Below are 72,089 nucleotides of genomic sequence, written 5' to 3'. Positions count from 1 at the left end.
AGGAAGTAGTCCACCATTTCCCCCTCTCTCATGGGAGGATCAACCCTGGCTGCCTGTTCTCTCCAGCGGAAACCAAACTCACGAAAGCTTTCCCCAGGCTTCTTTCCGGTCCTCAGTAATGTGAGGCGGTCAGGGACTATCTCGAGATTGTATTGAAAGTGACCTGCGAAAGCCTGCACTAGATCATCCCAAGTGTACCATCTGCTGGGATCTTGTCTGGTATACCATTCCAATGCTGATCCACTTAAGCTTTGACCAAAATAAGCTATCAGTAGCTCATATTTGCCGCCTGCTCCTATCATTTTGCTACAAAAGCCCCGCAAATGTGCCATAGGATCACCGTGCCCTTCATATAAGTCAAACTTAGGCATCTTGAACCCTGCTGGGAGTTGGATGTCCGGGAAAGGGCATAGATCCTTGTAGGCCACGCTGACCTGGTTGTCCAATCCATGCATGCTCCTGAAGGATTGCTCCAGGATTTTGAACTTCCTCATTACCTCATCCTGCTCTGGAACCTTAGCCGGCTTTTCAATCTCCACCGGGACCTCCAAGTGTGGATTATAGGTATGGGGTTCTGGTGCATTGAATGTGTGTTCAGGGGGATAGTACTGCGCATCGTGAGCCTGAAACAATAGCTCACTAGTTGATCTTTGCAGCGTGGCTGGTGTGGGTCCCATAAACGTGGGAACATTTGGTGGAGGGAAAGGTTGATGGGGTGGTGGAGCTTGGGAATCATAGGGGCTTCTCCCCTGATAATAGGGGTGACTCGGGAGGCTTGTTGAAGGACCGGAGTGAGGGTATTCCGGCATATGCCCTAGTGGTTCAGGGCTCTTTTGTACTTTAGCCAAGGCTAACTGCATCGCATTCATCTCCAATCCCATCCTCTCTATCTTCTCCATTGCCTCTTTCAGCAACTGGCTTACTGGCCTTTCTTCCTCAACACTATTTTCTGAAGTAGTCATGATTATTGGTATAGGTCCCTTGGATCTGGTTTGATAAGGATGTGTTGCCAGAACGCTTTAACAACTAACTGTCTGGTATATATGGAAAACAACAAACTTATTAGCGTTAGAGTTTAACAGATTTGGTAATCGCACGTTGGGGATGCAATGCTCCTAAGCAGTTAACCATTTCTAACATGTTTTTGCTTCAACCGCATGCGTCATCCCGGCTTGCTTTATTTGTGCCTCTAAAGTGTTTCGGAACCCTCCTCTTTCCTCTCTATTATTCTTCTTTCTTTTCTTCTCTTTTTTTTCTATTTCTTTCTTTTTAGTGGCGGTCGAATCTTATGTGGATTGCCTACGTATCACGTCCCTGCGTGAATCAGACCGGGCGTAGTTCTGCCACAAAGTAATGACACAAAATTCTTTTGTAATCATTCAATTCATCACCAAAAATTTGCTATTACAAACTACTTATTTTAAACAAAGAATAGCAATAGTACAAATTCCAAAATTCTTAACCTGACTCGATGAAAAGAAAAAAAAAACAACATATGAGAAGATAACGGACCCATAAAGTCAACAAACAAGACTCGAACTAGGGAGACATTAAGGATTTCAACTTAGGTGCTCGCGAGGCATCGTTTGGCCTTTCCGCGGGCTTTGGTGTGAGAACCCTTTGTAAGCTTTTCAACTCATTCATGATTCAGTGAACGTAGCCCATGACGAAGGCGAGTAGGGTATCACGAGGCATTTGATCACATGCCAAGCATCTCATATATATGTAGTGCCCAATCTCATCGATCCTACCTCGGATGTTGTCCCTTTCCCTGAATAATTGCTCTATTCGCCGGTTTTTCAGTCCCAGTGCTTGAGCATTGTCGGCGAGTCGATCCTGGAACCTCTCCATTTGTTTTTCCATTCTGGCCATCACATCATAACAGCGCCTTCTGTTAGCTTGGGCATCTCGGGCTTGTTTAAAGATCCGCTCCTAAAGAGTGGAGTTTGTTTCTCTTAATAGTCCGATGCTTATTTTCGAATCCCTTATGACTTGTTGCAGATGTTTTCTCCGTGCCATTGTACATTTTGCCCATCTGACCCGCATTCTCGCTATGCAAGCTTCAAATCTCTCCAAGTCCTCTCGGCTTTTGCTGACCTGACTCCTCAGCTCTGCTATCAACCTCTTGTTGGACCGATTTTTCTGTTGGTTACCGGCATTCTTTCTGTCTTGGCGGATTCGGGCTCTCAGGGCCTTGTTTTCTTGAGTCAACTTGCTTTTCTCCGCTGTATCAGCATCAATTTGCAAGCTGCTTTGGTATTTAAGCCCCTCAATTTGCTGTTTTAATTTGCCAATCTCGACCCAATATTCTTTCTCTTTGTCTAGCCAACCCCATTGTGCTTGCGATGATTTTCTTTGAATCCCTTCAACTCTTCAACTTATTCACTTTCTTTTTGCATTTTTCTTTTTGTTATTTCTTTTTCTTGCCTTTCCTTTCCTTCATTTCTTTTATCTTTTTGTTCCTTGATACCTTTTTCAAACTCTTCGTCTCTCCCCCAAACTTACGTTTTTAGCCAATTGTTTCACAAGAGTGTTAAGGAAAGCTCGGGTTCCAAGAGAGGGTTACGACAAAACGGGTAAAGGCTTATAACATGGTTATCAAATGAGAAAGGTTTTAGGCTCAAATGGGTTTACTAGGGATAACAACATTGGGGGGCAATGGAAAATTTCAAGCAGGTCAAAGAGAGACTACAATCACTTCTCAAGCCAAGCAAAACTTAAAATTTTGCCTAAAAACACATTCGGGGCAAGTTCTAGACCATTTACACGGGTACTTGGACTTGCAACAACAACATCTCATCTCTCATGCATCTAGATTGTTAAAGAGGATAGAGTCGAGGTCCCACAACAACCATATTCAAGATTGAAAATCACTATGGTTTGATTAAACCACTCGATGATTGCCTAAGTCAACACAAGAGTCAAAAGGTCACTAACTAGAGCTATTTCTTTCCAAAAACTTATTTTTAGCCATAAGCATGTAGTTAAGTGTGTTGGTACCAAGTGAAGCATGTTTGACTCTTCGAGCATGACTCAATTAGGTTTGTTTATTCATTATTATAGTTATTCTTACCTAAACACCAAAAATAAACTCAATCCTTTAAGAAGGTTATCACGCCATCCATCATTGGGAAGAGTCACCCGGTTCACACAAAAACTACCTTTGAAAAGAACCATGACATTAAGAAAACCAAAGGCTTATTATCTACTAAAACACAAAAAGAAGCTACTAAATTAAATACTAACTAATAAAAAACAAAATATACATAATGAGAGAGGAAAAGAGAGAATATATACATCATGAGAGAAAGGAGAGAATAAATATAGAATAAGGAGAAAAAAATAAAATACTGTCAGTTATTACAAACCAAATGTCTCAAAATCATCTAAATAGATCAAATAACTCCACCCCCTGGAATAAAAGTAAGCATTGTCCCCAATGCTTAACAAAATAAGAGTAAAGGAAAGGGTAAGAGTGAAGAAGACTCCTTATGTCGCCTTGGGCATCTCTGTGTCCACATCACCATCACCGCCCTCAGTATCCTCTAACTGGATCTCATCATCCTCGACTCTGGGAGTAGCTGGGTTGGTGAACGTCTGACATATTGCCTCAGCAGTGTCGACAGCCAGGTCTGGCTCGTCAGACTAGCCAGTTGGTGCCACTGGAACTGATGTAGGTGCTGAAAGAGATGGATCTATCAACATGTCAAATGATCTCCATCTGCTGCAATCTTGCTCACCTCTTTCTGCAGCCTTTCAATTGTTTTCTTGGATGCTATGGATTTTCTCATTTTCTTTACTTGCTTGCCTAGCTCCTCAATCGCTAATCCATGTTGTACCAAGGTGTTCATTATGGTGGTCTGGTTCTCGAGGAGCTTCTTCAAAGTCTCCTCCACTGTCGGAGGAACCTGGGGTGCCAGAATGGATGACTATGCTGCAACAGTATTGGGTATGTTAGACAGCTTTGCAGTGGCTGTCTGCATCCAGTTGTTGAGGCTCGCCAGTGTCTGGGAAACTCACAGCGTAGGTAGTGGATGAGTGGGAATAGGCACCTGCTTCAAAGCTGAGGTGGAACCTGTAATAGGTGCTACTGAAGGACCTGAAGAAGGAGGTAGAGTCTTAGCTGCTACACTGGCTGAAGGCTCTGCTGAAGTAGATGGCATGTCGACTATTTCTATAGCTACCATGGAAGGCTCGTCAGACTGGCCCGCAGTAGTAGGAGGATGACCCTTCTTCTTTGGGTTTCCATCACCCATCAAAGAATACCATGAGAAGGGGTTCTTTGCCCGCACCTTAGTATCAAAATCCCTTGGCTCCACCCGTGCACCGTAAGGTACTTATTAATGGTGTTGGGATATGGGTAAGAGGTATCAGCTTGCCTGGTGACCATAGATATGTTGGCCGACATCACGACACCCACATTGATCAGGTATCTAGCCATGATGGAGGCGACTAGAACTACCCCTTGGATCGGAAGGAATGTCTTATGTCTTATTCTGACTCGGGTCTAGTCGGCTACATACGAAGGTCTGCTACGCCTTTGCCTTAAAATTCAGGATATTTGTGTGAATAGCCACCCCTGCTGTAATCCATGGCGGTGGTGGCCCATGAGCTGCTAATATCTCTACTAACCAGGGACAAGCTACCTCCTTGAGTGCAAACTTGTCCAAGTACTATGCAGGCTCGACATCCTCAAATCCAAGTAGGTGTTCAATGTATGTGGGTCAAACCGCACCTTTAGATTATACACTTTAGTCACTTTGGTCCTTTCCTTATGTGTGCCACGTTGGCGTAAACTTCTCGGACCAGATACTCCTTTGCGCACAGTACACTTTGGGTGAACCACATGCACCCTTTCCGCTCTCGGAATTGTCTCAAGACTGCTGGATTGTATTTGTCAAAGTCTTTTAGTTGAAACTATTACTCAATAGTGAGCGATCTGGTTGGCTAGCACTCATAGAAGCTAGTGAAAGCAGCTAGATTGACAAACCGGTCGTCCCATACCTCTTTCTTCTTTGACCTCTCAAGGCCGGAAACTCTAGTATCACCCCCTCGGCCATCATCCAGAATCTCATCAACTAAAGTCGATGGTACCTCAGGGACAAGTGTAGAGGAAGGTTTTGAAGACTGACTGGAACTTTTCGAGCCCTCGGAGGAGCTTTGAGATGTGGTAGGCTCATCCCGGAGTTGATATCTTTCCGGTGACTATGATTGGACAGCCGACAGCTCTTGGACCAAGTTTCCCTCCGATGCTTCCCTAGATGGGGCATAAGAACTGGATTCGGAGGGCTCTGTACCTCACCCTCTGCTTGTGGATATCCTTTTTCAGCTGCCAGGCTATTAGGAACTAGGTATGGGCCTCTTCCCTCGTCCCTGAGAAGGGTCACCCCTTCCCTTTGAAGTATCTCAATGGCCTCGAGATCTAACCATTATCTATAACAAATAGCAGCAAGAATCAGTTGTAGTTCAAGTGTATACAGATAATGATCACAGTGTAAAACATGAGTGCAAGGTGGGGAAGTGCGACCACAGACTGGGTTGTGCGGACCGCACAATTTGAACTTGTGGCAGCAGAACTAGATCTACAGTCCGCACAATTTCATGTGCGACCGCAGAACTGAAGTGCAGTTAGCACATTTTCTATTGCGGTCGTACATCAGATGTACCAAAATCACAACTCTCTGAACATAGAGATTGGGGCGTTTTGCGGTCGCACACACTTTTCTGCGACCGCGATGGAATTTCTACGGTCCACATAATTTCAAGTGCGGTCCGTAGATTCATGCTTGACCAGTTGACCTAATCTCAATTTGAATGCACCACACAATTTCTTGTGCGGCCGCAGATTTCAAAAAACAAATTAACGAACAGAGGTCTAAGGTTTTCATATTTTGGACAAATTAGACATGGTAATAGAAATTAAACATGATAATCAAGTTACCATACCCCATATAGCAATTATGAGTTGTCCCAACACAATTTAAACTTCACATAGTTGTAAAATTGTCTTTTAGTGACAAATGGCTTGAACTAACTAACAATTTGGAAATTAGACTAAAAATTAAAAAATCTACGAGTAATTGAAGCATACTAGATATGAAGCAATGCTAAGGAATGATCACATATGTGGATTTAGAATGGTAGATGATTCAACAGATGCTTGCAAAGTTTTAGCTTTTAGAGTGTTTAGAGAGTGAAAAGATTGTATAGTAACCCTAGGTTCACTATTTATTCAAGACGGGTATGGCTAAGGGACAAAGAGACGAGTGCAGCCGCAAAATTCCTTTTGTGGTCCGCTCTCTTTTACCTAGGGTTCAACTGCCTTGGATGATCTGCGGTCCGCACAATTTGGGGTGCGACCGCAGATTTTGACTGCAAACTGTAGAATTCGATGTGCGGTCACAGATTTTCTATTTCTCTGACAGACCAAACTTCATAGAGTTTGCATTTTTCATCTTCAGTTTGTACGATCCACCCAAGGATTGTGTCGCCGCAGGTCCCTTTTTGCTATAGCAATCCAAATTGTGCGGTCCGCACAATAAACATGTGGTCCTCACTTCTTTCCATACTTAGCCAATTTTCTGAGCACAGTTCCTGTAAAGCAAACTCATCCCTGCAACACACTTCAAATCTAGGTAGAAAAAAATAACACCTATTTACTAAAGAAGAAATGAAAAAGAAGAAAAACACATGGGTTGCCTCCCAAGAAGCGTCCGATTTAACGTCGCGGCACGACGCATATTACCATCACTTGAAATAAATCACCGCCACAATATATCTATCACTAACTTTTCCCAAATAATGCTTCACCAGTGACCATTTACTCGAAATACCTCATCATTTTTATTCTTCAAGTCCAATGCACCAAAGGGTGTCACACCCACAACTCCAAACGGGCCACTCCATTTAGACTTTAACTTTTTGGGAAACATCCACAACCGTGAATTGAACAACAACACAAGATCACCCTCTTTGAACTATTTGTTCCAAATGTACTTGTCATGAAGATATTTCATCTTCACTTTGTATAAGGACGAGCTTGTGTATGCATGGTAATGGAACTCATCCAACTCAATTAGATGTGCCACCCTCAAGTTGGAGGTGACATCCCAATCAAAATTCAACTTCTTTAGAGCCCACATGGCTTTGTGTTCAAGTTCCACCGGAAGATGACAAGCTTTCTCGAACACCAACCGATATGGAGACATTCCGATAGTTGTTTTGTAAGTCGTCCTATAAGCCCATAGAGCATCATCAAGTTTCTTAGATCAATCCGTACGGTTAGCATTCACAGTTTTGGACAAAATACTCTTTATCTCCCTGTTGGAGACTTCCACTTGACCGCTTGCTTGTGGATGATAGGGGGTGGTGACTTTATGAGTGACACCATACTTGGTGAGTAAGGTGTCGAAGGCCTTGTTGCAAAAATGCAACCCCCCATTACTTATGATAGCTCTTGGAGTGTCAAACCTTGTAAAAATGTTCTTCTTCAAGAATTCCACCACAGTTCTCGCTTTATTGTTAGATAGAGCAACGACTTCAACTCATTTGGACACATAATCTTTTGCAACCAAGATGTAGGTGTTTCTACAAGAACTCACAAAAGGACCCATGAAGTCAATACCCCACACATCGAAAATATCAATCTCCAAAATGGTGTTGAGGGGAATTTCATAATTCTTTGAGATTCCACCGGCCCTCTGATATTCATCACAACTCTCGAATAAATCACTTGCATCCTTGTAAAGAGTGGGCCAATAAAAACTGTAATTTAGCACTTTGGCCTCCGTTCTCGCTCCACCATGATGACCACCATATGGCAAAGAATGACAAGCCCCAAGAATTTCACATTGTTCCTCCTCCGGTACACATCTTCGAATCACTCCATTCGTACAAATTCGAAAAATGTACGGTTCATCCCAATAATAGTCTTGACAATCTCGTTTGAGCTTCTTCCTTTGGTTTGAATAGAACTCATAAATCTTGCTTTGGAGTTTTTCTTGCTCATAAGATAACGAAGTGCCGCATGATCCGTGTGGACAATCACTTTTGCACCCTGATCGTAGCAGACTCAACCTAAGGAAGAGTGGGCGCTAATACTTTTACCCAATAGCGGTATCGGGGTCAATTTTCCACAGGGAGCTTCAATTTGGAGTTGAGTGTTTGTATGGTCTAGGACTATGTTTTAGCTCCTAATTGATCTTCTAACATTTTTGGTTTTCTTTTGATTATCAACTACAATATAGCAACTACAAATTTAAAGCTAAGTTAGGCTAAGATATTGATTCTAAGTTGTATGCAATATAGAGAAAGGCACGAGGGTCGTGGCATGCATCTAGGTGGTCAACTAACGGGTAGAGATTCCTAATGCAAGAATGATGAATATGAGACTTATGCTATAACCGTTGCACTTTTGCACCCACTCTCACACCTCTCGGTAGAGAGAGTGATTTTTCCCAATTGACTCTCTCGAGACCAATTGGGTAGGCCAATTTTCCCAAGCAACTTATGGTTCAAGTTGGGTAATTACTCTCTCGAGGTTTAACCCGTTAATTGGGACTACTATTCTCATGGGTCCATCCCAATTCCTTGTTGGAATTAATCTTGGGGTCATAGACTCTCTTTTTCAAGAAGAGTCAAGACTCACTAAGATAGACTTAGTGTTTGCAACCACCAAATCTTAATGAAAATATAAGATTAATCCAAATAACAAATACCCAACATCATTCATGCACTAAACAATCACACCCATTAATTACCCACACTAGGGTTGAGCCACAACCCTAGCTAATGGGTTTAGCTAGACATAATAGAAACAGAAATTGAAGAAATAGTAGATGAAATTGACATAATAATTAAATACAATGTTAATCTACTCAATTCCACGTTAATACTAGAAGAAATTGCCCAAAATAGGATAAAACCATGAAATCTCGAGTTCAGCTGCTATCTGATACGAAACCAAAACTCCCAAAAAAATTGATCCTAAACAGTAAAATGTTCTATTTATACTACACAGGAAAAACCGGACAAAAATACCCCTGAGGGTCTGGCGCGGACCGTGCACAAATGACGCGTGGCCGCGTAGGGTTTTGGGTCTTCATATCTTGCTTCTGGCACTGGGGACGCGGACCGCACAAATGTGATGCGCGGCCGCGTGAACTTCATCCACGTGGACCACACTGATTAGGTGTGCGGCCGCGTGGGCTTGTTCCTTGAATGATTGGGTGTCTGACACTCTTAGGCGTGGACCGCGTAAAAAGGGGCGCGAACCGCGCATCTTGACTTAAAAATGGCATGGCCTCTGAACTTTCCTGTGCGGCCGCATGGCAAAATAGTGCAGACCGCGCAGGTTTACCTTGAAAATGCCCAACCTCTGAACTCTCCTGTGCGGCCGCGTGACAAAACAGTGCAGACCGCACAGGTCATTTTGTTCCCCCTTTTAGTTGTCTTTTGACACTTGGCAGATTTCACTCCTTTTTGAGCCGATCTTTGGTATTTGTCATCTTGTCGTTCAAACCTGCAATCAAGCGCAACTTGTAAGCATTTTGGGACAAATTTATAGCAGTTAATGCACAAAGCTTAGGTAAGAATGGGTATAAAACATGTAAAAATCACAGTTATCAACTCCCCGAAACTTAACCCTTTGCTTGTCCTCAAGCAAATAAAATGAGACCTACCCCTCAATGGACAACACCCACGTAATTCCTGCTTATCCTAAAGTAACCTCAACAAGCATCAATTGAGACTAACAATTTCCCTCAATGCAAATGCATCATTAACACATTTAAACTTTGAAAGCTTGTGGGTCAAGTGTGACACAAGAGCATCAAGAGTTGACACATTTCATCAAGGAACCTTTCTCAATTTCTTTGGTCATTGTGGAACCCAAACTCACACATCCTCGACTTTCCCTAAGTGAACCTCACCTTTTTAGAGTATTTGCACACAAATCGAGGTGAATGGACTTCTCTCTCATCTCTCATAAAGAAAAGGCCCTAAGTCCGGCTCTAAGTACCATATGCTTGCCCCTTATGTAAGTATCCACTAATGTAGGCTTCCCTCAACTCAAGATCATATAGGGCTTTTGAGGAGTCATTGTGAAGGCTTTGGGTAAAGGTAGGACGTGTTTTTGTTCAAATGGGTTCAATCTTCCCCTAAACACTTCTTTGAATTTATTTTGGCACATTTTCTTGACTCAATTGAGTAATTGACTTCTTTCAAGGGGTTAGAGAGACACATTATCACTCTTTCTTTTGCAATTCAAACCCTTTCTCCTTTTTACCACTTTTCCACACCTTCTTCACTTTTGCAATTGGCGCCCCACAGTGGGCGCCAATTCACTTCATTTTTTCTCATTCTTTCTCCTTTTTATTCTTTTCATCTCTATATTTTCACTTTTTTTGTTGTCCTTGGATTTCCTTTTTGGTTCTTATTCATTTTTGTCTTTCTTTTTGTCTTTTTCTCTTTTTCACCGCCTTGCTTTTCTTTTGCTTTTGCGCCTTTTTACCACATTGATGCCTTTCTTGTCTCTCCCCCCCAAACTTAGACATTTGCCATTTACTCAAGGGAAGATTTGGGTGCCAAGAGAGGGTCTCGTTAAGAATGGGTATAGGCTTGTAGCTTGGTTCATGAACGAAAAAGGTTTAAGGCTCCAAAGGGTTGAACTAGGGATTATTTCATTGGTAGGTTGTGGAAATTGTTCAAATTTTGCGTTTTGGATCAAGGAGAGCCTATAATCACGTCTCAAGTCAAGTTCCACCTATGATTTCGCCTCAACAGACATTCAGGGCAAGTTCTAGACCATCGGCTCGGTACTTGGGCTTACGATTCGAATTCCCACTACACATACTCAAGGATTGCCAAAGACGGAGTCGGGGGCCCACAACAACCTTAGATATGATTCAAGACCTTAGATATGATTCAAGCGCACAATGGTCCAAAATGACCACACGATGATTGTTTGGTCAACACAAGAGTCTCAAGGCCACAACCTTCACCATCCTAAACACAACATAATGTCTTTGACCATAGGACCAAAGGCAAATGTGTTAGGCCCAAGTGAAGCTTTGCCTGAGGTACCCTTAACTACAAAAACCTGAAAATTAAAAAGAAAAATAAAAAACGGACTCAAACCCTTAAGAAGGTTGTCACGCCATCTATCATTGGGAAGAGCCACCCGGTTCGCACAACATCTACCCTTGGAAAGAACCGTGACATTAAGAAAACCAAGGGCTTATTGCAAATGCCAAAACAAAACAAAAAGGCTACGAGCCTAACTTTGCAACTAAAACGAAAAATTTTAACGAAAAATAGAAAACCAAAATGAAAACCGAATGAATATGTATAAAAGGGAAGTAGAATATACAACCAGGGAGAATGAATATATACATAGAATTTGAGAGCATCTAGAATGAACAGTTATATACAAGCCATCTACAACTATGAATGTGCAGAAAGTAAAAGAATATATACAGTAATCCAACAGTCAATCCAAATAGTAGGGCCACACCCCCACGAATAAAAGCTAGCATTGTCCCCAATGCTAAATATCAAAATAAGCACAAAAATGAAAGAAAGAATATAGAAAGGCCCCTCAAGCCTCATCCGTCACCCTATGCTGGTCAATGGATCCTAAGTCCTCTGTACTGGCGGGGACCTTAGACTGGTCCCCGGCCTGCTGCTTTTGTACTGCTGGGACAAGTGCCTGCTCAAGAACTGGCTCATCAACTGGTGGGGCAGTGGAGGGACTCTCCTGAACTGGTGCTACCTTAATCACAACTCCCTTAGTGCTAGGGAGTTTCCTCTTCTTCCTCGGCCTCTGCTCCTCCTCCTGTACCTGTGCAGCTGCTGACTCTATAGCCGGGTCCCCAAATAGTAGGTCAAGTGGCAACTGATCCGCCATGAGCTTGTCCACATCCACTCTCAACTGTGTCACTAACTCCTTGGAAGCCTTCTGCTTCTTCAGCTTCTTGTGCTCCCGAGCCAATTTCTCCAATTCTTTGCCATGTGCCCCAACCGCCTTAGTCAAGGCATCCTGCGTCGCCATCATCTTTTCCTGGTTGTCCAGGATCTTCTTCAGTGCCTCCTCAATGGAGGAAGGAATCTCAACAGTAACTAGCGCTCCCTGTGCCTGTACAACAGTGGTCAATGTGGACAACTTTAATGTCGCAGCTGACATCCAGTTGTTCAAACTGGCAAGGGAGTGGATGAGCTGGTTTGCGGTGAACCGGTGAGTCTTTGATGAAGGGACTACCGGGTCAGCTGCAATAGAAGGACCAGTTGCTGACGACGGACCTGGAGGCAATGCCTCATCAGTAGCAGGAATGGTGGAAGGTTCACTGGGCTGCTCAATGACCGCTGGCTCCTCAGACTGGCCAGGTGCGGTGGAAGTGGATGCCACATTCTTCTTGCCCCTCTTCGGGTTTTCTGGACCCAGCTGACTATACCATGAGTACGGGGCCACCGGAGTACCTTGACATCATATTTCTTTTTCTTCACTTTCAATTCTCTGAAGTACAAAGAGAGTGTGTTTGGGAAGGGGTAGTTTGTTTGGGTCTCATTACCAACTGTAGAAATCACTCTCGACATAATATTACCCACATTTAGAGGGAAACCTGCCATGATAGATGCTACCAAGACAGCACGAGGGAGGGGAATGGAGTGATCATGTGTAGACGGGTCAAGTCGACTACACACGAAAGTCAACCACCATTTGGCTTCAAAGTTCAGGATGTTCCTAAAAATCTTTTCTTGTGCTTTCAATCAGACTGGGATTGTACCCGGGGCTGCCAAGTGCTCGGCCAACCAAGGAAGAACCTCCTCTTTCATTGCTAGCTTTTCTAAATATTGCGATTCATCCTCTTCTCCGAACCCCAGGAATTCATTCAACGATTTTCCATCAAACACAACTATCTTGTCCCTCACTTTAGTTACTTTGGAGTCCCGAACTATATGGTGAACATTGCTGTAGAACTCCTTCACCATATGCTCATTCGCCATTTCAACACATTCTTTGAAGAAGCCCCAACCCTCCCTAGTGCGGAATTGTGCTTGCACATGAGGGTTGAGAGGGACAAGATCGGCATCTATGAACTTCCTCTCCGGAATAAGTTTCCTTCTGGGCCACCACTCTCGAAATCTGTGGAAAGAAACCTCACTAACAAACCTGTCTGCCCATGCCTCCGGTTTTCTAGTACGCTCAATCCCCCGGACCTGTGGCTCACCTCCCTCAGCATATCCTCCACTCTCCCCTAATAATGAAGCTGTGGGAGATGTGGAGTATTGCTCTTCTTCTCTTGCTACGGACTCATCAGATGAGTCCGAGATGACATTAACCGGCTTCTTGGAGGAGGCTACATTATCATGATCCGGGGAAGGGGAATCACGAAGCTGAAATGAAGTGGACATATGAGTGGGGGCAGACTCCGAGGTAATGCTCCGTGAAGGTGCATACTCACTCCCCGTGGAATGAGATGCAGCTCTATCAGCTTCCCGGATTATCTTCCGGGTTTTCTTTATCAATTCCCTGCTTTGAGGAGTGAGTTTCACAATCCGCCTGCTTTTCCCTCCTTGGGAGGAACCCCCTCTCCCAGGTTGTATTTCTTTGCCCGCTCGTTTTTTAGCCATTGTCTACAAGGAATACATGTCTAAAATTGTTAGTAGAAGCACATAAGGTGAAGTGGATAGTTCAGTTGAATGAAAAGAGTGCAGACACAGTTACACAGGCAGAGGGGCGCGGACCGCACCAAAAGGCACGCGGTCCGCGCAGTATACTGACACCAACACATACCTCTCTGAATAAACCGACGCGGTCCGCACAGAAATGGTATGCGGCCGCGTTGGTTCAGCGTGGACCGCACAGAAATGGTACGCGGTCCGCGCAGGTGAAATACCAAAATGTTGACCTCTCTGAACTCTTCACACACGGTCCGCACTGTTTTGCACCGCGGCCGCGCTGGGCTCACGCGGACCACACAGAAATGATACGCGGTCCGCACAGAGAGGTTCATCATCTCTTATCCAGAGTCACGCGGACCGCGCACAAATATTGCACGACCGCGTAGGGCTAATTTAACTGAGCCGGGTGTTTGTTCAATTAAATCCAATTTTTGTTCACCTTTTTGGGTCCTAAGTGTCCCTACTCAGTTATTTAACAAGATTCCATGCCCATGATTTAAACAAAAACACACAAAAATCTAATCTAATAGTTAAACTAAGAAGAAAAAAATGAAAGTAAAAAGTTACACTAGTAGAAAGCAATTAAACAAAACAAAAATTAGACTATGATTGAAATGAATGAGAGTTGTTACCAGGGATTTATGAGATTTCAACTATGTTCCCAATTAATGTTTATGAACAGTGAAAATTAGAGCTCAGGTGTAAAATTGGCGAAAAGATTAAAATGAGGCCCAAGGCCTCTATTTATAGAAAAGCCCTGGGACCCAGTACCCACCTACCAACGCGACCGCACAAAAATGAACGCGGACCGAGCTGGATTTTGCATCTTTCACTTTAGCTGTTCAATCCACGCAGACCACACTGTTTTGGTGCGCGGTCGCGTGGGACTTTGTCAGAGACTTGGTACTTTCAGCCATCCCAGCGCGGACCACACTGTTTTGGTGCGCGTCCGCGTGGGACTTTGTCAGAGAGCATGCAATTCTTGGTCCTCCAGCGCGGACCGCACAGAAATGTCACACGGACGCGCTGGGTCTTCTAGGTCTTAGCCTTTCAGCTGCTCACACCTACGCGGACCGCACTGTTTTGCTGCGCGGCCGCATAGGCCATATTTAGAGACTGACCATCTTTTTGCACATTTTGCCCTGCACTGGTTCAACATTATCCCTGCAACACTTCACAAATTATCAACTCAAAAATCCTACTCTACAACAGAAAAACAAAGAAAAAGAAAAAGACATGGGTTGCCTCCCAAGAAGCGCCTGATTTAACGTCGCGGCACGACGCGTGTTACCATCATAGTCATTTCAAATGAATGAGTGCCACCACGTCGCTGTCATCAATCTTTCCTAAATAGTGCTTGGCAAGATGTCCATTGACCCGGAAAACTTCTCCATTCTTATTTTTGAGATCAATGGCACCAAAGGGAGTTACACCAACCACTTCAAATGGGCCGCTCCACTTAGACTTCAGCTTGCCCGGAAATAACCTCAACCGGGAGTTGAAAAGAAGAACCATGTCACCAACTTTGAATTCCTTCCCTCGGGCATACTTGTCGTGAAGGTACTTCATCTTGTCCTTATACAAGGACGAGCTGGAGTAAGCATGAAACTTAAATTCATCAAGTTCATTCAATTGCTCAACCCGGAGATTTGCCGCGACATCCCATTCTAAGTTCAACTTTTTTAGGGCCCACATAGCCTTATGTTCCAATTCTACCGGAAGATGACAAGCCTTCCCAAACACCAACCGATACGGTGACATACCAATCGGAGTCTTGAAAGCTGTACGATAAGCCCAAAGAGCATCATCCAATTTCTTCGACCAGTCGGTCCTATTTGCATTGACAGTCTTGGACAAAATACTCTTGATCTCACGGTTGGACACCTCAACTTGACCACTCGCTTGAGGATGATAAGGAGTGGTCACCTTGTGATTTACCCCATACTTGGCTAGCAAAGAGTCAAAAGCCCGGTTGTAAAAATGAGAACCCCCGTCACTGATGATAGCACGTGGAGTGCCAAACCTCGTGAAGATACTCTTTTTCAAGAACGCCACCACACTTCGAGCTTCATTATTTGGCAAAGCTATGGCCTCAACCCATTTCGACACATAATCAACCGCTACCAAGATGTAGGTGTTGCCACAAGAACTTACGAATGGTCCCATAAAGTCTATCCCCCAAACATAAAAAATGTCAACCTCTAGAATCGTGTTAAGGGGCATCTCATCTTTCTTCGAAATCCCTCCGGAACGTTGGCATTCATCACATCTTTTCACAAAGTCAGTGGCTTCCTTGAACAAAGAAGGCCAATAGAAACCACAACTCAACACTTTAGACGCCGTCCTCGCCCCGCCATGATGGCCACCATAGGGCGAAGAGTGACAAGCTTCCACAATACTCAATTGCTCTTCTTCGGGAACACACCGGCGAATTACACCATCGGTGCAAATTTTGAAAAGATACGGCTCATCCCAATAGTAGTCCAAACAATCCTGCTTGAGCTTCTTCCTTTGGTTAGAAGAGAGCTCATACGGAATCACACCGGTAACAAGATAATTGGCAATGTCGGCAAACCATGGCATGCCTGACATTGAAACCGAGAGGAGTTGTTCATCCGGAAAAGCATCATTTATCTCAAGGCCGTCCAAAGGCCTCCCTTCCTTCTCCAATCGAGACAAGTGGTCCGCCACTTGATTTTCACTACCCTTTCTATCAACAATCTCCAAATCAAATTCTTGAAGAAGAATCACCCATCTCATTAACCGCACTTTCGAGTCTTTCTTCGTCATCAAGTACCTAAGGGCCGCGTGATCGGTATGAATAATCACTTTGGCCACCATAAGGTATGAGCGAAACTTCTCCATGGCAAAAACAATGGCAAGCAATTCCTTCTCGGTGACCGTGTAGTTCCTTTGAGCTTCATTCATTGTCTTACTTGCATAGTAAATAGGATGGAACATTTTGTTGATTCTTTGGCCCAAGACCACCCCCACCGCAACATTACTAGCATCGCACATGAGCTCAAAGGGCAAGCTCCAATTTGGTGCAGTAATGATGGGGGTAGTTGTCAACTTGTGCTTTAGAAGCTTGAAAGCCTCCATACATCTCTCATCGAACACATATTTGGCATTTTTCTCTAGCAATTTACACAACGGGTTAACTACCTTAGAGAAGTCTTTGATGAATCTTCGGTAAAAACCCGCGTGTCCAAGAAAACTCCTCACCCCTTTGACAGAAGTAGGGGGAGGGAGCCTTGAGATAACCTCAATTTTTGCCTTATCAACCTCAATCCCTCTTTTTGAAATTTTGTGACCCAACACAATTCCTTCTTCTACCATAAAATGGCATTTCTCTCAATTGAGAACCAAGTTTGTGTCTTCACATCGGGCCAACACACGATCCAAGTTTTGCAAGCAATCACCAAATGAGTCCCCAACCACACTAAAATCATCCATGAAGACCTCCAATATGTCCTCCACCATGTCGGTGAAGATTGCCATCATACATCGTTGGAAGGTCGTCGGTGCATTACATAATCCAAATGGCATTCGAGAGAAGGCGAATGTGCCATAAGGACATGGGAAGGTTGTCTTTTCTTGGTCTTCCGAGGCAATGAGAATTTGGTCATAGCCTAAATACCCATCCAGAAAACAATAGAAAGCCCGACCCGTAAGACGATCAAGCATTTGGTCCAAGAACGGCAATGGGAAATGATCCTTTCTAGTCACCTTGTTCAACTTCCGGTAGTCCATGCATACCCTCCAACCCGTCACAGTACGAGTCGGAATAAGTTCATTGTTGTCATTGGTCACCACCGTCATTCCTCCCTTCTTTGGCACACATTATACCGGAGAAGTCCATGAACTGTCAGAAATTGGATACACCATACCGGCGTCAAGCCACTTGATGACTTCCTTTTTGACCACCTCTTGCATGGCCTCATTGAGTCTCCTTTGATGTTCAAGAGACGGCCTAGCATCCTCCTCCAATATTATATTGTGCATGCAAAGCGTGGGGCTAATACCCCAAATATCCTCCATGGTCCATCCAATCGCCCGCTTGCGCTTTTGAAGAACCGCCAAAGTGGCGTCAACCTGCACGTTAGTCAAGCAAGAAGAAAGAATAACCGGCAAAGTGAAATTAGGACCAAGAAATTCATACCTGAGGTGAGGAGCAAGTGGTTTCAACTCCAACACCGGTGGCTCCTCAATAGATGGTTTGGTGGGTGGAGTTTTGCGGTTTTCAAGATCAAGAGATAACTTTCTCGGTTAATAAGAATACGATCCCATGCCATGTAATGCGTTCACACACTCCACCCTTCTAGCATCATCATCAACAGCTATGTTCAATAGCACGACCTCAAGTGGGTCCTCAACATTTGCCATTGCGCTTGTGTCATCCACTATCACCGCCGTGACAATGTCAACAAAAGAGCACACCTAGGTGCTATTTGGTTGCCTCATTGATTTGCATACGTGGAACACCATCTTTTCATCACCAACATGGAAGGTCAATTCTCCCGCTTCCACATCAACCAAGGCCTTCCCCGTAGCTAGGAAGGGCCTTCCAAGAATGATAGGCACCTCGAAATCCACTTCCCAATCCAAGATCACGAAATCGGCCGGCAATATGAACTTATAAACACGAACAAGGACATCATCAATAATTCCCAAAGGCCGCTTCATTAACCGGTCCGCCATTTGAAGCCTCATAGAAGTTGGACGAGGATGTCCGATTCCTAAGGTCTTGAAGACCGAATATGGCATTAAATTGATACTTGCCCTAAGTCACAAAGGGCTTTTGCAAAGTCGGCACTTCCAATGGTCCATGGGATAGTGAATGCACCGGGATCCTCAAGTTTCGGAGCCATAGAATGCACAATTGCGCTCACTTGATGGGTCATCTTGATTGTCTCACACTCCATTGATCTCGTTTTTGTAACTAAATCTTTCATGAACTTTGCGTATCCCGGCATTTGCTCGAGTGCCTCCACCAAAGGCACGTTGATAGTCAAACTCTTCATCATTTTAATGAATTTCTTAAATTGGTTGTCACCCTTTTGCTTGGCCAACCATTGAGGATAGGGAGGAGGAGGTCTAGGCAAGGGTGCCTTGGCTTTTGGCACCACCGGTTCGGGCATATCAATGACGTGTTCCCTAGACAGGTTCACGGCCTCTTGAGTCTCCTCCTCACCCTCTTCAATTTCAATTCTCACATCATCACTTGCACTTTGTTCAACAACATCCTCAACTACCAACGGGATCTCATCATTTCGTAACTCATCTTCATCTACTGCAACTTGGTTTCCTCTTGAGGCATGCACATCGCCGCCTCTTCCACTTTGCATTGTCACTGCCATCACATGATTATTGTGCCCACCCTTGGGGTTTACTACCGTATCACTTGGTAGAGCACCCTTTGGGCGAGTATTTAAAGACTGGGAGATTTGGCCTAATTGCACTTTCAAGTTCCAGATAGATGTGTTATGCGAAGCTAATTGGGCCTCAGAATCTTGGTTCTTTTTCATCATTTGCTCTAACATGCTTTCAATTCTCCCCATCTCGCTTCCGGACGAACTCGGACCTTGAGAAGGAAAGGGAGGCGGGTTATTGGGTTGTTGATACATTGGGGGCCTTTGAAAGCCTTGCCCCCTATTACCTTGTCCACCATTGTTGTTGTTCCAATTGTTGTTCCCGTTCCAATTACCTTGATTCCCCAAATTATTGTTCCCCCAATTGCCTCCTTGATTGTTGTTGTAATTCTAATTGCCACCTTGTTGATTGCCCCAATTATCTTGGGGTCTCCATTGTTGATTCCCCTGATTACCTCTATTCCCTTGATAGTTGTTGACATATTGGACTTCCTCACTTTGGTCATCAAAACCTTCATTCGAATATCCACTACCATCATTGTTGTTGTCATATTGTTCACAATTACCTTGAGGTTGTTGTCCTCTTTGCCTCCTTTTCAACATAGAAACACCTTCCATTGCGTTGACTTGGTGCGGGTTTTAGACTTGTTGCAATTGCGCCTTTGCCAATTGATTCATAGTTGTTGTAAGCTTGGCTATAGCTTGGCCATGATCGTGCAATTCCTTGTGCAAATGGATGACCGTGGGGTCACCTTGGGGCACGTTTTCTCGGCTTTGCCATGCCGAAGAGGTGTCGGCCATTTCATCAAGTACATCACATGCCTCTTGGTAAGAAAGTTTCATAAAGTTCCCTCCGGCCAATTGGTTCACAATGCATTGATTTGTGGTGTTGATGCCCCGATAAAAGGTTTGTTGAATCATAGCTTCGGTCATGTCGTTATTAGGGCACTCTTTCACCATTGTTCTATATCTTTCCCATATCTCATGCAAAGGTTCCGTTGGCTCTTGCTTGAAAGCTAGAATTTCATCCCGAAGAGCTGCCATATGACTTGGAGAGAAGAACTTGGCAATAAATTTGTCCGCCAATTCATCCTATGTTGTAATAGAATGATTGGGGAGCCTTTCTAACCAATCCAATGCTTTACCCCGAAGAGAAAACGGGAAAAGCCTCAATATCAACGCATCCTCGGACACGTTTGTCTGCTTCCTACCCCAACATGTATCCACGAACCCCTTCAAGTGCTTGTAGGCATTTTGATTGGAGGCACCCGTGAAATAACCTCTTTGCTCCAGCAAGGTCAGCATAACATTTGTGATTTGAAAGTTCCCCGCCCGGATTCGGGGAGGAACAATAGCACTGGCGTATCCTTAATTTGGTAGAACTCTGGGAACCACTCTCGACGGTGCTGGAGGAGGGTCTGGAATGTTATTGTTCTCATTTGCATTTATATTGACATGTCGGCCTCTCCGTGGGAGTTGAGGTAAGACCTCATCTTGTTCTAGATACTCTACCTCCTCCCCTGCTATCACATTGCCGAGAGGGTCATTTGCATTAAGAGCCATTGTACCTGATTTATCGACACAAACAAAGTCAGTAAATAAGAAGGAAAGAGAAGCAAAACACAATACTAGCTACACAAATAGTCAACACCGTAAAGCTCCCCGGCAACGGAGCCAAAAAGTGATCACAGCCGACTCAACCTAAGGAAGAGTGGGCGCTAATACTTTTACCCAATAGCGGTATCGGGGTCAATTTTCCACAGGGAGCTTCAATTTGGAGTTGAGTGTTTGTATGGTCTAGGACTATGTTTTAGCTCCTAATTGATCTTCTAACATTTTTGGTTTTCTTTTGATTATCAACTACAATATAGCAACTACAAATTTAAAGCTAAGTTAGGCTAAGATATTGATTCTAAGTTGTATGCAATATAGAGAAAGGCACTAGGGTCGTGGCATGCATCTAGGTGGTCAACTAACGGGTAGAGATTCCTAATGCAAGAATGATGAATATGGGACTTATGCTATAACCGTTGCACTTTTGCACCCACTCTCACACCTCTCGGTAGAGAGAGTGATTTTGCCCAATTGACTCTCTCGAGACCAATTGGGTAGGCCAATTTGCCCAAGCAACTTATGGTTCAAGTTGGGTAATTACTCTCTCGAGGTTTAACCCGTTAATTGGGACTACCATTCTCATGGGTCCATCCCAATTCCTTGTTGGAATTAATCTTGGGGTCATAGACTCTCTTTCTCAAGAAGAGTCAAGACTCACTAAGCTAGACTTAGTGTTTGCAACCACCAAATCTTAATGAAAACATAATATTAATCCAAATAACAAATACCCAATATCATTCATGCACTAAACAATCACACCCATTAATTACCCACACTAGGGTTGAGCCACAACCCTAGCTAATGGGTTTAGCTAGCCATAATAGAAACAAAAATTGAAGAAATAGTAGATAAAATTGACATAATAATTAAATACAATGTTAATCTACTCAATTCCACGTTAATACTAGAAGAAATTGCCCAAAATAGGCTAAAACCATGAAATCTCGAGTTCAACTGCTATCTGATACGAAACCAAAACTCCCAAAAAAACTTATCCTAAAAAGTAAAATGTTCTATTTATACTTCACAGGAAAAACCGGACAAAAATACCCCATAGGGTCTGGTGCGGACCGCGCACAAATGACGCACGGCCGTGTAGAGTTATGGGTCTTCATATCTTGCTTCTGGCACTGGGGACGCGGACCACACAAATGTGACGCGTGGCTGCGTGAACTTCATCCACGCGGACCGCACTGATTAGGTGTGCGGCCGCGTGGGCTTTTGCCTTGAATGATTGGGTCTCTGACACTCCTAGGCGCGGAACGCGTAAAAAGGGGCGCGGACCGCATGAAAAGGGGCGCGGACCGCGTGAAAAGGGGCGCGAACCGCGCATCTTGACTTAAAAATGGCATGGCCTCTGAACTTTCCTGTGCGACCGCGTGGCAAAATAGTGCGGACCGCGCATGTTGACCTTGAAAATGCCTAGCCTCTGAACTCTCCTGTGAGGCCGCGTGACAAAACAGTGCAGACCGCACAGGTCATTTTGTTCCCCCTTTCAGTTGTCTTTTGACACTTGGCAGATTTCACTCCTTTTTGAGCCGATCTTTGATATTTGTCATCTTGTCGTTCAAACCTGCAATCAAGCGCAACTTGTAAGCATTTTGGGACAAATTTATAGCAGTTAATGCACAAAGCTTCGGTAATAATGGGTATAAAACATGTAAAAATCACAGTTATCACACCCATCAAGTACGGGCGAAACTTCTCCATTGCAAACACAATGGCAAGGAGCTCTTTCTCCGTAATGGTGTAGTTGACTTGGGCACTATTCATGGTCTTACTAACATAGTAGACCGCATGAAAAATCTTGTTGATGCAGTGCCCCAAAACATCCCCAACCTCTACATCACTTGCATTGCAGATGAGCTCAAAAGGAACACTCCAAGTTGGAGCGGTGATAATGGGAGTAGTAGTCAAATTTAACTTCAGCAATTCAAAAGCTCTCATGCAATCATCACTGAAATGGAACTTAGCATCTTTCTCCAAAAGCTTGTACAATGGGTTCATCAGTGTAGAGAAATCCTTGATGAAATGCCGGTAAAACCCCACATTGGCCTAAGAAACTCCGCACGCCCTTCACCAAAGTTGGATGTGGAAGTTTACAAATCACCTCAATTTTTGCCTTGTCGACTTCAATGCCATTCTTTAAGATCTTGTGACCAAGGACAATGCCTTCCTCGACCATGAAATAACATTTCCCCCAATTTAGCACCATATTTATTTCTTCACATCTTGCCAACACTTTATCCAAGTTTTCGAGACAATCATCAAAAGAATTCCCGATCATCGAGAAGTCATCCATGAAGACTTCAAGGTAGTCTTCTACCATGTTCGTGAAGATTGCCATCATACACCTTTGAAAAGTCACTGATGCATTGCACAACCCAAATGGTATCCGCTTGAAGGCGAAGTAACATAAGGACATGTAAAAGTAGTTTTCTCTTGATCCTCTGGAGCAATAAGAATTTGGTTGTAGCCGGAATACCCATCAAGGAATCAATAGAAAGCACGACTGACCAATCTATCAAGCATTTGATCTAGGAAGGGAAGTGGAAAATGATCCTTCCTTGTGACTTTGTTGAGCTTATGATAGTCCATACACACTCTCCAACCGGTCACCATTCTTGTAGGAATCAACTCGTTCTTGTCATTGGTGACCACCATCATGCCCCCTTCTTTAGGACACATTGGACCGGAGAAGTCCACGAAATATTGAAAATAGGGTAGACAACCCCGGCATCCAACCACTTGATGATCTCCTTTTTGACAACCTATTGCATGGCTTCATTAAGTCTCCTTTGATGTTCATTAGATAGTTTGGCACCTTCCTCTAAATTAATCTTGTGCATGCAAAATGCGGGGCTTATCCCTCGAATATCTGCCAATGTCCATCCAATAGCTTTCTTACTCTTTTGTAACACTACCAGTATAGAGTCTATCTGCACGTTAGTCAAACAAGAGGAAAGAAGAACTGGTAAAGTAGAAGAAGGGCCAAAAAATGCATACCGAAGATTTGGAGGCAATGGACTCAATTCCAAAGTAAGAGGCTCTTCAATTGAAGGCTTTGTAGGAGGATTTGTCCTATTTTCAAGATCCAAGGACAATTTACGGGGTTCATAAGTGTACGACCCCATTCCTTGCAAAAAGTTCACACATTCCATGAAGCCATCCATCTCGTCATCATCAAAGTTGACCAAGACGGCCTCCAATGTATCATCAAAATTTATCACAACACTTGTTTCATCCACAATCACATCGGTCACCATTTCCAAGAAAGAACACACCTCTTTGCTATTGGGTTGCCTCATGGACTTACACACATGGAAAACTACTTTTTCATCACCAACTCGGAAGGTAAGTTCTCCGGTTTCAACATCAACTTTAGCCTTCCCCATAGCAAGGAAAGGTCTTCCAAGAATAATCAGCACCTCATAGTCAACCTCACAATCAAGAATGACAAAATTTGCCGGAAGAATTAATTTATCAACACGAACCAACACATCCTCAATCACTCCCAAAGGTCTCTTCATGGTACGATTGACCATTTGTAATCTCAGAGATGTGGGTCTTGGTTTCCCAATTCCCAAAGTCTTGAAAACCGAATAGGTCATCAAACTGATACTTGCCCCAAGATCACAAAGATCTTTTACAAACTCAACACTTCTAATTGTAAAAGGAATCATGAAAGCGCCAGGATCCTCCAACTTGGGAGCCATTGAATGCACAATTGCACTCACTTGATGAGTCATTTTTATAGTTTCAAAATTCATCGACCGCTTCTTTGTTACTAAATCCTTCATAAACTTTGCATAACCAGGCATTTTCTCCAAGGCTTCAACCAATTGCATATTGATCGATAGACTCTTCATCATGTCAATGAACTTTTAGAATTGGTTCTTGCCATTTTGCTTGGTAAGCCTTTGAGGATATGGAGGAGAAGGCTTAGGCAATGGTGCCTTAGTCTTTTGCACTACCGGTTCCGGTATGTCAACAATGTTATCCCTAGACGGGTTCACTCCCTCTTGAGTCTCTTTCACATTGTCATCAATATCAATCCGCACTTCATCATTTGCTTGCACCACATCATTCGGGGTCTCATCTTCTTGTACCACTTTCTCATCATCCATAAATTCCCTTTGACTAGAGGTGGGTGCATTCCCACCTCTTCCACTCCTTGTAGCAACAGACATGGTATGTCCCGTGTTGTTCCCACCTTTTGGATTCACCACCGTGTCACTTGGTAGTGCCCCCTTAGGACGAGTATTAATAGCTTGAGAGATTTTCCCCATTTGAACTTCCAAGTTACGAATAGATGTATTGTGGAGGCAAGTTGGGCATCGGAGTTGGCATTCTTCTCCATCATTTGCTTGAAATATTCTCAATATGCCCCATTTCATTGTTGGAGGAACTTGGACCATGGAAAGGATAAGGAGGCGGGTTGCTCGGTTGTTGATACATCGTGGGCCTTTGAAAACTCAATCCCTGATTGCTTTGTTTGTTGTTCCATTCGCCTTGATTATTACCTCCCCAATTCACTTTATTGTTCCCACTCCAATTTCCTTGATTGTTGTTATTATTCCAATTCCCTTGAATGTTGCCACCACTCCAATTACCTTGGTTGTTAGAATTCCAATTACCTTGATTACTTTAAGGTCGCCATTGTTGTTGATTCGGGTCTTGAGAGTTGTTTCTTTGCCCTTGGAAGTTGTTCACATATTGCACTTCCTCCTCTTGTTCATTGTAAGATTATCTTGATTAAACCCACTATCTTCTCTCACATAATTCTCCATCCGGCTTTGTACTTGTGGACCCTTGGTCATTCTTTTGTTCACCATCATGTTTACTCCCTCCATGGCATTGACTTGCTTAGGATTTTTTGCACTTGTTGAATTTGAGCTTTTTCTAATTGATTGATCGTGGTGGTCAATTTGGCAATGGCTTGCTCATGATCATACAACTCTTTATGGAGGTGAATCACATTTAGATCACCTTTTGGAACATTTGCTCGACTTTTTCATGCCGATGAGGTATACTCTATTTCATCTAAAATCTCACAAGCTTCTGCATATAGCATTGACATGAAATTTCCACCGGCAAGTTGATTTACCATGCACTGATTGGTCGTGTTGATCCTCGATAGAAAGTTTGTTGTATCATAGCTTCTGTCATGTCATTATTGGGACATTCTTTAACCATTGTCCTATACCTCTCCCATATCTCATATAACGACTCATTGGGCTCTTATTTGAATGCTCGAATCTCGTCTCTAAGAGTAGCCATATGCCCGGGAGAAAAGAAATTAGAAATGAATTTCTCCGCCAACTCATCCCCCATATAGATGGAATGATTTGGCAATCTTTCTAACCAATCCAAGGCTTTCCCCCGTAGAGAGAAAGGACTTTGCCTTAACCTTAAAGCATCCTCGGAGACGTTTGTCAGTTTACTCCACCAACAAGTGTCCACAAACCCCTTCAAGTGTTTGTATGCATTTTGACTCAAAGCCCCAGTGAAGAATCCTCGTTGCTCGAGCAATGTGAGAATTAAAATTGTATTTTAAAAGTTGCCCGCCCTAATAGGGATAGGAAAATGGCACTTGCATACCCTTCATTGGCAACACCCGATGTGGAGCCGCTCTTGCTGGAGGTGGGAGTGGAATTGGGACGTTGTCTTAAGGTTATCGGCCTCTTCTATTTGCTTGAGGCTCAATAGGAACCTCATCAACTTGGTCATCATCAACGTCCACATCCCCCAAAGGCATATTTCCAAGTTGATCATTGTTGTTTGCCATTATGGTACCTACAATTGATTCACAAAAATCAGTAACAAGGAAGAAAAAGAAATTAATTCACACACAAAACCAAATATATAGCTAAATCTATTTTTTAGCTCCTCAGCGACAGTGCCAAAAATTGATCTCGTCCAAGTTACAACTCTATTCAAGATTATGAAATGGTCGATTGCAATAGTAATACCCAACAAGGAGTCGGGGTTGATTTTCCACAGGGAGCTAGGAATGGGAGTTAGGAGTATATATTGTAGTGTATGAGCTTGAACTATCTCAATTTACACTTCCACAAAATTTGGGTTGTTTCTAGGTCTAATTTAAACTAAGATTGCAAGATTAATAAATGAAACTAAGAAATTATTTTTGTTGTTTTTCAAGGATATGAAAATGCCTAGAGTTGTGACCATAACCTAGGTGTTTGCCTAATAGGGTAAAGACTTTTACGCTCATTTTATTGACTGAGGTGTGTTATAGCTCACAACACTATGTTGCCCACTCAATACCTCTCGGTCAGAGAGTGGTTTTGTCCAATTTGGCTTTCTCAAGACCAAATGAGTATCTATCAAAGCGGTTGATAAGAGCTCAGGTCGGGTTGTTACTATCTCTAGGTTGAACTCTTTAATTGGGTTAGTCAATTTCTCAATTGACCCAATTTTTTGTTAGCTAGGTTAACTAGACTGGGTCCCTCTTTCTCAAGAAGAGACTAAGTCAAACAGGCATGAATTAATATTTACAACCACTAATTCGACAAATAAAGCATAAACCAAGCTAAATAACACACACATGTTCATAAACAAGCATACACTTAATCACCCATAAAGTTTACACACTAGGGTAGGGTTACAACCCTAGTAAGAATCTAGCTACTCATGCTTGAAATTGAAGAAATAGAAGAAGAAATGCTAATTAAACTCATATTGCAAAATTAAACTGATAAAATCTATGTTAAAATATTCCAAAATATGAAAAACTACTAAAAGAAGTAAAGAGAAACGACTACTGTAGTTGCTGACATCAAAAGTTGACCTAAAAACGTGAAACTCGTCTATTTATACAGGGTTGGAAATTTTAGACAAAATAGCCCTTTCAGAGGTTCTAAGGCCGCACAATTCCAAGTGCGGTCCGCACTTTTCTTCAGCTTGACAGGATTGGAACTCTGCGGCCGCACTACATTCTTTCTGTGGTCCACAGATTTGTAACTGTGGTTGCACCTTGCTCTTCTGCGGTCCGCACAATTGTAACTGCGTCCGCACAGTAATTGTGCAGTCCGCACTTTTAATGGTCTTCAAATGCAGACTCTCTAAACTTTTCTCCCGACCCAGCTTCTGCGGCCGAACAATCCATGTGTGGGCCTCACTTTGCAACTTTTACTGTTGGCCTTTCTTTCACACTCTGCGGTCGCATATGGTAATCTGTAGTCCGCACTTCTGAGCTTTTGTCCCCTTTTTGTCCCCTTTTTGTCCTTAAGTTCAGATTACTTCTTCTTGAGTTGGATGTCATCTTGGGAGTTCATCTTCCAATATTCCTGCAATTAAGCATAATTCATCAGTTTTCGGGAACATAATAAAACGCTTTTGGACTAAAACGAAAGCTAAAAGGCACTAAAAGGTAGTCAAACTCCCCACTTATCATAGGTCCACCCTGCTCTTCTGCCCTTCGGCCATGGACTAAACCTCATTCATCTCGGCTCGGAGCTGGTCGATCAGGTCAATTTTCTGTTGGACCTGCGAAGTTGTGTTGTTAGCCACCACGACCAGCTCCCCGTTTTTAGCTTCAAAGACATTTACCTTTTCAACCAGGTCGGCATGTTCTCGCTTCAAGGTTGAGTTCTCCTTCTAAGCTTTATCCAGCTCGGCCTGGAGATCTTTAAGGGCCTCGTCCTCTTGCTCACTGAGAAGCCTGTACATGTCCTTCTTCCGGACCTACTCTTTGAGCTCGAACTCAAGCTGGTTGATTTCCAAGCGGTACCGGTGGAAGCTCTCATGGTTAAGCACTCAGGCCTGTAAAATAGCGAAAGTAGTGAGAGACATCAAAACTTAAGCGGAATTCATAAAGGGTGTAAAGTATTGGCGTCTTACCCGATTCAGTGCCTGTTGCGCCTCGTTGAAAAGACTTAATGTTCCCACCTCGTTCATTTTTTCTTGGTCCTCCTCGGTCATCGGAGGTAGCTGGCTATGCCCATCGAAGTGAATAGGACCCTAGCATTTTCCGGGACTGTAAGAACGGCTATTCTCTTGTGCCCGGGATCCACGCTCGGTGATGGAAATTGCTTCACCAGTTTTGGGCTCGAACTTGGCCCGCCAGCTCCTGAGGGCACGTCCTTTTTTGGGATATCCAGGTTGCACAGCCCAAAAAAGTCCTCTAATGTGGACATGTCCATGCCATCGAAAAAGGAGTTGAGGGGGTCATCTGAACCCTGCACTCCCTCACTTGATTTTTCTTTGCCCGCTTGGGCCTCTTCGAGCATGGACTCAGTATAAGAGGGCATCTCTATGATGTCAATGACACCAGTCACCTCCTTAGGGATGTAAGCGGCTTCCTGGGAGGCCTCCACCTCCCCCTCAGGTTCCCGAGCCTGAAAGGGATCGACCTTGTGGACCCCTTTCTCGAGCGTCGCTTGCTCCTTAGTAGGGGTCGATCCATGGGCGACGAAGATTTCATCTTCTTCGTGATCATCCCTGAGTCGGTAGAGATAGCCAGGGTCTGGTGCCCTAGACTTGGTATTCTTCTTTGGCTTCAGGGCACGGGTGGTCGCCCTCTCTTTCCTCTTCCCCTCGGGGTTTGGGGAACCCGAGGACTTTATCTTTTTCTTCTTCTCCTTCTTTGTAGCATCCCTGGGCTATCCTGAGATGGGGGCTCAACAGGCAAAGACGGATCCTCGTCCTCATCGAGCGGCCTAAGTTCAGTGGTCATAGGCAGACTTACGAGAAAAAAAAGAAAAGTTAGCACTACGTAAGTTAAAAGCGTGATGGTAACAATTTCAGGAAAGAACCTCACCATGAGAACGAGCCTCCCATCTGCCCTTCGAAAGCTTGCACCATGCGCGCTCGGAGTAAGGCATTTGCCGACTCGATCCACTCCTTGAACTGGGGATTAAATCTGGAAGTCGGGCAACGACTGCACGACCACAAACACAAACAATGAGAAAAAGAAATAAAAGGGAAGAAATACCCAAGAAAGTCAATAGTTACGAGATGCATTCCACTCCTTGGGCAATGGCAGAAACTTGGGAGGAATCAGGTCGTCGGTTTTCACCCGAACAAACCGCCACTGCCATTATCGGTCTCGGTCCTCGTTGATGCTCAAGAAAGGAGCCTTTCTTGCTCGGCGGACAAGCTTGATCAATCCCCCTAAGAAGATTCTGGGACTGTATAAACGGAGTAGGTGGTCGAGGGTGAACCGGCGAGACTCATTGTTGTTTACGAAGTAGTGCAAGAGGATCACAATCATGTAGAAGGATGGATGTATTTTCCCAAGGCACACCTCGTATCTCCTGCAGAAAGCAAGAACTACGGAGTCCATAGGGGCGAGCGTGAAGGGGTAAGTGTAAACACTTAGATAGCCCTTCACATGAGTAGTTATATCGTCATTGGGCCCAGGGTTAGCCACATCTTTACCCTCCCACTTACAGTCGGATTGGACTACAGGTAGGGTTTCTTCGGTGATAGAGCATATGTATCTTGATGCTCCCTCACCCCGGTCTTGTTAGCTAGAGGCCTTTTCGACCTTGAAGTCATCCCCGACAGAGAAACCTCCGAGTATGAAGCTTTCCATAGGGGGTTCTGGAGCCACCTCGAAAGCAGGCACCTCGACATCTATGACCGGGTGAGAAGATGAAGGGGCAGCCTGTTGAGGCACTGACTTGGAAGTTTTAGCCGTAGTGATTTGGGAAAATATGAAGATTTGAAGAGAAGTATGAAGATTTGAAGGAAAAGTATGAAGGTTTGAAGAAAAGAGTATGAAGGTTTGAAAGTGGGATGAAGATATGAAGATCTGGGTTAGAAATCTAAGAACAAATATGAAGATTTGAAGATCAGAGATAAAGATATGAATGTTTGAAAAAGCTGAAAGCCGCTAAAAATTCGAGGGTAAAAGCTAGGATTAGAAAGTGAAAGAAGTATAAAAGTCAAAGCTTTTATAAGGGAAAATGCAATTAATACGCGATGTTTCACATTTGAAGACAACCAGCCGATGACTGATACGTGTCCGAAGTCAGAACGACGCGACTGATGGGACGTTTCGGCTTATCTGTCACCTCGATTGTAACGTACGAAAAAAGGAATTGGGGTTCATCTATCGTCTTCCATCGCTTCGGAAAACCTACTCTCTGGAAAATGAGGGGACTATCTTTATACAGGTAAAATCGGGGCTAACGCACATCTCGATTTTTTGGTGGATCAAACGAAGTAAGAGTATGAATGTATGATATCAGAATCAAAGATGGGAGCTCTTTGTATCAAGGCCCGAACGGAGTGCTCGCCATCAGACCTGATAAAATGACGCACCCCGGATTCAGAGCGAGTTCTGATACTTCGGGAAGCGCAATAAACAGTTGTAGGTGACAGATAAAGGGTCGTGATATCCGAAACCAACCGAATACTACGACCCGGATCTCGCTCGATGGCGGTTACATATCAATAAATAATGAGAGAGGAGAATTTTTACCTTTTTCATACTTATACTAGAGGTAAAACCCTCCTACTATATAGATGAGAAGTTTTTTCTTTGATAGGACATATTGTAACACGCAAACCAAGGCAATACAAATTTATGTGCTTTCTAGCTATTGCAAAGTCCTTATTTTTGTTCTTCATACACAATTGGCTTCGAACCGAGGGTCCGATCGAGGGCAAAATCACTGTTCAGACTGAATACGAGTCAGGCCGTAACATCACAATTGGTTTGATTATTCATTTTATCTTTAACTCGTTTATCTAATATTGTTGATCATTTAGGTTGAATCAACCCACATATCCTTAAAACCACGTACAAATTTAATTGTTATCTGTTTTCAGGGTAAACAAATTTCAATACTTCCATTACCAGAAAATTAAAACTGTTATTTTGCAATACAGATCTTGCGATTGATTCGGACTTCTCAATCCTATTTTCAAACTTCAATTTAATAAATCCAACGCGACTTAACAGTAGAATTTTTAATGGTGTATGAACTATATTTGTCAAATAAATTTGTTTTACTGATGCAAAAATATAAAAGTTTAAGTTAGAAAGAAGTAGAAACGTAATTAAAATTTTAAGTTAAGTGTCCGACAGCTTCTGGCTGAAATGATTTAATTAAGAAAGGTCATACATCGCCAAATAAACGTGCCGCATTTTATTTGAGTTTTTTTTTTTTTTTTGGTAATTGCATTTTAATTGTGTTCGTCCATCGTCCGTGACATTTAAACACCCACCATGTTCTTGCAGACTGCAGTACTTTTCTCCCATAGTTGGGTAGCAAAATTAGCCCATGAAAATGTGATCTGCAATTTTTATGCAAATTAATTGGCATAGTTGTCAATATATTTAAAAAGAATAATCTTTTTTATTGTTTAATGTGTTAGATGCCATAGCAAAGGAACAAAAAGCTATCTTAATTTTATTTGATAATTAAATAAATTAAAGAAAACAATTAAAGAAATTAAAATCTGATTAAGATTGGGCGAGTTAAGTTATGATTCATTGTTTAGTCTATCTTAACCCGTTACAATTCACCCAAAATAACCTTTGGACATGTGTATTAACCAAATTATTGATTCAGTTTATTTTTATCCGCTCAAATTCAGTCCAAACCTCGATGTGACACCCCTAATTACTAACGTCATTTCTCGGCGATGTAAACTTGGAAATCGGATATATAACCCACTGATTTTGTCTGAGAGTACGTATCGGCCATTGCTATGGGAACTCGAACACTATTATTTTATGGAAAATGCTAAACGACCACACTGGCGTGACCCAACTTTGGCCACACCAGTGAAAATATATAAATGACCCTCTAACTAATTAGCCTACATTTTTCCCTCCAAAACCCAAAATTATATTCCAAGTCTTGAAGTATGCGAAAATTAAATGTTGGGAGACAAAGAGTCTTGTGTATTTCCCTTGTATTTATGTGTATTTTATACAAATTATACATTTTTTAATTTTTAACAAATTATTGTATTTTCTTAAAAACAAATACGGTATACAATTTTGTATACTTCCTCCTTACCAAACCCTAAACCAGCGGACACTTTCCTCCTTGCTTATCCCTAAACTAGCGGACACTTTCTCCTTCTCTAAAAATGGATTCAAACCAAGAAAATTTGGCGGTGCAACAAAATATGAATCCAAATGAACATAACACAAATACAACAACCATGAATATCAACCAAGATAATAGGTTTGATCGAGTTAGGGACGAGTTGTACAGATCTTTAGGGATGGAATCGGACGATAGTTTGTTGAATGAATACGAATGGGTCGATGTTGATTCTCACGGCAGTTTCAACAATGATGTGCACTTAGATGATGATGATGAAGAAGTCGATGTTGCTTTGCACTTAGATGATGATGATGAAGAAGCCGATTGAGAATATCACGGAGAAGCTAACGATAATGAGGACCAGGTTTTAGGAAATGAGTTAGAGTTATGTGATGTTGATCTGAAAATGGAGAATGAATTCACTGAAGAGGATTTTATTGTAGGTCCAATATCTGGAATGCGATTTAGAGATAAAGATACTTTGTTTGCATTCTACAAAGAACATGCACGACTGAGAGGATTCTCCGTCATCAAAAGAAATTCCAACAAGATAGGTGGTGACACTGCCAGGTATATAACCTACTGTTGTGATTGGACTAGAATTCGCAAAATCAAGTTTACCACCAAGAGTAACAATTGTAAAGCTATGCTAGCTGCTGTTTTGGATGATTTTGGTTGTTGGCGCATCTCTAAGGTCGTTCACGATCAAAATCATGACTTGCTCCCATCCGTATCGCGCCTGATGGCTGGACATATGTCTGCTTGTGATTCTTTGAAGAGAGATCTTGTAGCTCACGATCGATCTGGCATTAGACCCTCCAAGAATATTAGACTTGCTGAGGTTCAACATGGTGGACCGCAAAATTTGGGTTTCACTCCAAAGGATTGTAGAAATTATATTTTGAAGAGTAGGAATTTTGAAATGAAAGAAGGGGACGCACAGTCGCTGCTCAACTTTTTTCATGAAATCCAGGTAAAGGATAGAGAGTTTTTCTATTCAATCAACGTTGATAATATTGGTAGGCTGCGAAACGTGGTATGGGTGCATTCACACTGTAAGGCAGCGTATGAGCAATTCCATGATGCGATATGCTTTGATACAACGTACCTTGTGAATCGATATAATATGCCATGTGCTTCATTTGTTGACATCAATCACCATAGACAGTCCATCTTACTAGGATGTGCTCTCATGTCTCATGAAGATATCGATAGTTACATAGTTTTTAGAACTTGGCTTGATGCCATGGGAAATGTTCAACGAGATGCGATCATAACCGATCAGTGTCAGAGCATTAAGGCAGCCATTGCTGAATGATGCCAAATACAATATATAGGTATTGTATTTGGCATATATTCTCAAAGTTGCATGTTTACTTAAGTGATTGCACGTGCAGAATTTAAATCCATGGTCCTTGATAGCATTACTATTGAAGTTTTTGAGAGAAAATGGACAGAATATATTGCAAGGTATAATTTGCATACAAGGAATTGGTTCATCAAGCTTTACTCTAAGAAGGAAAAATGGGTTCCTGTGTACCTTGATGTGTATTTTTGGGATGGTATGCTATCTACACAAAGAAGTGAGGGGATGCATGCGTTTTTTGTGTAGAACTTTTTGATTTTGAAGAAATTTTGCTTGTTTTGATTATGAAACTTAAACATGTTAAGTAATTTCCAGTCTTCTTCCCAGTATTTTAGGTTTTAGTCGTATTTTGAGGAGGTTTTAGTCGTTTAGGAACATGTATATAATAATTTTCATAAACATGAAAAAACTATAACAAGCAAAAATCACAGACGATAATTCCACTATCGTTTAATAAGTATAACAATAATACAAGGAAAAAAAAGACAAAAGTATAAGAAAATCATAATAATCCATAAATATTTTAATGAAAAGGGTTGAACACAGGCGTACATAAAAAACCTAAGCATTAGATGTTCCTATCATTGCACTTCAACAACGAATATCACTGTACTTGATGTAGTCTCTACAAGTTCAAAAGAAGAACACTCCATTTCTTTAACTTGTTGTCTACAACAAATTGTTTCCACCTGTTAACGAGTCTTCTTCAAACAACATCTGTTAGAGTCGCATTCCACTCCTTCCCGTTACATCGTAGTAATATCTTAGTCGTACTAGGAGGAAGATATTGAGAGATTTTCTTTGAAAGGTACTGAACAATGGAAAGATAGGGTTAAAATCATTTCATGTTAACTAAAAAAGAAAAAATTGAATTTACCATATAATTGCTCTTGATGTACGATCTGGGCAATTTAATCCTAAACCATAGATAGAATTGCTCTTCTTCAATCCACCCGTTAGCATTCATCTGAAACATTCCTTCCATAGCAATAATAGGTTAACTTATGTTTAGATATATGTGTGTGTGTGTGTATATATATATATATATATATATATAGAGAGAGAGAGAGAGAGAGAGTCAAAAACGTTTCCTCTCCCGCCAATCGTTGCTTTAGGAGTCCCTTTGTTTCCCTCCAAATATTTTATGGAAAATTTTAGTCATTCACAAACTAAATTTCAAACGAATAGTTTCATATGGACCATTTCAAACGATTAGTTTCATATGAACCCTTCCATTTTTGGCTTTTGAAATTCCGGACTTTAATGAACTTAGAAGATTAAATGAAGAAGGGTTGTAAAGATGAATGAGAGGACTGATTGGGTGCTTGCATTGAATTATTATGAAACTCCTTAAATTCTCCTTACTTACCGCATTAATTTAGTGGTTGAATTCCCTTTAAATCGATTCATGTACTTGAAATTGGTTCAAAAACATAAGGAGAACAGTTTTTACATGATCCCAGGTAATCTGCAAAAAATTCATAAAAAATATAAAAAATAAAAAAAGATTCAAAACATAATAATAATTTCATTCATTAATATTAGATTTCATGATAACATCACCAATAATACATAACGAGAAAAATAAAAACATCACCATACGGGGTAGACAACTTCATAGACTAGTAGAAAAACATCACCATAATCAAAAAGACAACATGAGATAAAACTTCATAATCCATGAACTACTCAATATTCTGGTTCACGGAAATAGACTTTGAGGTCTTGGAGGCTGATTTGATATCAATATTGATAACAATGATAGAATTGCTCTTAGCTCGATTCTGGACGGATGGTGTGGGCATATCGTCAAGCATAGTATAGAGTGAAGTTAGGGGATGCTCCTCCAACATCACACTTTTTAGGTAATCAATGCTTGAATCACGAACCACCCTCTCAATCAATTCATTAAATCTCACGCTTCAGCTTGCTATAGTCACGCTTAAGATCTTGGTACAAAATATTATGACTAACTCATGGAGCGGTTGTTCAACAGCTTTCTTGGTTGGAGTCCTATCCATCGTTATGCTTAGATGTAGTAGTATTTTCAGTTTGATTGTTTTATGTAGATCTAGCATATTTCACCCAAAATATATAGGGAGGATTATAATCTCTCAATTATAATAGCTATTTCACTTCCCAGTAGGAATTAAAGTTTCTTTGTAGAGACCCTATGCAACTATTACACTTTCCAATAGCCATATCCGCTCCTCCATGCGGACATTACACATCTTAACAGCCCCTTCCACTCTTCCATGCATCCATTGCACTTCTCCATGACTACAATTAATTATAGAAGCTTGTCTTTAATTTATCCATCCCCCTATACAGATTTTGGATTTTTGTTTTTAAAAAAAAACTTCTGCCATGTAGTGGTAGTGCACTTCATAGGTTTTATGTCATAGTCTTACCTTAGAATACTTGAGTAATCCATGTAAAGATTATTTGATCCATGGTCAGGTTTAGGTTTAGGTTTAGGTTCTCTTTTGGTTTAGGTTTAGGTTTAGGTTTAAGTTTTGATTTTCCGTGTTGATTTTTCCATTTCTATATGAGCAAATTAATCTTCCTAGTCTTGTTTTTGGTTGTAAAATGGCAGAAAAGAATTAAGGGATTTCTGCACTAAATATGTTGTTAAATGACTTCCCAATTTTAATTGGCTATTTTTAAACCGGTAGTCTTCTTAAAATAAATAAATAAATATAACAATAATAAATGGAAAAAACACAAACAATATTATAAAGAACAATCATATTAATTCATTACTATGATCCATGTGAAGTCATTACATATAACTAAAGAAAAGAAATTATCAAGCTAAGCATTAGTTAATCCTAGCTCTTCAACAGAGAAGATCACAGCCTCTAAAGTAGCCTCAACTAGTTCAAAGAGAAGGACATTCCCTTTCTTCAAATTATTGTCGACAACAAATTGTTTCCATCCATTGACGAGTCTTTTCCAACCACCACTTGTGAGAGTCACATCTCACTCCTTCCCATTACATCGAAGCATTCTTTTAACCGCAATAGGAGGAAGATAGCCACATATACTCTTTGGAATAAACTGCAAGAACACAATGTAAAGATAGGGTTCATTGCTAGTTGGGATAATTAATAGTTATCAAATCATGAAAATTTAAGAATTAAAAATAAAATTACCAGAAAATCACGCTTAATGTACGATTTGGGCACCTTCATCCGAAACCATTGATAGAATTCTTCTTCAATCCATTCGTTAGCATTCATGTTTAGAGTATCTATTTTGTTTAGAGAGAGATGGAAATGTTGTTCTTGTGTTTAAGAGATATATAAAGAGTAAAAACTTTCAATTTCCCTCCAATCATATTTTTACTTTTCCCTTTGTTTCCATCCAAAAATTATATTTAAGATTTTAGTCCAAAAATGTCATATTGTTTTCCCTCCTAATAAAGAAGTTAGTAAATGGACCTATACGGTTGCTATAGGCCAATACGTATGACCTTAATGATTGAAATTATATTTATAGACGGACAATTATTGCGAATTGCAACGATGCAATTATTATAGGTTATATGACTACAACCATATTAATGAATGGACCTATATGATTGTTGTAGGCTGATACGTATGACCTTAATATAAATGGTCGATATTACTATGAATCACAACGATAGTATATGCATAGGTAATCATATTAGTAAATGGACCTATACGGTTGCTATAGGCCGATAGGTATGACCTTAATGAATGAAATTATATTTATAGAAGGACAATTATTGCGAATTGCAATGATGCAATTATCATAGGTCATATGACTACAACTATATTAGTGAATGGACCTATATGGTTGTTGTAGGCCAATACGTATGACCTTAATATAAACGGTAGATATTACTATGAATCACAACGATAGTATATGCATAGGTAATCATATTAGTAAATGGACCTATACGGTTGCTATAGGCCGATACATATGACTTTAATGAATGAAATTATATTTATAGATGGACAATTATTGTGAATTGCAACGATGCAATTATCATAGGTTATATGACTACAACCATATTAGTGAATGAACCTATATGGTTGTTGTAGGCCGATACGTATGACCTTAATATAAATGGTCGATATTACTATGAATCATAACGATAGTATACGCATAGGTAATCATATTAGTAAATGGACCTATACGGTTGTTATAGGCCGATACGCATGACCTTAATGAATGAAATTATATTTATAAACGGACAATTATTGTGAATTGCAACGATGCAATTATCATAGGTCATATGACTACAACTATATTAGTGAATAGACCTATATGGTTGTTGTAGGCCGATACGTATGACCTTAATATAAACGGTCGATATTACTATGAATCACAACGATAGTATGAGCATAGGTAATCATATTAGTGAATGGACCTATACTGTTGTTGTAGGCCGATATGTATGACCTTAATATAAACGGTCGATATTAATATGAATCACAACGATAGTATATGCATAGGTAATCATATTACTAAATGATACGTATGACCTTAATGAATGAAATTATATTTATAGACGGACAATTATTGTGAATTGTAATGATGCAATTATCATAGGTCATATGACTACAACCATATTAGTGAATGGACCTATATGGTTGTTGTAGGCCGATACGTATGACCTTAATATAAACGGTCGATATTACTATGAATCACAACGATAGTATATGCATAGATAATCATATTAGTAAATGGACATATACGATTGCTATAGGCTGATACGTATGACCTTAATGAATGAAATTATATTTATAGACGGACAATTATTGCGAATTGCAACAATGCAATTATCATAGGTCATATGACTACAACTATATTAGTGAATGGACCTATATGGTTGTTGTAGGCCGATACGTATGACCTTAATATAAACGGAAGGTAAAATAAAATTTAGGAAAAAATTAGTCTGAAGAAGGAAATTAATAAAGTAGATAAAAAATGTAACTACTGGTTTAACCTTTAAAAAAACTGTTTGGGTTGATAGGAAAAAATTAAAATCCACCTTGTTAAAGATGAGATTCGATCTCCAGACGCTTCACTCAATTAACGCAATAGCTACCCTTACTTAACCAACGCACCGATTAGAACTTTTATGCTTTTTGTTCTTTTATTTTTATACATTGGAATCCTAAATTAGGGCTGTATAAATATACATGTCTTCCTTGGGAAGTTAATCGATATGCCCAAATTTCGATTTTGTAGTTGATCCGCCCATGGTCCTTTGACGCTCCATCTTCAAAATTTCAACAGGTTTCTTGCTTCCTCCTCTTCTTCTTTTTCCATAATCTTTATCTTAACTTTCATTTATCCTAATCTTAATCATTTTCCCTATAATCCTAATCCTAATATGATGCCTCCAGTTGAAAAAAAGATTTGCAGTCGAACTTTACCTATCGATATACTAAGCAACCTTCCTGATGATGTTCTTGATGATATTCTTATGCGTATGCCTTTACCAGATGTTGTTAGAACAAGCATCTTATCAAAGAAATGGAGATATAAATGGTGTATAATTCCACAAATTACTCTTGATCAAACACTTTTGAAATACACCAAACAAGTTACTTTGAAAATATTATCCGCCGCATTTTGAATCGTCATCAAGGGCCAGTTAAACAGTTTACACTCTCAATTCCGTATTTGGAGGACTTTTTTTTATTTTAGACAGTTGATAGGGTTCCTCTCTGAAAATAGTATTGAACATCTTAATCTTAAATTTCCGATCAGGAAGAAACCATACAAATTGCCTGCTTCATTTTTCAATTGTGTGCATTTGAGGCATCTATCTCTTGAAGATTGTCATATATCACATCCACAAGCCTTCATAGGTTTTGATAGGTTAATTTTCCTTAAGCTATACAATATTACAATCTCGTACACATTGCTTGGAAGCTTAATCTCTCATTGCCCGTTGCTCGAGCAATTGGTGCTTCTGCTCCCAGATAATTTCAATGGTGTCATTGAAATTATTGCCCCCAAATTGAAGTCCCTTGACTTCACAGGCAGAGTATGGTTTATCAGTTTAAAAATTGTTCCTCTTCTGGAACAAGTATCGCTTGCTTTTAGGGGAGGCTTTTTCCTGGAATCAAAACCTCACTATACTAGGGTTCTTGAGTCTTTTTGTACGGTGGAACATCTCCATTTGGATAACCATAGTCTCAAGGTAAATGTGCTTCATAACTTCAGTCTAGTGCTTTTTCATAGATGGAATATATTGTGGTCTATGAGCCATCCTTCTAATTTGGGATGTTCTTTCTAGTTATTGGTTGCAAGTGCAGGAGAAGTACCAACTAATCTTCCCTTTCGTGTTGACTGTGTGAAAAATCTTTACCTCTATGGTCTTTATCTAAGTGAATTGTATTCCGTCGCCTATGCTTTGTGTTTGATGAGAAGCTTCCCATATTCATAATATATGGAAATCAAGGTTCTTACTTCATCATTCGGTTATCTTCTTAAGTTCTCATTACGTAGTTTCTTCTTTATACCTCTGATAGTCATTTGAATTTGGTATTTTTATTATTATTTCTTAGGTGGATAATAGTGATGTACCTATAGCACTGGATAATATTGATTTGGAAGGAAGTTTTGGAGAAACGACATTCAACAACCTCAGTATAATTATGATTAGGAGCATTCGAGGGACAAATCTTCACATGCAACTATTGAAGCTTCTTCTGGAAAAGTCTCCGGCTCTTACGAGAATCATAATCGAGGCATTGACGTATGAAGATTATGAAATTCTCAAATCAGTAATTGAGCATTCAGAATTTAGGTGTGCATCACCTGACGCAGAAGTTGTATTTAACTACTACTACATTTATGTTTTTTTTGACAATTCTGGTACATTGCATGTTTTGGACAATTCTGGTACATGTCATGTTTTGACAATTCTGTAACATGTCGTGTTTTGACAATCCTGTTATGCTGTGTTTTAATTTTCTTATGTTTCGTGCTGTGAATCATTCATCATTTGCTGTGTGTTTGTTACTAGACTGCTTAATGCATTCGATAAAATTAGCTTAATACTAGACATGGGGGGGAGGGGGTGAGAAATCGCAACGCTCTTCATCAAGTTCTACAAGACTTGAAGACATGTGCCTAAGGAAAGCGATTGAGCAAAGAAGGTTCACAATGCAATTGAGCTAAAGTGGGAAAAAAAGATCCCACTTTCACAAACTATGCTTGATCACAGGGGACTTTGACTATGGATACATGACCCTTTAGACTTGATATTAATGAACCAAAGCTGTACAACCTTGTTCAGTTACTTTCAACAATCTCTTATCTTCTATTAGCATTAGCTGGCAGAAGCACTACAGACTGAGAATGGAATAATGTTGCATTGAGATGCTGGCTCTTGACCAGATGGAGTAGTTAAATAGAAATATATTCCTCGCCCTAGAAATAGCCCGCTCTAAAAAGAAGTAGTCCGTTGCCCAGGGAGGGGTTCATTTGGTAGATTAGTCCTATGGATGGGTCGCCATGTGGTCTCCTTTTGGGATTGCTCGGTTATCAGTCGAGGAGACTGTCCCCTCCTTACCTGAAGTTCGTCTGAGTCAGGTGGTGAAATGCTATTTACCTTAAATAAATTATTTTATTTATATATTTCAATATGTGTATATATATAGTTATACATATATATATAGTTAGTTATACCCATTCATACACACACAAAGCTTTTAATACCCTAACTCTTACACAAACCCTAGAACCCAACCATGGACCCCTCTCCCAGCGCTACCAAACGATCCCCATCCGGCTACTCCTCTGATGAAAATGACGAAGATAAATATCCATCATTTGAAGTGCTCATGAAGGATTCATACATCAAGGAAGATTATATGGTAAATGAGATCTTTTTTTTAAATTCTATATTTTTAAATGCTTGTGTTTTTCGACTTTGTCTTGCAAAAGAATCAGAAACGAAATAAGTGGTGTTTCGATTTGGTTTTTGAAGAGGGGCAGATCTGGTTTTTGAAGAGGGGCAGATCTGGTTTTCGACTTGGATAAAATATTTCTCAAATAATTTTTTTTCTTTTTGTTTGTAGCATATTCCAAAATATGCTTACGACCACATTCCTGAATCGCATAGCACAGCGGTTCTTCGATATGATGGCGAGCCTTGGTTTATGAAAATTAACATGGGTAAACGGAGATGGTTCAAAGATGGATGGAAATATTTTGTGATGAATAATAACATCAAGCGGGATTGGTTAATTAAATTTGAGTTAGTCAAAATTACACAATTTTGTGTTGTCTTCCAATTGCACGTGAAAGGCTAAGGAACTCTCGAAGATCCAGTTGAAATTAACTAGTATTTATATTTATGTTTTGTCTTCCCATTTTGTGTTGCTTTTAACTTTTGTTAGCTTTTATCTAGTTATGTAATATGTACTTTTATTTTCCAGTACTTAATTTTCTAGTTATCTAATGTGTATTTTTATTTTCCAGTTATCAAATTTCTATTTTGGTATATCACTTTGGTACCATTTCATTACCCTTACTACAAACCATAACTATATGGTTGGAATATGAATAGTCTTCAGTTCAAAAAAGGGTTGGTAACCGAAATAATAAATGCAATTCAACTAACACCACATTTCCCCCTGAAATAATAAATGCAATTCAACTAACACCATTAATTACGACAATTCAAACAAAACCAGATACTGTGATCAAAAATAGGTTGTTTTGTCCACTGACAGGAAAATTAGCATTCAATACACCCAGATAGTGTGGCCAAAAACAGGTTCTTTTTTTCATTGATAGGAACAATACACCCTTCAAACAAAACCAGATAGTGTGGCAAAAATATGTTATTTTTTTTTCATTGACAGGAAAATTAGCATTCAATACACCCTTCAAACAAAACGAGATAGTATGGCCAAAAATAGGTTGTTTTTTCAGTGATAGGAAAATTAGCATTCAATACACCCTTTTTGATCAGGAAGGTTTTGGACGGGCTTGGCCCCTATAAATATGGTAACATACTCAAACCCTAAAGACCTAAAACACTCACGTACTCAAACCCTGAACTATGGATGCCTCTCCCTCAACCAAACGAGCCCTAGTTTACTCTTCTACTAGTAGTGATGACATATCTTACTCATCTACTACCAGTGATACTGAAGAAGAGATTCCTCCAACTTTTGAAGTAATTATGATTGATTCATGCATTGATTACGACGATATGGTTATGCATCAGCATTGTATTTTTTTTTTTTGTGTTTAAGCTTTATATTTTCTAAAAACTTAATAGTATTGTTTTTTCCTCCTTTTTTCAGTATATTCCAAGAAATATCTGCAAGCATCTTCCTCCAATATTAGAACACACGTATTTTCACCATCGTGGAAAAGAGTAGATTGTAATTATGAGCATTGGTGATCAAAAAAGGTTCAAGGTAGGTGGAGACTTTTTGTGTTGGAGAATTTTATCAGGAGAGGTTTCGTCGTCGAATTTCTGTTGGTTGATGTTTACCCACTGCGTGCTATCTTCAATGTGGACGTGAAGGGAGACGGATATCCTATTTGTACTAATCCGTTTTTTACTTGGTACTAGGATGTGTTTGTGTTAAATTCAAACCTTTAGTTATGGTTGTTGAACTTTTTTATGTTGCAATGTTATGTTATAAAATTTCAATCTTCATATTACTAGAATATTATTTTTGAATTATTTATCATTCAAAAAATTAAATTACTAGAATAATTATAATTATTTAATTATTTATCATTAAATGCACCATTGGGAAGTTAAATGGGTTGGTGTGTCATTAATGTATAGTCTCATACTCTCATATATTCAAACACTAAACACCTAAAAACACACTCTCCTACAAACACTAACTATGGACGTCTCCCACTCTACCAAATGATGCCTAACTTACTCTTGTACTAGTGAGGATGAAGAAGAGAATCCTCCAACTTTTGAAGTGGTTATGACTGATTCATACATCAACTACGACGATCTGGTTATGCATCAGTGTTATACATATTTTTTTGTGTTTAAGCTTTATATTTTCCAAAAACTTACTAAAATTATTTTTTTCCAGTATATTCCAAGAAAAATCTACAAGAATCTTCCTTCAACAGTTGAAACCGCGCTTCTTCATTATCGTGGCAAAGAGTGGTTTGTATCTATGAGCGTCGGTGATCGAAGAAGGTTCAAAGAAGGCTGAAAACTATTTGTTTTGGATAATTATGTCAAGAGAGGTTTCGTCGTCAAATTCACGTTGGTGGATAATTCATCACTATATGTTGACTTCAATGTTGAAGTGAAGGGAGAAGGAACTCATGATTGTAATCCAGTTGAAATTGATTAGTTTTTAGGATGTATTTTGTGTTTTTCTATCCCTTTATTATCTTTAACCTTTTATTGTTGATTTAGTTATGCTACTTGTGCTTTTGATTTGCTATAACAGTTTTCATTTCTTACGTTTGAAATCAATTTCAAAGACTATTTTTATTTTATTTGTAACAACATATTTCCAACTGGTCGAGAATGAATCTTGGACTTAAAATTCAACCTAATTCTACCTACACACTACTAAAACGGTTGGGAATAATAAATGCTTTATTGAGAAGCTAAATATTTGAGACTAATAAATGCTACATTGAAAAGCTAAATAATAGGCATGGGAAGCTCAATGGTAACCTACCAACCGGATTTTTTTGGAATGGAGAAGATAAATTTTTTTGTGATTTTACTGGAATTTTTCATTAGGATTTAATTTATATATAATTTATAAATTAAATATTTTCTTAATTTTTGTATCAGATAAGCAAACATTGTCATATAAAATGAAGGAAATTAAAAGTGGAAGAACCAGGGATTCAAAAAACATATATATTAGGATGTCACACCTAATGTAATATAGGATAATTTTATTTACAAAAACTTAACAAATGAAAAAAAGAATCATTTGACAATTTTTAATTTCTACAAATCTAAATCATGCTCTCCAAAATTCATAAACCACATATATTAACCGGACAAAGATCACACCAAAGGTTAAACATGATCGCATTGCTAAAGAAGTCACAAAATTCGAACTTCATAGTTAATGAAGAAACTAAACATGAAATAATCATGCCCAACTTCATACATTACTTGATATTCAAAATGAAAAACAAAGTTCTCAACTCTTGCACACCAAATTAAAGAGAAATAACTGACACTTTTCTGAAAGCTTTAACCCAATAAATATGTCCGCTAACAGAGCAGATGAAATAGCACTTGCTGTACTTTCATTTGTTACTACTTCTTCACTTTCTTCAACGGCTGAGCTTGAAGATGACTCTTCCTATGAACAATTTATTTTTTGAAATTTGTTGAAGGCTTCTAAGGCTTCATCATAATATTGGAAAGCACGAAAGTAGCTACCCTCGACTCCAACAAGCATTTTAACACACTCAGACCAACTTTTGTATATTCCCGGCTTCTTACCACAAAAAATAACAGACACCATATATTTGAGTTGGTGTTTACCTTTAGCAGACTTTTCAAATTCATCGAACGCCGATATGGCCGCATCGTGAGACTTGAAAGACTGGAAGATGCTACACTTAACCCCGATAACCATAGGAGAACATTCACTCCATGAGTAGTATATTCCTGGCCTTTTACCAGAAAATATAACATATACTTTTGAAGCACTATTCTTGTTCGAATGCATCCTTAATCTATTAACTCACACTTAGAAGAGGATAAGAGTTTAAATGAAGGTCTGTTTAAGTATGTTATCAGGGGGTTTAAATGAGGGTTTATTTAAGTAGGGTATCATGTGTTTAAATAGTAGGGCTTTGAAGACCTACTAAAAAATATACGGAATACACACTCAAATACTATACATATACGAAATACATAATTATATACATGTATATAGATGACTTATTTCGAATTATATGAGTGTATACTACCAAAAAAAGGGACGGAAATACGTTAAAAAAAATATTGGGAAGACAAATAGGGTTTGAACCCTTGAGATCTTCCATGTATTGGGAAGACAAATATTTAATGGTGGGAGAGAAATATTCTAAAGGTTACTAAAAGGGCATTTTAGGTATAAAAATCGGTTGAAACCCTAAATAGGGCGTAAAATGACTTAAATGACTCCATTTGGGTCAATCTGGCCAAAATCGGTGTGGACAAAAATAGCACGGTATAGCCAGTTTTCGGACTGGTCATTCAAAAATAGCCAGCGTTTACGAAGTCAATAAAAAATAGCCACTATTTTGCTGCAACAGAGACCGGTCCAGCATAATATACTGAAGTTCGGTGCACCTGTGTATGAACTCCAGAATATTATGCTGGAAAGGTATAATTTGCTGACTCCAGTATAATATACTGGAGACTGGAGCACTGACGCTCCAAACTTCAGTATATTATACTTGCTGGAACTCCAGTATATTATGCTGGAGTTCTAGTGTACTTATGCAGGAACTCCATCATATTATGCTGGAGTTCCGACATACTTATCCTGGAACTCCAGTATAATATGTTGGAGTTCAAGCATACTTATGCTGGAACTCCAGTATAATATACTGGCGTATTTTTCGGGTTTTGAACAGTGTTTTCGCTCAAATTTATCTTTACATGAAAAGTGGCTAAATTTCGATTACTTTTAAAACTAGGCTATTTTTGAATGACCAGTTGTAAATCTGGCTATTTTTTAATTTCTCCCTCCCCTTCATCTTTTGGCTTCAGATCACATGTCCACAAAACTCGTTCACTATTTTATTTTAAAAAAAAAAAAAGTTATCCTGACCTCTAGCTAGGTGTAAGTAACGCAATTCCATGAAATTTTAAGGAACACATGAGCTACCTGCAACCGAAAGTGCTTTGTCTTCTACTCACAATTTCAGCTATATATGTCTGTTTCCTACTTTAATTTCCTCCCAATTCGGTCAGTGTATTTATTTTCGGCGCATCTTTTGTATAGATCTCACTTTGGTTTATTAGGACCGAAAAAATGAGGTGTCATGCGGAAACAAGTAAAATAGATCACTAATGACGATAAATCAGACACCAAAAAAGAAATATACCAAAAAAGACACAAACATTTAACGTAGTTCGGTCAATCGACCTAAATCCACGGCGGAGATGAGCAATCCACTATATAAAAAAGAATACAAAATATTGAGAGAACAACCTTATGAAGAGGCAAATACAAGTGACACATTAACACGTGTCCCATAAAGTTCTCCCCTATACACGACTTTCAAACCCCATATGGCTACATTGTGGATGCTACTGAATGAAAATGAATGATCATCAATTTATAAAAGTCCAAACCTTTTCTTAAAAGAAAAGGGACTAGCCAAATATATGAGATTTATAATTTCCTTTTACAAAAAGGAAACCTCAATTATGGTAAATGTGTTGCCCTTTCCTTCAAAAGATAGGAAAACCAGTTATGGTAATAAAATCAGGACAACACATAATAATTCTCCCCTTTGGTCTGAATTTTCTGACAAAATAAATCTGATCCACGTTCTTCACATAGCGTTCAACAGGTCGCATCTCCAAATTTCCACCACAAAGTTTGTCTCAACGCAAGTAGCTCTCCAGTCATATTTCTCAGACAAAAATTACGATTATCGTCAAATAGGTTACGACTAGAACTGAACCCACCAAGATGAATCTATCTTGAACCTTTCTCTGATACTACTTGTGATGTCGAGGAAGCGGCAAACCCAAAAATAAAGAAGATAAAGAACACCAAATTTTAACTTGGAAAACCCTTCAAATCGAAGGTAAAAACCACGAGATCATAAAGATCCAAAAAGCTCCACTATAATAATAAGAGGGTTACAAAAGTTCTCCAAATTGGCTATACAACAAGTGCCAAATACGGAGCAACAATAGCAAAAAGAGCAACGACAAATCAATTGGAAAAAAAAGAAGCCACAAAATTGGAGATGTTGTTCGGGGCTCGAAGTCAGATGCTAAGGGACTCCACATCACATCTCCACCGTTCAAAGCAAAGATCAAGATGTTACAAACACTTAGTCAAAATTCAGCCCGCTCCAATGGTTAATGAATTAGAAAATATAATTTGAAGTTGGTTGGTCGGAATAAAATCTACAGCAAAACGAATACTTTTCTTCTCTCTTCTCTCTTTTCTCTTGATGAAAGCTCTCTGAAAAACCACTCTTATATGCTTAAGTCTTTCAAAGACTTGTACCAATGAGCATAGAACAATTCTCCAAGGTTGTCCTATTTATATAAAATGAGTGGTGCTTTCTTTTAAAGCTAAAACCAACTCTAAATAGGAATATAAACCGAATCCAATTCCTAGACAATGGGCAAAATATATCTTCAAGTAGAGGAATTATTGACAGGCTTCATGCCTGCCAATTTTCTGCAAAACGCATGCTTATCTGCTAGCTTAACGATGAAGTCCTCGGGTTGCTCCATATAAATCTCCTCATCTAAATCACCATGAAGAAAAGAAGTCTTGATATTCACCTGCTCATTCTCTAAATCTAGACTTGCGGCTAAGCCTAGAACCACATGAATAGAAGACATCTTCACAACAGGGTCATCAAAGTCAACTCCTTTCTTCTGGCCAAAACCTTTAACAACTAACCTCGCCTTGTACCTGGTTACAAAGGTATAATTATCTTGCTTTACTCTGAATATCCATTTATTTGATAAAGCTTTCTTACCTCAGCAATTTCACTAACTAATATGTGTCATTCTCATGGAGTGACTTCATCTCATCTTCCATGACTTCTGTCTACTGATCTTTGTAAGTATCTTGCATGGCTTCATCATAGCTCTCAGGTTCTCTCATGTCAGTCAAATGTACATACTTATCAGGAGGATAGCGCATGGATTTTTGCTTCTCCCTTGTAGATTTTCTAAGAGAGGTTTCAAGAGCATTCAAAGTAGTTACCTGAGCAGGAATTGGTTATTGATCAACCACAACTTCATCAACTGGAGTATCTATAATATCTACACCATGATGATCATTTTGATCTTGATTACTATCTTTATTATTGTCTTGGATTCCTTCATGTGCAATATGCCTTAGCAATAGAACTAGATCAATATCAACTAAGCTCTCATTACTCTGAGAATCTATCTTCTCAGCTTTGTCAATATCTTTAATAGTCTGATCTGCAAAGAATATTGCATCACGACTTCCAATAAGTTTATTGTCAACTGAATCATAAAAAATGATACCCAAACTCATCTTGACCATAACTGATAAATATGCACTGCTTAGTTTTGACATCTAGTTTTGATCTCTCATCTTTAGGAACATGCACACAAGCTTTATACTCAAAAACTCTCAGGTGATCATAAGAAACATCTTTGGCAAATCAAACTCTGTCTGGGACATCACCATCTAAAGCAATATCAGGAGACAAATTGATAACATAGGAAATAGTGTTAAGTGCTTCCGTCCAAAATGTATTTGTAAGTTTAGCCTCTGAAAGAAAACATCTACCTCTCTCAACTAGAGTTTTAATCATCCTCTCTGCCGAACTATTCAATTGAGGCATCTTGGGCGGAGTTTTCTGATGAGAAATTCCTTGTTCCTTGCAATAGTTATCAAAGGGACCATAATATTCACCACCTTGTCAGTGCGAATACATTTTAATTTCTTCCTCGTCTGTTTCTCAGCTAGGCCAGAAATTCCTTAAATACCCCAAGTGCTTGTTCTTTAGATTTCAAAGGATACACTCAGAGCTTACGAGAATGATCATCAATGAAGGTCACAAAGTAAAGTGCACCACCTTTTGACTTTACTTTAAAAGGACCACACAAATCAGAGTGTACTAGCTCTAATAAATCGAGCTTTCATGAAGGAGGATGGCTATGAAAGGAAACCCTTTTCTATTTGCCAGCTAAATAGTAGATACACCTTTTCAGTTTTGCTTGTTTCACTCCGGAAAGCAAACTTTTCTTAGCCAAACACGTAATCCCCCTCTCGCTCATATTGTGACAACCCAAACTGATGGGCCGCGACGGGCACCCGGACTCAACCATACCAATGTAAGGTATCTTTCATATAATTCTATCGTAGGAAAATGAACCAAAGTAAAGCATGGGGGAATCCAAACTTATACATATGACTTACTGGCCTATAAGACCAAAAATAATCACTCGTACACTGAACATAGGACGACATGGACATACCATCCTTCACGTACACGACATATGTCTATAAGCCTTTAAGAGTACATAAATGTCATAAGGTCGGGATAGGGCCCCGACATACCACACAATATACGTCTAAATCATACTGACCAAACAAGCAACTCTGGAGCAAATGGAGCACACCAACATCTTTCGCTGAGGTGATAGCCTACTTGGAGGACTCTCAACCTGTCTATCGGGACATGCGGGCATGAAAAGCAGTTTCCCCAGGGAAAAGGGACATCAGTACAAATAATGTACCGAGTATGTAAGGAATGAAAATCAGTAAATAATAGACATGAGAGAAACATGGATTAAAAGACTCGACATGTAAGTCTAAATAACTCTATAAATCATGAAATACTTATAATGTCATGCATATGCGTATGAATGTCATGTCGTGCATATGTATATGTTCTCATAACATCATCAAGCCTCGAAGGATATCCCATCATATCATCTCGGCCACTGTGGGCAAAATCATCAACATGGTTCGTATAAAATATCGTAACCTTTTCCCATATCTCATATACGCCATTTGGTCATTTGTCAATGTGCATGTATAAATGAATGCAATGCATGAGAAGTACGTCAATAAAATCTTTCGGAACGTCATAAGATCATTATGCCTCTGATTAATATCATGAAATAAACTTTATCAACTTACGTATTTTCTGGGACTCATGAACAGATGATAGAATAATAATACATATGAGAAATCAGGAACAAAAGAACCTCTGGTATTTTTATGAATAGAGTCATTTATGAAAGTTGTGCATTTACTCTTTGCGTTTGTATCGAATGGATCATGCCAAAAAGAAATAAGGGATAGCCTTACCATACCTTAGCCGATTCTCTTAACAATCCCTTTAACATATGTCGATTGCAACGAATCACGTAACGGCGAATCAAAGTAGGGAAAATCCATATGATATTGTTGAGAAAGATTGCACCGTACTCCATTGAAATCGCAAAATCCCGTTGCCATAACATTACGTAGTCTAGTATGATTTTTGTAGCAAAAATTCACGTTGCTAACATATCAATTCTTATATGAACTTGATGAAGCCTCACGTTACTAAAGCAAAATTTGAGCTAATCACATCCTTAAGAATGGATGAGATCCTTATGTTTTCAAGTCTTACATATTAAATGGATAAATCTCACCTTTTCAAGACTTACATATTAAATGGATAGGTGACTCACTTCTTAAGAATGCCAAATCTCTTTAAATGTTGCCATCACATTCTTTAAGGTTATGAGATGACAATTTGGTGCCAAGTTTCCAAAAACCCACGTGAGTTTGTCCCCTAGTAATTATACAAAGTTTTCACTTACTTAATTATCCACAAAATCCAATTCACAAATTAATCTCCCACTTAAAAATTCATAATTACCCAATTATTCACATAATTAAGAATTTTCTCAAATTAAAATACTACTCATTTTTAGCACACCTTATATACTTTACTATCATGGTCATGTGGTACCTTGTATGGAACTAGTCCATAAATACCGTATACTTTAGCTCGGGCCGTATTTTATCCCAAAATGACAAACTTCGACGAAATTCATTTTCTTCGATTCGCTTACCCTCTTACTTTCATGAATTAACTTATCACTTATTTGAAATAGCGTAATACTTATAATCCCAAAATAAATCTCATTCCCGAACTTACGTCGATTAACTTATAATGAAACTTCAACGTATGAAAATGCAAGACGTAACATCTCATTTACGATCATATATCAATTTACTCGTGGTGTACTTCCACGTACAAAAATATGGGGTGTAACATCATTCCCCCCTTTGGAACATTCATCCTCGAATGTTGATTGATGCACTTATCATTCTCATAACCCATAGCTCTTGCGAATACTTTAATACTCCTCTTGCCATCTAGGCGATTGTTTTGTGAATGAATCCCAAAGGCCAGGGCATTCCCCCCTTTAAGCCTCTTTCTCACACCACGACTTGTAGTCGGAATCCTTCTAATCTCGTAACTGTTGCTACCTTCTATCATGCAGTCTTTACAACTTTAACTTTGTATGTGCGCCTATGCGACTCTTCTCTTCTCTTTCCTCCGGCTTTTAACCAATCTCTAGGCTTCACTTTGTGAACATATACAGAATTATGTCAAGCTGTCCCTTTGGGTGTCATTAGCTTTACTACATCTACGTAGTCCATACTATGCCATAATTCTTACTTTGATTTATCGTTATTGAGGTCTGCTACCGAACTCCAGGTTACTCTCATTGTTTATCCTATATGCATAAAGCTAAATCCTTTAACGCTTCTTCATTACTGTTCATCTTAAGACTGATGGCCCAATCTCATCTCGTACTTTGCAACTTTTACCTATCCATTGTTGATTTACCTCGATGTTGATCTACAATTATCCATTGATTATTTGAAATTTCTTACATAATATATTGCCACTAGGGATTACGTCTCATCGGAGAACATCTGAAATGGTTAGACTAATCCACCTGGGGAGGCGATACCTTGCTTCCATAACCGTATTTCATAGCATTCCAATGTGATTCATCTTACGGGGGTTATTCTAATCCCGTACAACTCATGAAATCCCCCCTTCCCTTTTTTTCCAAATCATAACTTAATCGAAGGCCCAAACGTCATCCTTTATTTATTACCAGGGCAACATTCATCTCTTCTAAATGTTATTAGTCTTAGACTCCTTTGAGTTTATTCGGGCTATACTGAACTTTCTATAACTTAGAGAAACCATTAGCTCTCTTATTTTTCATGGGCTTAATCGTGAGGACTTATCCATTTCTCGTCGCCTTCCCACTTGTTCATTCTTATCCTTACTCCTGTCATAAACCTTGTTGCTTTACTATACTTTAACTTCCAACCTATACATATCCGTTCAACTTTCTTGTACCATATATTTCCTTATGTTATTCTGGAACATCATCTCGAACTCTTCTTTACTCTCTTGGGTAGATTTTTCGGTTCCTAGAAACCATAGGCTAGAAGATATGCCACTAACGACGCTGCTATTACTCCTGTATTCTGAATCTCAGTGCTTCTAGACCTAATCTGAAGTATGGATTATTCATAATTTTCTACACGTGAGTATCTCGTACGTCGTTTACATTTATCTTTCTTACCTTAAAATATCGCTTCACCTCTTCTACTCCTTTCATAACATCCCTTCCACATAGGTATAATTCACCTCCACAACTTGAAGCTCTATTATAATACTTGTACCTCTAGTGCATACACAATCCGGTGGGAGCTTCACACTAACTTATTATGAGGCTGGTACTCTTCTAACTTGCTTTATCGTAGAGCCGTTGTAGAATATGGTTGTTGTACTATCTCCCTTGTACCTCTGATATTAAGAGTAATCCTGCCAATGTTCTCAATCACGATTTCTATAATTTTCTGGGTCCAATAATCAGACTCCTAATTTACATAGTTGATGTAACTCTTTAGTTTCTTCTTCCTTTTGATCAGCCTTTATGTAGGCTTAAGCTATTTTCCGATCTACGGCTCATGACATTAGTTATTGCCTTAGCGTTTTATGGACGCTATGGAATATCTATGATACAATCTTCTAATGATTCAATCCTTTGTCTATGACCTGGACTCAATTCCTTTTTTTAATTTATACCGGAGTCTTTTACGGCTGTATGATTGTCAACATATGTGCTACATGGATAACACTCTAGAATCTTAAGTGCGTTCATAATGTAACTAACTCTAGATCATTGATTGAATAATTCTTTTCGTTCCTTCTCTTCTTTCCTTAAATTTAAGCAATTACTTTTCCCGGTCTCCCTGCCCCCTTGTTGCGTGCATACTTGGCTTACCTTAGTTCCCACGCATTTTGAAATTCCATACCACTCATATGATTTTAAATATCTCTTCTAATTTTACTTCTTGTTTATTTGCCACTGTAGGTGCCACTTTCTTATGGATTACATACAATGTTATTGTGAGACTGTTATTATAAGACCATTCCCTCTTTGAGTCACTGAGCTTAGGTTGAAGCCTTCTTCCTTACTTTCTCAGAGTCTTTCATTGTAGTACTTAGTGAGGACCCTCTGATTCTTGTAAGGCTGCGAGCTTATTACATCGTTTATCTGCCTGAATTTTTTATGTTCTTTCTTACTTGTAATTATCCTTATTTACTTACCTTCATGACATTATGCTCGTAGGGTTGCTTTTGAGTTGATATCTTGATTGTCTTCCAGTGGCACTCTCTTTTATTTCTGTAACCCTCTTACGGTACCTTTACTACCCCAACTTTTATCTTAATATTTCTCAAGGTTACGATGTAATATCTGCAGAGACTGAATTCCTTATGTTGGGGTTCACTATATTTATCTTGCACAATCTTTTGATTTGTCTGTATCCTCCTGTCTATCCATAACTAGGCTTTTTTTTCCTAACTCAACCACTGACTACTCGTTGGCCCATTCTCATGTCAGTATTTCGTGTAATCATTCGTGGGTTATTTCTTTTGTCTTACCTTACCTCTCGCACTGGCTCCTTATTAATCAATAATATCTCGGGCATGGACCCTTACGTCATTTCCTTGACATCATGTTTGCATAATATTCTGGAATCGTAGCATATATGTAGGCTTTGAATAAGTGCAATCTCATCCCTTTTTCATTTTTATCGCATTCTTCCTTTATCGTTCCATAATTACTAGAACCACTTAATTATTACTTAATGTCACATCACTCCATATTCCCCCCTTAGGGGAGTACTAAGAGTTGGAGCTACAATGACATATCTATAGATGTTTTATCTCTTCATATTTGGCATTTTTCATATCATCGATGACCTTTACTCGCCTTGCGGTAATCCTTCTGAACCAAGGATAACAAATTTCCTCACTCGCGAGGGTGACACCTAGTGTAACTGGCACATACAACCCCTTAAGCTTAACTTTGCTCATATTGCTTGCTTTAGGGAAGCATTTTCCTGAATGACCATTTTTTGAATTTCTCGTGAATAGTCTTCTGTTGTCCATTCTATTATCGCCAGAATGCAATATGAAATTCTCATAATGCCGACAATTATCAAATCACTCAGTCACTAATTCATGTTTAGTTTATCTTGTTCACCGGTCCATACTGATCTCTATTACTCTGAGGTCTTAACTTTTCCTTCTGGTAGTCGCGTTGGATTCACGAACTTATTTCTCGAAATGAGGATATGAATTTATGGCCTATACTCTTTTGTTGTCTCAAGGCATGTCACCTCTCGTCTTTTCCATCACTTGATTGTAGACTCTGTAATACTGTCATTTATTTATCAACCGTTCTTATCCATGTATCACATCTTACTCATAGTGGTTCATTAAGTCTTCTTATTTCCCTGCTAACATTTTTTTGTCTATCACTTTATTCTAAGAACTTCAACAAGATATTCTTTTACTTTTAGCTCCCCTTGCTCTATCCACTAGCTCTTCGAGTTGCCTAACATTCTTTCTCTATTAAGGACGAGAGCCACACTAAGATAATATTTATCCCTTCAAGGCTTTCAGTTCCTATCTTTATAGTACTCATATCTAGTTGTACAATTTTAGAGTGCACCATCTAGGTGTCTCACAGGGAGAATTATTACCATGTTTGTAATATCCTTCAAAAATGTCAACTAACGCTAACAATCCATCCATCATTTTGGGTCACTCTAACTCCAGCCGGATTCTGATATCCCGTCCTTCTCTTGAACCATATCTGTTAGTTCCCATAGCGTATAACTAAGATCGATGTAGCCAATTGTACATACCTCTATTACTATTGAATGTAACTCAAAAAGCTTATATTCCTCTGCCTGAATTGTAAATACTGTTAACCTTCATTAACTGGGCGCCTCGTACCCTTCTTCATCTTGCTTCTTTTGCTTGTTGAAACTTGTATTTATCTTCTGAATATCTCATTGTCTTTAACCATAAAAGTGGATAGTTATTCTTGTATCAAGGTTCTTTATCAAGAGGCTTACACATCTTAGTACACGCACGATCTACTGAAGACCTTACATTTACTTATCATAAGCATCATGAAAAATCGAGTCCCTCTAACTTAACTTTTCCATAGCCACATTCAATCTCTTACCAACTGTCTTTCTGGATGTAGGTATCATCTTATTACGAGTACAAGGAATTTGAATTCTTACAACTGAGCTCTACCACACAATCTAGAGTAAGAAGAAAGAGTGACAGTCCTAAATGCCATGTAGCCTCCTGCTTATAAGTGTGGTGCATGATACACCCATAAACAAGACTCTACTAGACACGGCTTGTAGACTCCCTAGGATCGAACTGCTCTGATACCACTTTTGTCACGACCCAAATTGATGGGACACGACGGGCACCCGACACCTTACTCAACCATACAAATGTAATGTATCTTTCGTATCATTCTATCATAAGTAAATGAACGAAAGTAAAGCATGGGGGAATACAAACTTATACATATGACTTACTGGCCTATAAGACCAAAAATGATCACTCGTACACTGAACATAGGACAACATGGTCATACAGTCTTTCACGTACACGACGTATGTCTACAAGCTTCTAAGAGTACATAAATGTCATAAGGCCGGGACAGGGCCCCGACATACCACACAATACGCGTCTAAATCATATTGACCAAACAAGCAACTCCGAGCAAATAGAGCGCACCAACATCTTCTGCTGAGCTGATAGCTTACTTGGAGGACTCTCAACCTATCTATCAGGACCTGCAGGCATGAAACACAGCGTCCCTAGGAAAAGGGATGTTAGTACAAATAATGTACCGAGTATGTAAGGAATGAAAATCACTAAATAATAGACATGAGAGAAACATGGATTAAAAGACTCGACATGTAATTCTAAATAACTTTGTAAATCACTAAATACTTATAGTGTCATGCATATTCATATGAATGTCATGTCGTGCATAGGTACATGTTCTCATAACATCATCAAGCCTCTGAGGGCATCCCATCATATCATCTCGGCCACTATGGGCAAAATCATCAACGTATACCAGCTGATCAGGTGGTGGTGCGTATATAACGCCGTAACCTTTTCCCATATCCCATATACATATATTATACATATATACGAGTATATAACTCCATCTGATCATGTGTCAATGTTCATATATAAATAAATGCAATGCATGAGAAGTAAGTCAATAAAAAAATTCGGAACGGCATAAGACCATTATGTTTGATTAATATAATGAAATAAACTTTATCAACTTACGTATTTTCTGAGATACATGAACAGACAATAGAATAATAAGACATATGCGAAATCAAGAACATAGGAACCTCTGGTATTTCTATGAATAGAGTTATTTATGGAAGTTGTGCATTTTCTCATTGCATTTGTATCGTATGGATCATGCCAAAAAGAAAGAAGGGATAGACTTACCATACCTTAGCCGATTCTCTTGACAATCCCTTTAACACATGTCGATTGCAATGAATCACGTAACAGCGGATCGAAATAGGGAAAAATCCATATGATATTCTTGAGAAAGATTACATCGTATTCCATTAGAATCGCAAAATTTCATTGCCATAACATTACATAGTCTCATATGATTTTTGTAGCAAAACTTCACGTTGCTAACATATCAATTCTTATATGAACTTGATGAAGCCTCACGCTACTATAGCAAAATTTGAGCTAATCACATTCTTAAGAATGGATGAGATCCTTATGTTTTCAAGTCTTACATATTAAATGGATAAATCTCACCTTTACAAGACTTACATATTAAATGGATAGGTGACTCCCTTCTTAAGAATGGCAAATCTCTTTAAATGTTGCCACCACATTCTTTAAGGTTATGAGATGAAAATTTGGTGCCAAGTTTCCAAAAACCCACGTGAGTTTCTCCCCTAGTAATTATCCAAACTTTTCACTTACTTAATTATCCACAAAATCTAATTTATAAATTAATCTTCCGCTTAAAACTCCATAATTACCCAATTATCCACATAATTAAGAATGATCTCAAATTAAAATACTACTCATTTTTAGCACACCTTATATACTTTACTATCATAGTCATGTTGTACCTTGTATGACACTAGTCCATAAATACCGGATATTTTAGTTCGGGCTGAGTTTTATCCCAAAATGACAAACTTTGATGAAATTCATTTTCTTCGATTCGCTTACCCTCTCACCTTCACGAATTAACTTATCACTTGTTTGAAATAGTATAATACTTATAATCCCAAAATAAATCTCATTCCCGAACTTACGTCGATTAACTTACGATGAAACTTCAACGTACGAAAATGCGGGATGTAACATCTCATTTCCGATCATATATCAATTTATTCGTGGCGTACTTCCACGTACGAAAACATGGGGTGTAACATATATGACTCAATCTTCTGTGCCACATTCTGATAAAATTTTACTTTCCACTAGATTTATGGAGTCATTAAGAATGGAGTCATGTGTCACGTATAAATGACCAGACTTGACTCCTCGAGCCACTACTAACGAGCCCTAGGTGAGCTTCCATTGGCCATTAAAGAGGGCACTAAGGTAGCCTTCATTGCCTAAACCATTGGCCATTAAACCATTATTAGTTTATAAACAAATTGTGCCAACACCAAATACCTTAACTTCACTGGCATTGCCCATCTTTAACACTCCAGAATCAACAGTAGTATAAGATGAGAAAAAATCTTTTCTTGGTGTGACATGTTAGGTAGCTCCAGAATCTACTATCCAGCTCGTCTTATGGGATACCAAATTGATGATGTTTTCATCATAAGCAAAAAGAAGGTCATCTCGAACAATAGCAGCAATATTGTTCTCGTTATTTTCAACTTTATTTCCTTCTCTAATGCCTTGCTTCAACTTGTGGCAAAATTTTTTGATGTGTCCTTTCTTGCCACAGTTATTGTATGTAATACTATGGTATTAGGACTTTGACTTACTTCTTGTGACGACCCGGCCAGTCGTCTCATGAGTTACTGCTTCGTTTCCCCCATTTCTGTTTCTTTAAGCTTTGTTATTCGTGTTTAAGTGATCAAGTTGATTAGTTTGCATTCGGAGAGGATTTGGTAAGAAATGAGACACTTAGTCTCTTTTAAGAAGGTTAAAGTTGGAAAAGTCAACCGGATGTTGACTTATGTGTTAGAGAGCTCGGATGTGAGTTTCGATAGTTCGGTTAGCTTCGAGAGGTGATTTATAGCTTAAGAGCGTGATCGGAATTGGTTTTGGAGGTCCGGAGTAGAATTAGGCTTGACTTGGCGAAATTGATTTTTTGGCAATTTTCGGTTGTTAAGCGAGATTTTGATATAGGGGTCGGAATGGAATTTCGAGAGTTGCAGTAGCTTTGTTATGTCATTTGGAATGTGTGTGCAAAATTTCAGGTCATTCGGACGTGGTTTGGTTGGATTTTTTATCAAAAACATATTTTGAAAGATTTTTTGAGAAACTTAGGCTTGAATCCGATGTGATTTGGTAGATTTGATGTTGTTTGAGGTGTTTTGATGATTGGAACAAGTTTGAATAAGGTATTGGGTCATGTTGGTGCTTTTGGTTGAGGTCCCGGGGGTCTCGGGGTGGTTTCGGATGGCTAACGGGGAGGCTTGATGTTTAATGCAGCTTTAGATATTGCTGTTTTTGGTATTTTTGCACTTGCGGTTTGGGGGCCGCAGGTGCGGCGCCGCATATGCGATGGAATGGCCGCAGAAGCGGATTGTGAGGACTTTCCAGTGACCGCAAGAGTGGTAAGGATGGTCGCCTCTGCGGAGTCGCAGATGCAGAGAATTTATCGCAAAAGCGAAAAATGGCCTGATGAGCAGCAACCGCAAAAGTGGATAGTGTGACCACATCTACAATGTCGCAGATATGATTTTTAGTCCCTTAAGTGATTTCTGCAAAAGCGGATGGTAGACCACAAATGCGGTACCGCAGAAGCGGGTTTTGGACCGCAGATGCGGAAAGGCCTGGGTAGAAGGTATATATTTCATCATTCGTGATTTTTGAAGGGTTTAACCATTTTTGAACTCAGAATTGGGAGCTTTGGGCGATTTTGAAGAGAGAAATCAAAGAAACTTTGTTGAGGTAAGGATTTTGGACTTAAAACACACTCCTATGGTAATATTTCATGGATTGGGGCTGAAATTTAAGGAATTAAAGGATTAAAAATGGAGGTTTAGGGCTTGTGTTTAAGAGAGCTTAAATTGAGGATTTGAGAGGTCATTTGAATTTCGATTTTTGTGTTTTTGATATGTATGAGTTCCTGGGAGATGAGGAATCTAATGATATGAAAATTTCTGAGTTTTGAGAAGTGGGCTCGGGTTTTACTAATTTTGAGATTTTTGGTATTTTTTGATTGTTTTCGCTTGGGATTTGTTCCTTCAGCATATTGTGACGTATTCATTCTGATTTGGATAGATTCGACGCGTGAGGAGGCCGATTCGAGGGGCAAAGGCATTGCGAGCTAGAGTTTTAGCCGGTTCGAGGTGAGTAATGTTTGTAAATGATGTTTTGAGGGTTTGAAACCCCGGATTTCACATCGTAGTGTTATATTGAGGTGAGACACATGCTTGTTGACGAGCGTGGGGTCGTGCACTATTGGGGATTTGTAACTTGGTCCGTCCAGATTGATGATTTTACCGCGTATTTGACTGAAACTTATTTGATATCATCATGATTTGGGCTGATTGCCATATTTGGGCTTCGTGCCAACTATTTAAACCCTTTGGGAACTTTTATTACTATTTCCTCACTGTTTTGACTTATTAATTGAACTCAGTCATGTTATTTTCTACTGTTTTACCACTCAGGCATTTTTACTCCGTTTTGAGACTTAAATGATATTCTAAATGATGTTTTGGGCTGAGAAATACTATTTTACTAATGCCCGAGGGGCTTGTGAGTATTTTTGACTGAGTAAGGCCGAGGGCCTAGTGGTGAGGAAACACTGATACTGATTGAGGCCGAGGGCCTGAGATATGTACGCCACAAGGTGGCTTGTTGATATTATTTATGAGGCCGAGGGCCTGAGATATATACGCCACGAGGTGGCTTGACTGATATGAGGCCGAGGGCCTAGATTTGATGCCACGAGGTGGCTTAATATTGCGCTTGGGCCGTAAGGGGCCCCTCCCGGAGTCTGTACACCCCTAGTGAGCGCGGGTACCCATTGTGATGTGAGATTGAGCCCGAGGGGCTGGCACTGTTCTTAGATTGGGCCCGAGGGGCTGGCACTATTCTGAGATTGAGTCCGAGGGGCTAGCACTGTTCTAAGATGTTGGCCGAGGGGCAGTTTTGTTGATACTGTGCCCGAGGGGAGAACCTTTACTTGATAATTACCTATTAATTACTTGTTATACTTGCTGAAAAAGGGATTTAACTTGATTCTTCACTGAGTTACTGATTTTAAGTGATTTTACTGCTTCGGTATAGAATGCCTTGTGTTTTGCCTATTTTCTTACTTTCGGTCATTTTTTATATTTATTACTCACTGAGTTGGAGTACTCACTTTACTCCCTGCACCCCTGTGTGCAAATTTAGGCGTAGCAGGTCCCGCTCCTGAGTGTTGATCCCTCTAGTCCATGCGGTGTTTCGGAGACTACGAGGTAGTTGTTGGCGTCCGCATCCCCCGTTTCTCCCTTATCTTATTACTTCTATGTTTCTTCAAACATTTGTACCAGATATAGTATTTAGTAGGCTCGTATCAAGATCCTTAGTTGCTCATGACTTGTGACACCCCGGTTTGGGTTGTGTCGGGTATATTTCTGCATTGTCATCGATATTTTCCACTATTTGGTATTATTAATCATGGTTAGACTGTCTTTATGTTGAATAACTGTTTTGAAAAGCGAATTGGGTATAACTGGATGGCCTTGTCTTCATAAAAGGCATCATCACTACCGAGTTTGGGGTTAGGGTCGTGACAAGTTGGTATCAGATCCTAGGTTACATAGGTCTCACGAGTCATGAGCAGGTTTAGTAGAGTCTCGTGGATCAGTACGGAGACGTTTTTATTTATCCTTGAGAGGCTGCAAAACCCTTAGGAAAAACTTTATATTCTTGAAATTCTTGTCGTGCAAACTTGTTGATCCAAGTATTGAACTTCCGTTATTCTATTATCTCACAGATGGTGAGGACACGCGCTACCGGACAAGGTGGACGACCACCGGTGCCACCAGCTGTGGCCATCAGAGGCCGAGGATGCGGTCGTGGTCGTGGTAGAGGCAGAGCAGCGAGGGCAGCACCTGTAGATCCACCAGCTGCCCCAGCTCAGGATCAGGCTCCAGCTATGGATGCTCCAGCAGCACCAACTCAGGCACCAGCTGTGCCCATCGTGATTCCGAGTCTTCAGGAGGCCTTGGCACAAATCTTATCAGTTTGCACTGGCCTGGCTCAGAAGGTTTCAGCCACTATAGCCGCAGCTACTTCACAGGCCGGGGGAGGCAATCAGACTCCCGCCACTCGCACACCTGAGCAGGTAGTGCAGGGACTTTAGACGCCAGAGGCACCTCCAGCCCAGCCGGTTGCACCAGCTTAGGAGTTTGTTATGCCAGTTATGTTGGATGATGAGCAGCATCGACTTAAGAGGTTTGGTAGACTCCAGCCTCCGACATTCAGTGGAGTAGAGGGCGAGAATGCCCAGGGTTTCTTGGATAAGTGTTAGCGGATGCTTCGTACAGCAGGGATTCTTGAGTCTAGTGGTGTGGCATTTACTACCTTTTAGTTTTCTGGAGCTGCCTTCACTTGGTGGGAGGATATTGAGAGGCGTAAGCCTGTTGGTGCAGCGCCCCTTACTTGGCAGCAGTTCTGCGTCCTCTTCCTGGAGAATGTGTCCCAGTCCCGTAGAGAGGAGCTGCGTAGACAGTTTGAGTGGTTGCGACAAGGGGATATGACTGTGTCACAGTATGAGTCGAGGTTTTCTGAGTTGGCTCGTCATGCCATCTGGATGGTTCCGATAGATCGAGAGAGGATCAGGAGATTTGTTGATGGTCTTACTTATTAGCTTTGTATTCTCATGACCAGGGAGAGGGTGATTAGTGCTACTTTCGAGGAGGTTGTGGATATTGCCCGTGAGATTGAGTCTGTTCGTCATCAGGAGTGAGAGGAGATGGAGGCCAAGAGGATCTGGCAGCTATAGTGGTACTTCTTCGAGGGGTCAGTTTCAGCACGGTAGAGGTCGTTCATTCAGGTCCGCTCAGCCAGCTCACCCAGGTTATCGTGGGGCATTTTCGGGTCATGGTTGTCATGGTACTCAGCAAGGCTAGTCATCACTTAGTGCCCTTCCAGCTCAGAGTTCATCTCGTGCTCCATCAGCTCAGGGTTCTTCTATACTGAGTGCATCTGCTAGTCACTTCGGTACGAGGGGTTCCCTTCAGTCCCCTTTCCCAGCACCTGGGAGTTGTTATGAGTGTGGCGAGATGGGCCACATGTGGAGGCAGTGTCCTCATCGTATTGCTAGTTCGTCCCAGCAAAGGGGTCAGTCTCTAGCTTCAGTGCCAGTTTCTTCACCACCACCCGCTTAGCCAGCTAGGGGTAGAGGTCAGTCAGCCAGGGGTCGCCCCAGAGGTGGAGGTCGATCAGGGGCGGTCAGGCCCGGTTCTATGCACCCCCAGGCAGACCCGACGCCATTGCTTCAGATGTTGTCATTACAGGTATTGTTTTAGTCTGCCACAGAGATGCCTTTGTATTATTTTATCCCGGTTCCACCTTTTCTTATGTGTCATCATAATTTACTCGTTATTTGGGTACGCCTCGTGAGTTTCTTGCTTTACTTGTTCATGTATCTACCCCGGTAGGTGATACTGTTATTGTAGACCGTGTGTATCGGTCATGTGTGATGACTATTGGGGGTCTAAAGACCCGAGTGGATATATTACTATTGAGCATGGTGGATTTTGATGTCATTTTGGGCATGGATTGGTTATCTACGTGTCGTGCTATTCTGGACTGTCATGCTAAGACAGTCACTTTGGCTATGCCGGGTGTGCCGCGGATCAAGTGGTGTGGTGTGACTGATTATGTTCCTAGTAGGGTGATCTCTTTCTTGAAGGCTAACGTATGGTTGGGAAGGGTTGTCTTTCATATCTAGCGTTTGTGAGGGATGTCGGAGCTGAGACTCCCAGTATTGATTCTGTACCAGTTGTGAGGGATTTTCCCGATGTGTTTCCTACAGACCTGTCGGGCATGCCACCTGATAGGGATATTGATTTTGGTATCGACCTGGTGCCGGGCACTCAGCCCATTTCTATTCTGCCATATCGTATGGCACCAGCAGAGTTGAAGGAATTGAAGGATCAGCTTTAGGAACTTCTAGATAAGGGGTTCACTCGGCCTAGCGTGTCACCTTGGGGTGCGCTGGTTTTGTTTGTGAAGAAGAAAGATGGTACAATGAGAATGTGCATTGATTATAGGCAATTAAACAAGGAAACAATTAAGAACAAGTATCCTTTGCCTCGCATTGATGATTTATTTGACCAGCTTCAGGGAGCGAGAGTGTTCTCCAAGATTGATCTCCGTTCAGGTTATCACCAGTTGAAGATCAGGGATTTGGATATTCTTAAGACAGCCTTCAGGACCAGATATGGTCATTATGAGTTCCTTGTGATGTCTTTTGGGCTGACCAATGCCCCAACACCGTTCATGCATTTGATGAACAGCGTGTTCCCGCCTTATCTCAATTCATTCGTCATAGTCTTCATTGATGATATTCTGGTGCATTCACGTAATCAAGAGGAGCACACGGAGCATTTGAGAGTTATGTTACAGAGATTGAGGGAGGAGAAACTTTATGCAAAATTCTCCAAGTGTGTGTTTTGGCTCAGTTCAGTGGCCTTCTTGGGGCACGTGGTGTCCAGCGAGAGTATTCATGTTGATCCGAAGAAGATAGAGGCGGTTCAGAGTTGGCCTAGACCGTCCTCTGCCATAGAGATTCGTAGCTTTCTCGATTTGGCAGGCTATTATCGTCGGTTTGTTCAGGGATTCTCATCTATCGCATCGCCCTTGACCAAGTTGACTCAGAAGGGTGTTCCATTTGTATGGTCGGACGAGTGTGAGGAGAGCTTTCAGAAGCTCAAGACAGCTTTGACCACCGCTCCAGTGTTAGTTTTGCCATCAGCTTCAGGTTCATATACCGTGTATTATGATGCTTCGAGAGTTGGGATTGGTTGTGTATTGATGCATGAGGGTAGGGTTATTGCTTATGCTTCTCATTATTTGAAGCTCCATGAGAAGAACTACCTCGTTCATGATTTAGAGTTGGCTGCCATAATTCACGCATTGAAGATTTGGAGGCATTACTTGTATGGCGTATCTTGTGAGGTGTTCACTGATCATCGCAGTCTTCAGCATTTGTTCAAGCAAAAGGACCTTAATTTGAGGTAGCGGAGATGGTTGGAGTTGCTTAAGGACTATGATATCACTATATTGTACCATCCGGGAAGGGCCAATATGGTAGCCGATGCTTTGAGCCGAAAGACGGTGAGTATGGGAAGTTTGGCATACATCCCAATTGGGGAGAGACCTCTTGCAGTTGATGTTCAGGTCTTAGCCAATCGGTTTGTGAGATTAGATATTTCGGAGCCCAGTCGGGTGTTGGCTTGTGTGGTTTCTCGATCTTCTTTATATGATCTCATCAGAGAGCGCCAGTATGATGATCCGCACTTGCTTGTCCTTAAGGATAGAGTTCAGCATGATGATGCTAGATATGTGACCATCAGTGATGATGGGGTGTTGAGGATGCAGGGCCGGATTTGCGTGCCCAATATGGATGGGCTTCGGAAGTTGATTCTGGAGGAGGCCCATAGCTCGCGATATTCCATTCATCCGGGTACTACGAAGATGTATCAGGATTTGAGGCAACACTATTGGTGGAGAAGAATGAAGAAAGATATTGTGTGATTTGTGGCTCGGTATCTCAATTGTCAGTATGTGAAATATGAGCAACAGAGACCGGGTGGCTTACTTCAGCAGATGGATATTCCTAAGTGGAAGTGGGAGAGGATCACTATGGACTTTGTTGTTGGACTTCCATGGACTTTGAAGAAGTTTGATGTTATTTAGGTGATTGTGGATCGGCTGACCAAGTCCGCGCACTTCATTCCTGTGTGTACTACCTATTCTTTAGAGCAGTTGGCAGGGATCTATATCCGAGAGATTATTCGTTTGCATGGTATCCCAGTTTCCATCATTTCGGATAGAGGTACTCAGTTTACTTTGCAGTTTTGGAGAGCCGTGCAGAGGGAGTTGGGTACTTAGGTGGAGTTAAGCACAGCTTTTCATCCTCAGACAGATGGGCAATCCGAACGCACCATTCAGATATTGGAGGACATGTTGCGTGCTTGTATCATTGATTTCGGAGGATCATGGGATGCGTTTCTACCGCTTGCAGAGTTTGCTTATAACAACAACTACCAGTCGAGTATTCAGATGGCTCCATATGAGGCTTTCTATGGGAGGCAGTGTAGATCTCCAGTTGGTTAGTTCGAGCCCAGCGAGGCTAGGCTATTAGGGACTGATTTGGTGCAGGATGCCTTGGAAAAGGTAAAGATGATTCAGGAGAGGCTTCGTACAGCGCAGTCGAGGCAAAAGAGTTATGTTGATAGGAAGGTTCGAGATGTGTCCTACATGGTTGGCGAGAAGGTTCTATTGAAGGTTTCACCCATGAAGGGTGTTATGAGATTTGGGAAAAAAGGGAAATTGGGTCCTCAATTCATTGGGCCTTTTGAGGCTTCAGGTATGTTTCTTGACTCGTTCGAGGACGAACGTTTGTTTAAGTTGGGGAGGATGTGATGACCCGGCCAGTCGTCTTATGAGTTACCGCTCAGTTTCCCCCCATTTATGTTTCTTTATGCTTCGTTATCCGTATTTAAGTGATCAAGTTGATTAGTTTGCGTTCGGAGAGGATTTGGTAAGAAATGAGACATTTAGTCTCTTTTAAGAAGGTTAAAGTTGGAAAAGTCAACCGGATGTTGACTTATGTGTTAGAGAGATCGGATGTGAGTTTCGATGGTTCGGTTAGCTTCGGGAGGTGATTTATGGCTTAGGAGCGTGATCGGAATTGGTTTTGGAGGTCCGGAGTAGAATTAGGCTTGAATTGGCAAAATTGATATTTTGGCGATTTCCGATTGTTAGGCGAGATTTTATATAGGGGTCGGAATGGAATTTCGAGAGTTGCAGTAGCTTTGCTATGTCATTTGGGATGTGTGTGCAAAATTTCAGGTCATTCGGACGTGGTTTGGTTTGGTTTTTGATCAAAAATGTATTTCGGAAGATTTTTAGAAACTTAGGCTTGAATCCGATGTGATTTGGTAGATTTGATGTTGTTTGAGGTGTTTTGATGATTGGAACAAGTTTGAATAAGGTATTGGGTCATGTTGGTGCTTTTCGTTGAGGTCCCAGGGGCCTCAGGGTGGTTTCGGATGGCTAACAGGGAGGTTTGATGTTTGATGCAGCTTTAGATATTGCTGCTTCTGGTATTTTCGCACCTGCGGTTTGGGGGTCGCAGGTGCGGCGCCGCATATGCGATGGAATGGCCGCAGAATCGGATTGTGAGGACTTTCCAGTGACCGCAGGAGCGATAAGGATGGTCTCCTCTGCGGAGTCGCAGATGCGGAGGATTTATCGCACAAGCGAAAAATGGCCTAATGAGTAGCGACCGCTGAAGCGGTTAGTGTGACCGCATCTGCGATGTTGCAGATGCGGAAATGTGGTCGCGGATGCGATTTTTAGTCCCTTAAGTTATTTTCACAGAAGCGGATGGTAGACCGCAAATGCGGTATCGCAGAAGCGAGTTTTGGACCGCAAATGCGGAAAGGCCTGGGCAAAAGGTATATATTTCATCCTTCGCGATTTTTGAAGAGTTTAACCATTTTTGAACTCGGAATTGGGAGCTCTGGCCGATTTTGAAGAGAAAAATCAAAGAGACTTTGTTGAGGTAAGGATTTTGGACTTAAAACACACTTCTATGGTAATATTTCATGGATTGGGGCTGAAATTTAAGGAATTAAAGGACTAAAAATGGAGGTTTAGGGCTTGAGTTTTAGAGAGCTTAAATTGAGGATTTGAGGGACCATTTGAACACCGATTCTTGTGATTTTGATATGTATGAGCTCGTGGGGAGACGAGGAATCTAATGATGTGAAATTTTTTGAGTTTTGAGAAGTGGGCCTGGGGCTCGAGTTTTGTTAATTTCGGGATTTTTGGTATTTTTCGATTGTTTTCGCTTGGGCTTTGTTCCCTTAGCATATTGTGACGTATTTGTTCTGATTTTGGATAAATTTGACATACGAGGAGGCTAATTTGAGGGGCAAAGGCGTCGCGAGCTAGAGTTTTAGCCTGTTCGAGGTGAGTAATGTTTGTAAATGATGTTCTGAGGGTTTGAAACCCCGAATTTCACATCGTAGTGCTATATTGAGGTAAGGCACACGCTTGTTGATAAGCGTGGGGTCGTGCATTATTGGGAATTTGTGACTTGGTATGTCCCGATTGATGATTTTATCGCCTATTTGACTGAAACTTATTTGCTATCATCATGATTTGGGCTGATTGCCATATTTGGGCTTCGTGCCAACTATTTGAACCCTTCGAGAACTTTTATTACTATTTCCTCACTGTTTTGACTTATTAATTGAACTCAGTCATGTTATTTTCTACTGTTTTACCATTCAACCATATTTACTCCGTTTTGAGACTTAAATAATATTCTAAATGATGTTTTGGGCTGAGAAATACTGTTTTACTAATGCCCGAGGGGCTTGTGATTATTTTTAACTGAGTAAGGCTGAGGGCCTAGTTGTAAGGAAACACTGATACTGATTGAGGCCGAGGGCCTGAGATATGTACGCCACGAGGTGGCTTGTTGATATTGTTTATGAGGCCGAGGGCCTGAGATATATACGCCACGAGGCGGCTTGACTGATATGAGGCCGAGGGCCTAGATTTGATGCCACGAGGTGGCTTGATATTGCGCTTAGGCTGTAAGGGGCCCCTACCGGAGTGTGTACACCCCCAGTGAGCGTGGGTACCCATTGTGATGTAAGATTGAGCTCGAGGGGATGGCACTATTCTGAGATTGGGCCTGAGGGGATATCATTGTTCTGAGATTGGGCCCGAGGGGCTGGCACTGTTCTGAGATGTTGCCCGAGGGGTGGTTTTGTTGATACTGTGCCCAAGTGGCGAACCTTTACTTGTTAATTACCTGTTAATTACTTGTTATACCTGCTAAAAAAGGGATTTTACTTGATTCTTCACTGAGTTACTGGTTTTAAGTGATTTTACTGCTTCAGTATAGAATGCCTTGTGTTTTGCGTGTTTTCTTACTTTCGGTCATTATTTATATTTATTACTCACCGAGTTGGAGTACTCACTTTACTCCCTGCACCCCTGTGTACAAATACAGGCGTAGCAGGTCCCGCTCCTAAGTGCTGATCCCTCCAGTCCAGGCAGTGTTTCAGAGACTACGAGGCAGTTGTTGGCGTCCGCAGCCCCCTTGTCTCCCTTATCTTATTACTTTTATGTTTCTTCAAACAGTTGTACTAAATATAGTATTTAGTATACTGGTATCAGGATCCTTAATTGCTCATGACTTGTGACACCCCGGTTTGGGTTGTGTCGGGTATATTTCCGCATTGTCATCGATATTTTCCGCTGTTTGGTATTATTAATCATAGTTAGACTATCTTTATGTTGAATAACTGTTTTGAAAAGCGAATTGAGTATAACTGGCTAGCCTTGTCTTCATGAAAGGCATCATCACGACCGCGTTTGGGGTTAGGGTCGTGACACTTCTACTTTTACCTCTATTCCTCGAGCCTTTTGTTCTATCTCGCCCCCGATCTTCTGTAACCAAGATATCTTCTTGTGAGGACGAACCCAGAGATTTTCTCCTTACTTCCTCATTCAACACACCACTCTTGGAATATTCCATGGTCACCTTACCTCCAGGAGCTGAATTTGTCAAAGAAACATGAAGAGTATCCCAAGAGTCTAGCGGAGTATTAAGAAGCCAAAGTCCTTGTATCTCATTGTCAAAATTTCTAGGTAAGGTGAACCTGTTCAAAAGATAGAAAAACCAAATATGATAAGAAAATCAGGACAACACCTAACATAGTTTCATAAATATTCTATTTTCTTTAAAAAAAATCAAGAGCAAAGGAGAGGAGAGGAATTATAATATAAGAAACCTCAAGAAATCCCCAATTTAGATTCAAATCTTCAATTGAAAGAAAATAATGGACTCCACAAGAAATTAATAAGCTAAAAAAGGTGATTAAGGAAGAAACCCTAAAAATTTATAACTTCCTCTTGCTCTCCCTCAGCCACCGATTTCTATCGAAGAAACCTCAAATAGATCTACCGACGAAGATTTCGTGGGATGAATTCATGGCTTTAGGATAGATTGCATGAGTCTGACAGTAAGTGCGGTGAAATTATTGAAGTTGGGTGGTCATCGTTGTTGGTTTTGATGGTGGCAGACATTTCTCAAGTGGTGAGGTTGGTCGAGGAAACTGGTGTCACAATTGTAAGGAGCACGACATTCATGAAGGAGAGTTTTTGGGGCTCTAACGAGGGCGTGGTAGTGGTGGAATGATGGCAGAGAAGAGGGAGAGGTTATGGCAGTGAGAAATGAATTGTGGAGCCTCGGTGAAAGTAAAAAATAAGTTTGTGGTAGGTTTAGCAATGAGGGGGGGGGGTATTTACTGAGCTAATAACCTGTTCTAATAAAAGAATAAGTCACCTAACCGTTGCCACAGGTCACTTTATTGCAACAGTTACAGAAGCTGTTGCAAAAAGTCACTCTACAGCAACGGTTGCGACACTAATGCAACGACTTCATTGCTAGAGTGTGGTGGTAGAACCTAGAACCTTATGAACGGTTACAACCGTTGCAATACATATCTATAGTAACGGCTGCACAACCGTTGCAGGAAAAAGTGTTGCCATAGGCCCTATTTCCTGTAGTGGAAATAGAAAAAAAAACCTGGTATAACTTCTTCGTACATTAACATGCATGTAAAGAACATATATCTAGTGTCAAATCATTTAAATGATACTGTATTTAATAATATTTAACTGAGCATGTGAATAATAAGTGAAAGTAGTTGAAGCTAGTAATATAGAAAACAAAGTAACTTGCTATATAGTACTATATGTGAGCACGTGATTTTTGCCCTACAAGAACTACTCCCATAAAAATTCAAAATAAAATAGTTGTGTGTTGCTTGTGATTTATTTGTATTTGTCTGTGCATGTTTATTCTATTTTTACTACTGAAAAATACAAAAATACATGTGTTGCATTTGCATTTACAATTTAGGATTAATTAACCACTGATTTGTTTTACGAAAATAAAAATCATAAAAAATAATGTACTTTGCATTTTTTAGCATTTAATGTTGAATTGTGTGATTTTATTGTTAATTGGCATTTAATTATATGTGATAAATGTTATTAGAAGATAATTAGTATTTTTAATAAGTTAACTTGGTTTATAATTTTAGAAAATAATTTAGAAAGCAAAATGAATGAAAAGAACAAAAACTAGGAAGGAAAATCGGATTGGGCTCAAATCCCTGGCCCAGTGGCATGTCCCAAACCCGGTCCAGGCAGCTCCTCTCACAGGATGGTGAAACGATGTAGTATAGGGACCAAACTACGTCGTTTCAATGGCAAAAATCTCAGCCATTCAACCAAGCCACATCCAACGGTCACAGATCAATACCCATATCCAAGAACCGAACCCGACCCGTTTACCCCGAACTAAACCCGCCTCAGTACTTAACCAAAACGACCCCATTTGACCCCCTAACCTAATCTGGACCGTCGATCTTCACTGATCTGACAGATCACATTAATCCCCTCAAT

At 40.4% G+C, this 72,089-nt stretch overlaps 3 protein-coding genes and 1 long non-coding RNA gene across 4 annotated transcripts; 3 read left to right on the top strand and 1 right to left on the bottom strand.

Annotated features, from left to right (window-relative positions):
- Positions 1–23,437: 23,437 nt before the first annotated feature.
- LOC138885411 (uncharacterized) lies at positions 23,438–24,538 on the bottom strand. The gene has a single exon (XM_070166357.1). The coding sequence runs from the start codon at positions 24,536–24,538 to the stop codon at positions 23,438–23,440; it is 1,101 nt and encodes a 366-aa protein (XP_070022458.1).
- An 8,566-nt stretch (positions 24,539–33,104) lies between these two features.
- LOC104232225 (protein FAR1-RELATED SEQUENCE 8-like) lies at positions 33,105–34,016 on the top strand. The gene has a single exon (XM_009785367.1). The coding sequence runs from the start codon at positions 33,105–33,107 to the stop codon at positions 34,014–34,016; it is 912 nt and encodes a 303-aa protein (XP_009783669.1).
- Positions 34,017–34,106: 90 nt separating this feature from the next.
- LOC104232226 (F-box/FBD/LRR-repeat protein At1g13570-like) lies at positions 34,107–40,984 on the top strand. Its single transcript, XM_009785369.2, has 4 exons — positions 34,107–34,168; positions 39,339–39,593; positions 39,816–40,251; positions 40,619–40,984. Exons 1-4 carry the CDS (start codon positions 34,107–34,109, stop codon positions 40,982–40,984), a joined length of 1,119 nt encoding a protein of 372 aa, XP_009783671.2.
- A 2,958-nt stretch (positions 40,985–43,942) lies between these two features.
- LOC138886377 (uncharacterized) lies at positions 43,943–44,503 on the top strand. The gene is made up of 2 exons (XR_011405087.1): positions 43,943–44,056; positions 44,138–44,503. It is a non-coding gene; the product is annotated as an uncharacterized lncRNA (long non-coding RNA).
- Positions 44,504–72,089: the final 27,586 nt, after the last annotated feature.

The sequence above is a fragment of the Nicotiana sylvestris genome, chromosome 2, assembly GCF_000393655.2.
Source record: "Nicotiana sylvestris chromosome 2, ASM39365v2, whole genome shotgun sequence".
Lineage (NCBI taxonomy): Eukaryota > Viridiplantae > Streptophyta > Magnoliopsida > Solanales > Solanaceae > Nicotiana > Nicotiana sylvestris.
Note: the sequence above shows the minus strand (reverse complement) of the source record. Positions and strands in the feature narration are given on the sequence as shown.

Excerpts from the sequence above, each read along its gene's own strand:
- LOC104232226 (XM_009785369.2), top strand. The coding sequence starts at position 34,107 with ATGGTCCTTGATAGCATTACTATTGAAGTTTTTGAGAGAAAATGGACA. Across the intron at positions 39,594-39,815 it reads AAGAAATGGAGATATAAATG|GAAGAAACCATACAAATTGC; the intron begins GTGTATAATTCC and ends ATTTCCGATCAG. Across the intron at positions 40,252-40,618 it reads TGGATAACCATAGTCTCAAG|GTGGATAATAGTGATGTACC; the intron begins GTAAATGTGCTT and ends ATTATTTCTTAG.
- LOC104232225 (XM_009785367.1), top strand. The coding sequence starts at position 33,105 with ATGGAGAATGAATTCACTGAAGAGGATTTTATTGTAGGTCCAATATCT.
- LOC138885411 (XM_070166357.1), bottom strand. The coding sequence starts at position 24,538 with ATGATGAAGAGTCTATCGATCAATATGCAATTGGTTGAAGCCTTGGAG.